At 38.7% G+C, this 60,948-nt stretch overlaps 1 protein-coding gene and 1 long non-coding RNA gene across 2 annotated transcripts; one reads left to right on the top strand and one right to left on the bottom strand.

Annotated features, from left to right (window-relative positions):
- Nucleotides 1-9,032: 9,032 nt before the first annotated feature.
- LOC144455908 (uncharacterized) lies at nucleotides 9,033-28,649 on the top strand. The gene is made up of 2 exons (XR_013484756.1): nucleotides 9,033-9,295; nucleotides 26,212-28,649. It is a non-coding gene; the product is annotated as an uncharacterized LOC144455908 (long non-coding RNA).
- On the bottom strand, nucleotides 17,338-34,748 carry DNAJA2 (DnaJ heat shock protein family (Hsp40) member A2). The gene is made up of 9 exons (XM_020985099.2): nucleotides 34,542-34,748; nucleotides 32,616-32,675; nucleotides 31,332-31,555; nucleotides 28,530-28,610; nucleotides 28,267-28,400; nucleotides 26,893-27,089; nucleotides 19,841-19,985; nucleotides 19,534-19,661; nucleotides 17,338-19,195 (listed from the first exon to the last, which is right to left on the bottom strand). Exons 1-9 carry the CDS (start codon nucleotides 34,617-34,619, stop codon nucleotides 19,007-19,009), a joined length of 1,236 nt encoding a protein of 411 aa, XP_020840758.1. The 5' UTR covers nucleotides 34,620-34,748; the 3' UTR covers nucleotides 17,338-19,006.
- Nucleotides 34,749-60,948: the final 26,200 nt, after the last annotated feature.

Below are 60,948 nucleotides of genomic sequence, written 5' to 3'. Positions count from 1 at the left end.
TGGGAGCTGATGAGATCACCAAGTGAAAGAGTGTAGAGAGAGAACAGAAGAGGGCCCAGAACAGAACCTGAGGGACACCCAAGGGTAGAGGACATAATCTAGAAGAGGATTCAACAAAGGAGACGGAGACAGAGAATGAGCAACCAGAGGTAAAAAGAGGACCAGCAGACAGTAGTATCCTGAAAACCTAGAGAAGAAAGCATCAATGAGGATAGAGAAACCGTCATTGGATTTGGCAACTGAGAGATCATTAGTTGCGTTGGAGAGTAGTTTCAGTGGAATGATAAGGTTGCAAGGTGGGTAGTAAGGGGTTAAGGAGAAAGGTAGAGTAGAGAAAGTGGAAGCACCTATTGTAGAGGACCTTTTCAAGGAGTAAAGCCACAAAACTGCAGAAGAGAAAGGACAAAAGTTAGCAGAGATCAAGTGAGGGATTTTTCAAGATAGAGGAGACATGGGCTTGTTTTTAGGCAGTAGGAAATGAGCTTGTAGAAAAGGAGAGATTGAAAATAAGTAAAAGAGTGGGGATGAAAGGGGACAATCTGTTGGAGGAGATGGTATGAAATGGGATGGCTTCAACAAAGTGGGGTTAGCCTTGGTAAGAAATAAAGCCACTTCACCATGAGAGGCAGGAATGAAGGGGGAGAAAGTGGCAGAAGACACCCAAGTGATAGGAAATGAGGACCTCAATTTTTCCTGTAAAATATGAGGCACGGTTCTCAGCTAAGAGAGTTGGGAGCCATGGGAAGTTTGAGGAGAGAAGGTTTAGAAGAGCTACTATGTAGAGTGGGAGTTGATAAGGGAGGCATAGAATGATTGCCTAGCAGTAGTAAGGGCCTAGCTGAAGTTGTATAGCATGAATTTGTAGTAGGACCAGTCAGAACGGGTTGCATTATTTTTCCCACCTTTCTTCAGCAGCACGTGTGTAGCAAAAGCAGGAGTGGTGGGAGTGATCTAAGGTTGAGGCTTGGCTGGATTTAATAGATAATAGGATGAGGATGCTAGGGATTCAAGAGAAGAGGCCAGTATAGAAATGAATTGGTTCACCAAGGTCACTATGGGGAGAAGAGGAGAGAGTGGCAGAACAGATGGCATGGAAGAGCACTGAAGGGATTGAAGGATGTGGACAGAGTAGGATTTTGTAAGAGAAGGCTGAGGGAGAGGTGAAAAGTCAATAGATTAAGGTCAGTTAAGGGGATTTCAGAATTCTTGAATATAGGGTTTGGTACATTTGTGAGTGATGGCAGGATCATGATTTTGATTGGGTGATAGATATGAGTAGCATGAACTTCATGGAAAGAGAGGTTACTGAATGAAGGAAGTAGGGGGTGAAACTGGAAGGGGGCAATGGGGAACAAGGAGTATTCCAATTCCCTTTCTCAACTAGTGAGCCAAAGAGAAAGAGTGAAGATGCAGTCAATCCTGGTAATGGTGGCCAGGGAGGCTATGTCATCAGGGGGAAGCCATGTTTCAGTAAAAGCTAATAGATGGTAGGATCGGGAAAGGAAAAGATTTTTTTTTCCAGTGCATTCTCAGCCCATGCTACTTTATTGCTAAAAACCAAAAACAAACTCCAAAAGTTTTATCCATAGTTGCAGAGTTTCCAACTTAGGTTTTTAAAAACACTTCCTCTTTACACCATCAAAGGAATGAAATTTCTCCTTCAAACCCCCAAAGATGCATAGATATAACAGCGAGCTGCCTTTTCCAAAATTTCAGGTATGAAATTGTAACAATATTACCTTGTAAAATAGAATAAGTGCAATGGAGTGGAGAGATTACAGTGGAAAGGAGAAGATTAAGACGAAGGAAAGTTTGTTGCCTATGGAACAGGAATTCCAGAGGGCACAGTGGAGGTGCGGAATGGGGTTTGGATGATAACCTACAAGAGTTCAGAGTCACTGGGATGTGAAGGGTATGTCACATAGCTATTAAGTGTCTGAGGTGAGGTTCAAAACCAGGTCTCCTGATTCCAAATCCAATACTATGTCGCTTAAATGAGGAAACCTCTCTAAAGCTGGATAACACCACTGTCTACGCCGTAATGTGCCTGATTTGCAATGAATGCAGCAGCCTGCTTCTCTTCTGTTGTTCAGTTGTTTTTTCTGACTCTTTGTGACCCCATTGGGGGTTTTCTTGGCAAAGATACTGCAGTGGTTTGCCATTTTCTTCTCCAGCTCATTTAAAGATGAGGCAACTGGGACAAAGAGGGTTAAGTGACATCATACAACCAAGATGGTCTTAGCATCTCAGATTTAGAGCTTGTGGCCCCCCCAAAATCACCATTAGCCACAGTGAGGGCCTATTATGCAAAACACTGTACATATTTGTTTTAGGAACTACACTACAAGTTGGGAAAACCAATCATCTATTTGAAACTCTTGAGACTGCTAATGATTGATTAATATCAGTGCTTTATACTTGCATGGCAATTATGCCTTTCAGAAATAATGTAATCAACAAGCATTTATTAAATGCCCCATTATGTGCTATTCACTGAGTCAAGCCACAGAGACAAAAATTAAACAATCTCTGCCCTTGAAAAATTCAGTTGGGAGAGAAACAACACGTATGCAAGTGAATAGGGCATATCTACAAAGCAAATGCAAAGTAATTGGTGGGGGTGGGCAGAACAGGAAAGGTATCCTATTGAGGTAGAGTTTGAGCTGAGCTTGCTGAACACTAGAAACTCTAAGAGATGGAGGAGAAGTGCAATTCATTTTTGATTCTCCCTACAACATGGTGAGGCGATAAATTGGGGCCGCTCGATTCAGCATTTAGAAGAAGGTCTCTCTGAGTTCCAGGTGGCTTGATTAGTTTCTCCTACCCATTTCAATTCACTTGGTGACAAATACCTCTCCCAATAAGTGGCTGGGTGGTAACTCAAGCATCCTCACGCAGAAGGGGCAAACAAGGCTCATGTGACCAAAAGAGATTTACTGAAGGATGTCCTAAACAGCTGCCTGGAGACAAGAATGTGATGCTTTGGGCCTCCAAATCTACTCCCAGATTGAGTGATGTGGCAACTCCCCAGATGGCTTCCCACCTTTCCTTTCGTGTGTGTTGGAAATGTCCCATCTGACATGTTAGAGATTCTCCCTCCTCTTGGGGGATTCCAGAATGGTGACTGGTGGAGAGCAAGATGTTATCTGATAGCTATACTTGGGGTCTTTGAGGGCCTTGTTGAGGATGAGAGAGAACATGGGCCTTGAAGGCAGCCCAGACTGCTCCCTCACCCATAACCTTTTCTTTTCTTTCCTTTTTTTTTTTTTAGGCAATTGAGGTTAAGTGACTTGCCCAGGGTCACACAGCTAGTAAGTGTCAAGTGTTTGGTCTGAGGCCAGAATTGAACTCAGGTCCTCCTGACTTTAGGGCCGGTACTCTATCCACTGCACCACCTAGCTGCCCTACCCCATAACCTTTTCCAGAGGTCAAGGACTATTAACATGGACTTAACATGCATTAAACTGTACTGCCATATTTATTAGGTTCCTATTTCTTTTTAAAAATTTGTCACTGATGAAGTTTTTTAGTGTTGTGCCCTGAACCCCATTTCCCCCATAAGCCCTGGGGTTTTTATTGAACAGTTTTGTACAGCTTGGTGAGTTTTAAAAATGAATGTCTCTTTATAGCACAACTGACTGTATTTCAAGCATTTGAAGGGTTGTTATGTAGAGAGGAGAATGAACTTTTCCAGCTTGGCCTTAGAAGATAAAAGTGGGAGCAGCCAGAAGTTTCAGAGGGGCATATTCAGGTTCCTAACAGAGCTATTCCAGAGTTGCCTTAGGATGGAATGGGTTGCCTTTGGAAGCAGTGAGTTGCCCATCACTCTGGAGGTCTTCAAGCTGAGGCTAGATGACCACATAGGAAAATCGAGATAAAGATTTTTGTCCACAGTGACATATTTTCTAAGTACATACAGGACCTGAACTCAGATCTTCCTGACTTCAAGCCCAGCACTTTTATCAACTATTCCTGTAGCCTCCAGGCTGCAGTGAGTGTTAGAGCTGTCTCCACAGGCTGCATGGTAGTGTTTGCAGGGGCAGCATGGAAAGCTGACCCTCTTTAAAATGGATCCATCTCTGAAAGAGGAAGCTTATTGTAGTGGTGAGAGCTTGGAATCACTCCATGGCCTCAGAAGGTCACTCTAACCTTGTGGTTTGGGGACTTCACAGAAAACCCTGGGCAACAGATGGGCATCTCTTTAGTTTCATCACAGAATTCTTTGTTTTCCCCGGGATTTTGAAGGGTATGCCTGCTTGGTACTTTATCTCCATTTAAGAACTGAGATATTTTGGAGTCACCAAATTACATGTTCTTTTGACCTCCTTTTTGGAGGATTCTGGAGGCCCTGCATCTTTTTTTTTTTAACCTGGGGCTTTAGAGTCACAAAAATACATAAAATCTATTTTATGCTACTCTAGCCTCATCTTTGTGAGTTCAGATCTTGCCTCAGATACTTACTAGCTGTGTGACCCTGGACAAGTCATTTCACCCTGTTTGTTTCAGTTTCCCCATCTGTAAAATGAGCTGGAGAAGGAAATGGCAAACCACTCCAGTATCTTTGCCAAGGAAACTCCAAATGAGGTCATGAAGAGTCAAACATGACTGAAAAAGTGACTGAACAACAAAAGCCTTACCCTGTACTACTCCTTTTTTCACACATTATGTTCCTGCAAAACTGGAGTATTCTGATGTCCTATACTCTCCAAACCCTGTGGATTTATTCACAGTGTCTCCCATGCTTCATTCTACCTGTAGGAATCCTTATGGAATTGTAGTATTTAAAATTCAAAAGTATCTTAGAGATCACATGCTACTCCCCCCTTCCAGCCCCCATTTTACAGAAAAGGAAACTCAAGCTCAAATAGAGGAAAGGACTTATCCAAGGTCAAACTCAGCTGGCAGAATCTGAATTGTCCCCATTCCCAGCCCTGTGAATTGCCTGAGGCTGACCAGACATAATCCCTACCAGCCTCTAATTCCTTAAAGGTCTCAAACTCTCCCCTCCAGAGATTTCTAAGCTTTCTCTAAGAACTTTCTCTTGTTATGTAAAACAATTTACTAGGGTGAAACTGTAAGATGCCCCTAATTCCTCCCACCTTCAGCGTGGCCATTCCTCCTGCCTTAGTACCCTATGTAAACTCTGTTCCCACCCCCCCCTCAGGGTACTCCGGCACTAGCTGTGTGGTACCTCCTGCTGCAATTCACTTGCCCTGATTAAAGACCTCAATTTTGCTATATTGGCTGTTTTCTCTTGAATTCAGCTTGACAATAGTCAAGCAGTAAAACTGGTATTTGAACCCAGGCCTCCAGACTTGTGAAGTCTGGAAGTGCTTCTTCCACTATACAAACCTTTCCCTTCCTTTAATGTCCAGCTCAGGTATCAATTCCATGAAATCTTCACTGATTCTCTCCCTTCTAACCCCCCAGCTAGAGGTGATTTCCTCCTATTCATGTTACTCTGATTCTTCTCATGTGCTTAATTATAAAAATCTAGAGGAAGAACAAGACATACATAAACAACTGTAATCCAAATTAGAACATGATTAAGTGTGTGGATTATTTGGATATACTTTGTGCCCCACTCCCATACCCCCCCCCCCGAATTGTAAGCACATTGAGTGCAGGAACTGACTGCTTTTTTTCCTGGCACAATACCTAGCAATATATAGTAGGCACTTATTAGTTTACTAATTTGAGATAAAATGCTAGACTAATTTGAGTTAGTTTATAATCCAGATCAAATGAGAATCAGTTGAAAGAACTGGGGATGTTCAATACAGAGAAAACACCAAGAACCTAATGTCTTTAAGCATTTGAAGGAGTGTCACCTGGAAGAAGGATAGACTTGTTCTGCTTGGCCTCAGAGGACAGAATAAGGAGCAGTGAGTGGAGTCACAAAGGGGCAAATTCAGGCCCATGTCAAAAAAGCTTTGAATAATTGTGGTCAGGAGCAGCTAGGTGGTGCAGTGGACAAAACACTGGCCCATAAGTCAGGAGGACTTGAGTTCAAATGTGACCTCAGACACATAATACTTCCTAGCTGTGTGACTCTGGGCAAGTCACTTAACCCCAATTGCCTCACTAAAAAACAAAAAACCAAAAAACCAAAAAAAAATAATTGTGGTCTAATTGTTTCAATTGTGTCTAACTTTGTGACCCATTTGGGGTTTTCTTAGCAAGGATACTAGAGTGGTTTATCATTTCCTTCTCTGGCTCATTTTACAGATGAGGAAACTGAGGCAAGCAGGGTTAAGTGACTTGTCCAGAGTCACAAAGCTAGTAAGAGTCTGAGGACAGATTTCAAATCAGGAAGATGAGTCCTCCTGACTCCAGGTCTGGTAGTCTATCCACTTTGTCACTAGAACTGCACTGAATGGGTGTTGCCTCAGAAAACCTGAGACCTGGGAAAACAGCTTAAAAAAGGCCAAGGTGTCCCACTGCATCCAGGCCATCACCAGTTGTCCTGACCTATATCTTGCCACCGGACCCAGATGGCTCTGGGGGAGAGAGTGAGGCTGGTGTCTTTGCACAGCCCTGCCTCACTTGCTGGGCTTGCACTTGCCAATTCACTTGCAAGTCAAGACATTCCCCTCCTGATGTTACTGGTCCTCTTCTAGAATGAAGGGCAAACAACAAGAGAGCTGTGCAAAAGCAAAATAAGCTGCTTCAGTAGGTTGTGAGTTCCCCTTCTTGGAGATCTTCAAGGAGAAGCTGTGAGTACTTGTCAGGTATGTTAGAGCTAGGATTCCTCTTAGGGTACAAGCTGCACTAGTTTCCATGTAAGACTTGGTTGGCTGCTGACATCCCTTCCACCTCTGGAGTCCGGTGATTTTGCCAAGTGTGGAAATGGATGGGGGAGGTTTTATCAGTTAGAGAATCCTAGGTGATAATATCTTTTTTTTTTTTGGTGAGGCAATCGGGGCTAAGTGACTTACCCAGGGTCACACAGCTAGTGAGTATCATGTGTCTGAGGCCAAATTTGAACTTAGGTCCTCCTAACTCCAGGGTCATTTCTCTATCCACTGCACCATCTATCTGCCCTGATAGTATCTAATTAGTCTTGTTTCTCCCACAGTCTCACAGTGACAGGAAATATTTCTGGTTAAATTTCCTGAGTTGGAGGAACTTAGAGGAGCGGGAGAAGGGAGGATCCTTTTCAATTTAAATCTGAGCTGAGTCTGTCCTCTCCCCACCTCATCCCATTGTAATAAATCCTAGACATTCCACAGCTCAGGAATCCCAGACTTAGATTGTTGGAGCTCGGAGGGACCATAAAGATCACCTAGTCCCCTGCCTCATGTAAGGAAGGCGAAAAAGCTGGCCCAGGACATAGAACTATTGTGGTTAGTGGCCAAGCTAGGACTAGAAATCAGATCCCAGATTTAGAACTGGATGGGACCTCAAAAGTAATCCAGACCACACCACACCCCTTACTGATGGGGAAATTGAGACCTAGCAGCCGGGAGATCTGGAATTTGAACCCAGGTCCTCCAACTCCAATTCTTTTCACCGCACCATGCTACTGCTTTCCTGATTTGGCATTCAGAGTTGTAAAAGCAAATAAAGAATGGCTGAATCTAAATTCTTTGTGGGCAGCTATCTCAGCTTGTGTATAGAAGAATGTAAGCTTTTTGAGAGCAGGGGCTGGTTTTTTTTTAAATTCCCAGAACTTAGTACAGAGCCTAGCCCACTGTAAGCACTTAATAAATGCTTGTTGATTGAGTGATTGTTTGGGAAATGTCAGAGGAACACAAACATTTTTTGTGCCCAGAGCTTGGTGAGAGTAGAGTATCCTGTGAATTTCTAATGTCCTATTTGCAATCTCATTTTTAGCATCCTTAAGGGAAAGAATATTAGACTAGATATTAGGAGACCAAGGTCCCAGCTAACTCACCATGTGATTTTGGCTAAGTCACTTCACCTTTCTTGGCCTCAGTTTCCTCCTCTTCCAAAGTGGGGATGGGAACAGATTGGGCTAAATTATTCCAGAACTCGGTACCTGAGGAACTAGTGAAGCAAGTGTTTTGGGGATCCCTTCCTTCCAATTTTCCTGCCAAAGCCTTTTTACTTTTCTTTCCCTGAACTAGATGCTCACCCCCTACCTCCATTTTCACCTACGTGGGAAAGGAGTCCCCATTTCACTCCAACCTCCACCCTTAGCCCACTGTCCCCTTCCCTGCTGAGGATCAGACCAAGCCATTCATAGCACCTGGGTGAACAGGGAATCGCCAACTACAATCCTTTCAGCAAGATGGAGGATCACCCAGCCTTGCAGTGATCTGACCTGCTGATGGTTTGACCTGCTGATACACCCTAAGGATCTCTGGGCCTTGGCTTCCTTTGTGTGTTGTTGTCTCCACCACATTAGAATAGGAACCCCTTGGAAGCCCTATGCAAGTGGCTTCTCAGAGATGGAACAGTTTGAAGAGAGCCAGCTCCCCTAAAAACTCTTAACAGGTGGCAATGACTGACTAATTCTGACGAAATCCACATAAAGAAAAGAATGTCAGATTGGAGAGGATAAGAAATGAGGAATGCTGCCAGCCCTGTCCTGTGGCTCATTCTGGAAGCACTCAGCTCCTGGAATGGCAGTAGGTCAGTGGTGTAGATGACAGATTAAGGAAGACCTGAGTTTAAATCCTACTTCAGATATCTGCTAGCTGTGGGACCCTGAGCCAATGACAACCCTTCAGCCTCTATTTCCCCGCATGTAAAATGACGATAATAATAGCACCTACCTCTCAGAGTTCTTGTGATGATATAACAACATATTTGTACAGTGCTTTGCAAACCGCTATGTAAATGCTAACGTTGATTATTCTTGCTCTGTTCTTCTGGGACGTACCTGCGTTTCCCCAACTCCTTCATGACTCCTGCCTAGGGACTGCTCTCCTCCGTCTGGGCCCAGGCCTCCGCCTCGGTTTTGGGGTTTGAGGTGGGAGGGGTTTGGGGGAGGGGGCAGAGAGGCCTCTGCTCCAATTCCGAGGCAGGAGGCGGGGCCTCGGAGTTCTAGAACCCAGCCCCTGGCAGTAAGCCGATGTGCTGGCCCTGGAACACCTCCCAAGAGGGCGCCCCCAGAAATCCTGAGCGCAGAGGATTGCATTGTTAAGCGAAGCGGGGGAACTCGGGTAGAATTGGAATGGACCTCCCGCTCCCGGGGGCACAGCCATGGCCACAGCCCAGCTAGAACTGGGGTCGGGGCAACAACAGCAGCAGCAGCAGCACCACCACCACCACCTGTGGGGCTGGTGACGCAACACCGAACTTTTCCTGGAAGAGTTTGATTGTTAAGGTGAGGTTCGCGGGACCAACAGACCCGGAGCGTCCCTGCACACGCCTCCCGCGGTGGTGGTGTTGGTGGGTGGGGTTTGGGGAGACCCAGGTCTAGCAGTTAGGAGCCGGAAAGTAGTGGGGAGGCCGCCCTGAGAGGCCTGGGAGATTTGAGGCTCCAAGGTGTGTTCCGAGGAGGGGGATTGATCTGAATGAATTAGGGAGTGAGGGATTGTAAAGCGTGACTGGGTATTATATCAGATACAGTGAATTCAGCTGGAGCCTGAGTGAGCACTTCCCTTCTCTATGTCTTCTAGTTTCTCTCGCTCTCAATTTTTTCCCTTGCTCCTTCCCTCGTTCCTCAGTCTGTCCCTTTTCTCACAACTCCTGTCTTCTTCCTCTACATCTTTCTCATTTTCTTTCCCTTATCCACTCCCATTCCTTTTGAGGTGGGGAAGAAAGGAAGGAAACAGGCATTTATTAAGTGCTTTCTATGTGTCAGGCACTGTTAAGCGTTTTAAAAATATCAATCAATAAACATTTATTAAGTAGCTCCTGTGTCCAGCACTGTGCTATTTGCTGGGGGGGGAAGGGCGGGGTTACAAAAAAGAGGCAATATGTCTTATTTAATTCTCACAACAAATCTGGGAAGTGCTGTTATTATCATCCCTGTTTTACAGTTGAGGAAACTGAGGCAGATAACCATTAAGTGCTTTTGCCCAGTGTCTCACAGTAAGTATCTGAGGTAGTATTTGAACTCAGGTCTTCCTGACTCCAGGCTCACCATTCTATCTGCTGTGGCCAACCAGCTGCTTTGATGAGACAGATGAGAAGGAACAGTGATTAAATAGATACCTTAGGCCTGAGAACTGGCTTTTTTTTTCTTTCCTCCCCTTCTTCTCCTTCCCTTAGAATCACAGCTTCCAGCCCTTTAATAACTCTCTTGGTTTTCATAGAAGGGTCATTCTTTTGATTCAGCATGTTTCCTTTGACTTGGTTGATTAGGGAAGGGGAGAAGAGGAAGATGGTTAGGTTGGTCAGAAGCTCAGCAACCTCTGACTAAAGATTTCTCTATCGGTCAGTCATTCTATAAATAAATTTAAGAGTCCTTTTTGTACCAGGCACTGGCACAAAATCACTGGGGATGCAATGAAAGGCAAAAGAGTCCCTGCCCTCAAGAAGTCCACAGTCTAATGAAGGAGCAATAAAGCCTCAGTGCTCTCTGTGAAATACACAGACACAGACACACACAGACATACAGACTCTCTCTCTCTCTCTCTCTCTCTCTCTCTCTCTCTCTCTCTCTCTCTCTCTCTCTCTCTCTCTCTCTCCCTCCTCATTTGGTCAAAATTAGCAGGAATGTGAGGAACCGTGTGATAGGATACTTTAAGCCCTAGCAGCTAACAGCCTGGCCCAGATACTTGATTCATTTCTATGAATGGAGGGAGGTGGGATGGTATATATGATAAAAAAAACTATTTTGATCTGAAAGTCAGGAGACCTGACTTACAGTTCCAGTTTTGCCACTGACTCTGTGTGTAACTTTGGGCAAGTAACTTCCCCCTTTTTTTTTTGTGCCTCAGTTTCTCATTCTGTGAAATGAAGGGGTTAGATTAGATTGCCTCATCCCTTCTGGAACTTGTGTTCTATAAGTCTGATTCTATGGAATTTTGTGACAAGCCTAGGAATTAGATTCATAGCATTTGTTACCATCTGTTGGCATGACCCCATGGTCTTGTGGGGAGAAGCCTCGAGCAGGAAGAGGGGGTAATTTGATACCGATACAGCTGTCCCATTTACCTGGTACTGTCTGTGAAGTACATGAAGGAGAGCATATGATAAGAGAGGCCAAGTCTCTACTATGCCGATTAAGAAGTTAGGACCCCTTAATACTAACAATTCATTGTGTTAGCATAATGTTTTGAAAAGGTGAAATGTTTTCAGGAGAGGCAGTATTATGTAGTGGATAAAGGACTGGATTCAGAGTCAGCAAGACTTGCTTTCCAGTACCGTCTCTGACATACACTGGCTCTGTGACCCTGGACAAATCTCTAAACCTCTCAGAGCCTCAGACAGCTCTATTTAGGTTGTAGAGCCATTGCTGATGTGCACTGGCTGAGGGAGTTTCCTCCTATGTCAGTGAAGTTACAGATCCAATCCAAAACAAAACAAAATTTCCCCTCATAGTCACTTCCTCATTTGATCTTCAGGATGGGAAGGAAGAAGTATTATCTCCATGATAGGGATGAAGAAATCCAGGTGCAGAGAAGTAATCAGACCTGGCCAGTCATTCAGCCAGTGGCAGGGCAGGGACATGCATGCAGATCTGTTGCTGCTAGCCCACAGTTCTTTCCGTTAGACTGTGTAGCTTCCCTTTGATGGCATTGACATCTCTTAGGCAGGGCAAGTGGGAAGCTTCTTGGCTATGACAGTACTGAGAGCTGAACTAGACCTCAGAGATCATTCAGTCATTTGATTGACAGGGAAGGTGGGGCCAGGTAGATGAAGTGACTTGGTTGTGGTCACCCAGCTGACACTAAGTAGCTCTTGTGTCAGTCCTGACCTTTAACTCGAAGGTAGATCCTGATACTTCACTATCGGGAGCTAGAATGAAAGCTCAGTTCTCTTAGGTTGCATGTTTACCTTTCCGTGGAGGATTAGATATCTAGCCGTGGATACTCCAGCCCTGAAGAGAAAAGCCTGATTGAGAAAGGCAGTGGACTCAATGAGGAGGAGAGAAACCCAAACTAGGGTGGTGAATGTTAATATAAATTCAAGAACACCTGGGGCATATTCTTGGAAATTGCGTTAATGCCAGGAATAGCTGTTGGTGGCTGTGGATAGGTGCCTGGTTAGATGAATCTGACCTCAGACACTGACTAGCTGTGTAACCCTGGGCAAGTCACTTAACCCTGTTTCCCTCAGTTTCCTCATCTGTAAAATGAGCTAGAGAAGGAAGTGGCAAACTATTCCAGTAACTTTGCCAAGAAAACCCCAAATGGGGTCACGAAGACGTGAATGTGACTGAAACGACTGAACAACAACAAAATCTTGGTGTGTTGGTGTGTATTCCCTTACCTGTTGTAATCTCATGCAAGCCAAAACTCTGGAGGTTCTTCCCAGCTGGGGCTTGCCAGCTGTGGTGGATGGACTCTGACAGTGAGTTGAAGGAAGTGAAAGAAGAGACAGCAAAGAATGTGCTAGGACAGGATGAGAGAGAAACTGGAAGACCAGGACTTGACTGGCAGTAAAAACTTTTAATCACTTTCAGTTTTGGTGGTTGGCCCTGGAAAGGTCTGATGAGTCACTGGCTGCAAATATGGGCATCTTTGGAAGAATATTTCTTGTTCTCTCTTTCTTGCTTGCTGCCATAGGGAAGTTTGCAAATGAAGTTGAATGTATAAGTAATCCCAATCCCAAGTACTACAGCTAAGACTGTCTCTTTGAAGGTGAGTATATAGAACAGAGTAACTTATCAGGATTCACCAAAACAGGATTGGTCTCTTAGGGTAAAGTGTCCCTGGAAGTCATGTTCCTATCCATAAGTAAGGATCCTTTTTAAAGTTTATACCCTGCTGGGTTTTGATCAAATCACCCCTTGTGGCATGGTTTCTTAAATTTTCTTTGCAGTGGTCAAACTACAGTTCTGATTAAGAGTTTAGCAGGTGCTAAGACAGTTTGGGATAAGTTTCTATTTAGATTGAAAGTTTCTTGAGGACAGGGTCTGTTAAGCAGTTCAGGGTCATGACATGTTTAATCCATGAGTGTGTTCCATGGACATAAACTATACTCTTAAATTAAGACAGTAAGGTTATAGAATAGGAGGGTCAGAGAGAGAGGGAGAGAGAGAATGCACACTATGATTTTAGGAAAGAAGAAAGAATGGGTACACATTTCTTTTGATGTGAAACTGAATTCAGTAAAAAAAAATAAACATTTTTGAAATTGTTATTTTTGAAATTTTACTTATTTTTAGTTTTCAACATTCACTTTTATAAGATTTTGAGTTCTAAATTCCCTCCTTTCCCTTCCCCCTCCCCAAGACGGCATGCAATCTGATATAGGCTATACATGTACAATCATATTAAACATTTTGAAATTATTCTAAAAAAACCCCTCCCTATGTTACAAGTCACATGAAATCTTCATTATTCCTTCCCCTCTCATCTTATGAGCATCAAAAAGTAATCCTGACCTTGAGGAAGAGCTCATTTAGTCACATCTCCAGAATATCTTCTCTAAGAAACTGAAGCTAGATACATATCCTCAGACCCCAGCCTGGATTGTATTACTCTTGCAAGTTTGAGATTTTTTTTTTCTCAGCCGGATCTCCACTTTCCCATTGCTTTTTGAAAAGAAGCGGAGATGAAGTCATTTGTATTATCTTCCAAAGAAGTCCAGAAGAATAGTTCTTTGCCTAGGTAAGAGGGAAGACATTTGCATGGGCTTAAGGTTGGGATGAAAAACAGGTTTGGAACGCTTGCTGTTACAGGACCTGGTTCTATTTGGCTGTAGGAATTGGAGAATGAAACTATATTGGCAACTTCTCCAAATGCTATTTCATTTTTTGTTGCTAATTCAAACTCAGAGCTTTGTTAAGAGTATGAGGGGTCAAAGTAACCTTGTAGTTGGGAGTATTGACAACTTACCAGTCCATTTCTTTGTATTCATTTGCTTCTTATCCTCTCCCCTAGTCAGAGGCAGAATATCTAGAGCCAAGTAATAATAGTAATAAGTGTTTATATAGTGCTTTAAGGTTTGTTAAAAGCAATACATGTTTTAAACAAAATTAGTAGTTTATTGGTTTTTTTTAAATTCCTAATTTGGGGCTTGCAAGGTTAAGCTAGCAGTTCTCTTCAGAGCTGCAAGGTGACCCTGTCTACATTCAGTGTACCAGCCCCAGTGTTATAACCAGCAGTATAGGAGAATATTATTTAACACCAATAATTTAGTGACCGGAATACCATCCTGCTTTATGGGCTTTCTGTGTCATAGTGAAGGATATGTACTGTGTACTCAGAGGCTGTGGCTGCAGAGGAGATGCATGGGTCAGGTTGGTTGAGGACTAGCTAATCTGTAAGACCCTCTTTGCCTCTTAAGGTTTATGATTCTATAAAATATCACACAGCAACCCTAGCTGACAAAGCTAGGATTATAATAACCTGCTTCCCTTGACTTTAGGTCTCTCTTCCTTGCTCTATTCCCTTCCCTATTTCCAAGGGACTACGAGATGGCATTTGGGTGCCAGTGTTTGATTTTTTTTTTTTAAACTATACATAGTTCCCAGATGGCTGACTTAAGGAATGACAATTAGAGCTTCCCCACTTGAGTTGTACATTTTGGATACTTACATCCCCTCCAAACTGAAGTGAAATAGAGAAGACTGAGTAATCCCTGAACCATCTGACCCAGGAGATGACCTGCCAGGTGACGCTTTGCTTCCAGGTCTGCCTTTGCCATGCCACTGTCCAGCTGGGTCAGGGTCAGGTACCTCCAAGATGACACCCCAGCTTCTTATAACATAATCTTCCTCTGAATGATGTTCTCTTTTTCTCTTGACCCTCTTTTTTTTTTTCTTCAGTTCTTTCCTTTGGGTTTGGCTGTGATTTTTTTCATTTCTAAATGTGCTTTGCTTCAATTAGCTTGCTAGTTTGCTGTAGATGACTGACTTACAGAGAACTGAGTTTTCAGTTCTATTCTCAACTGCCCAACTGAATGAATGCATTTCCTTCACTTTAATTCCTGATGTTAGTTTCCTGTAGGCTTCCTGGTATGGACTCTGTAGGCTTGGTCATTGTAGCACTGTGCCCGACACATAGGAGGTACTTAGTAAATGTCTTTTTAAAAAATACTATTTTATTGTTTTCCCCAATTACACGTAAAAACAATTTTTAACATTTTTTAAAATTTTGAGTTCCAAATTCTCTACTTCCTTCCTTTTCTCCTTCCTCCCTAAGATGGCAATCTGATATAGGTTATACACATGCAATCATGTAAACATACTTCTATTATTAGTCATTTTGTGGAAGAAAACTGGACCCCCACCCCCCAAAAAAAGAGAGAGAAAAAATGAAAAATAATATACTTCAGTCTGTATTCAGACTCCATTAGTTCTTTCTCTGGAGGCAGATAGTATTTTTCATCATGAATCCTTTGAGATTGCCTTGGATCATTGTAATGAAGAGAAAAGGCCCTTACAACATCACTAATGTGAAAATATGTTTAATAGGAATGTGTATGTACAGCCTATATCAGTTTGTGCTGTTTCTTGGAAAGGGAGGCAGGGAGGGGGAGAAAAATTTAAAACTCAAAAGCTTATGGAAGTGATTGTTGATATATCAAAATAAATTAATAAAAAAAATGTAAAAAAAAAAAGCCAAGTCATTCATAAGTGTTCATAGTACAATATTGCTGTTATCATGTACAGTGTTCTCCTGGTTCTGCTTACTTCACTCTGTATCAGTTCACGTAAGTCTTTCCAGGTATTTCTGAAATGCGCCTGCTCATCATTTGTTATAGCACAATAGTATTCCATTACAATCATGTACCACAACTTGTTTAGCCATTCTTCAATTGATAGGCATCCCTTCAGTTTCTAATTCTTCTCCAAACTTACTTACTTGAATAGAGACAACTATTCACGTAAGTTTAGAGAAGAACTTTTGGATGATAAAGACAAACAGAAATAGACATTGTACTCTCTGGAAGCCTGTCTCACATTACCCTAGGCTTCAGAATTCCACCCAATTTATTCCTAAAGTCTTTCTCACTTGAAATGATCACTGTCCTGCTCTTGTCCTCAGCTTCTTGCAAACAATGTTCATGGTCCCTACTACTAAATATTAAGTACATTTTATATTCATATAAGCTAAGAAGTAAAGCAAGGGTAGCTAAGTTGTGCAGTGGATACTGTTGCACCTGAAGTCAGGAAGACGTCTTTTTGAGTTCAAATCTGGTCTCAGACGCTTACTAGCTGTATGACCCTAGGCAAGTCATTAACTGTACCTCAGTTCCACATCTGTAAAATGAGTTGGAAAAGGAAATGGTAAACCACTCTAGTTTCTTTGCCAAGAGAACCCCAAATGGGGACACAAACAGTCTAACCACTAAGAGTCTTAACCTGACACCTTATCATGGTAGGAACATCATACTGCATTCTGTAATGTTAAAGGTTATGCTAGCAAAGTATAAACTCTGACAAGATTTTAATTCAGGAAAAAGATTAGTGTCCATTATGGACAAAGCATTGTGAATCAAAGATGGAAACAATCTAGGAACATAGAGGTACCTTACCCTTACTTCTGGTCCAAATCCCTCATAGAAAGTAAGAGACCAAGAAAGGTTAACTGATGTGCCCAAGGTCCGATAGGGATTAAATAGCGGTTAGGATTTGAACTCAGCTGCTCTAATTCCAAATCTTGTACTCTTTCTTGTTATAATACACAAAGTAGGATAGGATCTGAACAAAGCACTCTAAGGAAGGTTTGAAGGGGAGATGTAAACTACTAATTTAAGTAGAACGTAAACTCTTGGAAGGTAGGGATTTTTTCATCTTTATATCCCTGGCTTATAGGAGTTTGTTAAATAATGCTTCCTGAATTGAATTTCGAGATCACTTTTAGTAGGGTCTGGATGAACAAAGGCTTACATGAAGAAGGCAGTACCTGATCTGGGTCTTGAAGGAAAATAGTGATGTCCCTAGGTGGAGACGAGTAAGCTGTAACTCCGAGGTAGATGGCCAACAGGAATGCATTTATGTAGGAGACGGCAAGGCAAGACTTGGGGAAAACTAGAAGTTTAGTTTAGCTGGGATATATAATACATTTGAGGGAATAATAGGAAGTTATTCTCAGAAGACTGACCAAAGCAATTCATGGAAACCATCTGAGAAGGCAGGCTGCTGTCTGTATAATTCATTCATGTCCTGATGAAATTTAGAATATCTTCTAAATAAACCCATATGCTTAAAGTATACTAATACCTCGAATTCTGAAGAGGTTCTTTGTCTTTCATGCTACTTATCTTTACCTAAGTAGGAGGGTGAAAGAAAGATTACACTGAAAACACTGTTTTATAAACCTTTATTGGAAAGGCCACAAACTTTAATATTAAGTCACTGTATTTCTTTTGTTCAGTGCTTGTGGGGAAGTAACCTTGGATACAAAAATTACTTTGATTTCTAGCCAAGGCTGGTTTTATTTTTTGGTACAGTGGAGGTTGTTGGGTAATAACTTAAGTCTCACAGGCCCTGATTATTGTCAGGAATATTTCCCTGAAATTTTCACTCCTTCAGATTTTGCTAGACTTTGGAATTAATGAATCCAAAGTCTTGGTTAGCCAGGCTAATGGATGGCATAACACATAATTCAATAGTTTGGCTTTATTTCACCTCCTTTCCTATGTGTCCCATTTACAGAAGCTATTAAAGATGTAATAGATAATTTGACTTCTACCTTTCCCCCCTCAAATCAGTGTGTTCAATGAACATCTACTCGGGAGTAAAGGGAAGATCAAAGGGTAGAAAGAACAGAAACATAATAACTTCAAAACATTTTTTACACCTTCATGTTATATAGTTTTACCCAATTTCTCTTATAGCAGTTTAACCTTCTTACTTTTCTAAAATACTAGTAACAATCATTGCTCCCCCAGTTTCAAATACTCAACTGAAAGTGGAAGACAGATCATTATTAACTTACTTAACACTTATGAATACAGCACTGTAATAGGTTCTATATAGACATGGTTCTACTACTGATTTGCTGTAACCTTAACCTTAGTTGAGCCCTATAAAAAGGGAGTATAGAAAGGCATTAGCCTGGCCAGCATTGCTGGGAGGATCAAGACTTAGTGGTTATATAACTTAGATATCCTTGGCTGACACACACTACAAAGTCTCATTTTTATATCAATAAAGCCTGTTTCTACCAAAATCTGACTTTTGTCATTTATAACTACAAAATGGGCAGGTGCTTAGAGCACAACTTTACACCAATGGGTTTTTTTAAAGGGCTGTTTAAGAAGCAGAACAAAATATTTTTTTCCCTCTCAATGTGTGTGCATCCCTCTAAAAATGTGACACATGGGAATAATTTCCACCAACTATTTTTATTACTCAGTTCAGAAACTTTCACAAGATGGTAAAAAAAAACCCAACTAAAACCAAAACAAAATGAAAACCTCCCAAAACTTTACAACCATTTCCAATGTAGTTTTTCCATTGTTCCCACACAGCTCCAAACCCATTGTGTGCAAAGCCCATTGACCATGCATCTAAATGATAGATACAGGCTATGAAATTCTTTATTCTTATTCTATTTGTAGCAGCTTATGCAAGTGCAGCCAAATACAAAGCCTCAGGACAAATTGTACACAAACTTTACAATGTTGGAGTTGAATTTAAAATAGGAAACAAAATCTACACAACTGTAAAAATCAAGCACGGATACCAGTACTGAAACTTAGAACCCATGTGAAAGGGAATCTTTTCCTTTCAAGTGCCTTATTCTGCTACAGAACAGTCAAAATGATGATGTAAAGCTTTGTGGTTAGTTTAAATTATACACTCTCTGTAGATACTATAACCAATTTAAAAGTTACACATACAGCAATAGATGTCCATCAGTTCATCTGGATTGCTTAGACAATCCAGCTAGATCGCTGAAAACAAATCAGGCAAAACTGGAAAGTATTTCCTCTTGTGCAACTTTTCTTTTCTTTTTTAAAGCAATGTTTACTGGTGGGCACACTGTACTCCAGGTCCATGATGGCTACTTTCCTCATCGGAGCTGTCATTATAAGCCTCCCTCCTCTGACCACCTGCAGAGCCTCGAGTGCTATCAAACTCCTGAAGATCTACCTCTTCTGTATCACCAATCACACTAGGAACTTCAGGTCTAGCTGGAAGAAGGTCCTCAAGTTCCTTAACAAAAAACAAAAAAACTGTTAGGTTCTTCAAGGTGACAGCTTCAATCTTCCTGTGGACATAATCTAGATGGAAAGGCCTTATTAATGTGCTAAATGGGAAGGGATTGACTACTGATCATGAATACAGCCATTCCCAGTATAAAACCTGAGCAAGCCATGCAAACACCCAAATACAGATATTTTATAAGCAAATCATGTCAAGATATCCAGAGGTTTTCAAAATCTTGGCATTATTATAAATTCAGCAACTAAGACTACTAAATAAAAATAGCCCTGTATCATTAATTATATAAATACCAAATCATTACTTAAATTAGTTGGTAAAACACTTACAGAAAGTTTCTCTGGGCTAATCCAGTTGTTTTCAGGAAATTGTACATCAAACTTTATGTAAAGATCACCTTTTTCAAAGGGATTACGATACTGTGGCATTCCTTCTCCTCGAACTACACGGACACAGCCTTTATATTTGGGAACCCCAAAAGAAAACTATAATCAGTATGTTACTCAGAAAAAGAATTAGCTTAACATGCTCCAGACATATTTGCCGCCCAGTTTTTAAAATGGTGAAACTACACATTGTTGTTAACACATCAAAACCAGGATTATATTTAATTATTAGGTTTTTAAAACAAAATACCTGGCTCAATTACTTTGCCAGGTGGATATTTCACCACAATTTGACGGGCATCTAGGTGCTTAAATGTGAACTGAAATCCACATAGCGCTTCAACAAGTCCTATCTTGTGTGTCATATGTAAATCGTTTCCATCTCTCTGGAACACCTGTGGATTGAAAAACAGAGGGAGAACAACTTGACTATTAATTGTAGAATCATGGGCTAGCATGTATACTGAAATATACAAAGGTAGGGACTACCAGGAAAAAAATGCTCTGAAAACTTTCATTAATGTTTGGGGGGGGGAGGGTAGCTAGGTGGCACCGTGGATAGAAAACTGGCCCTGGAGTCAGGAGAACCTGAGTTCAAATCCAGTCCCAGACATTTGACTCTAGTTGTGTGACCGTAGGCAAGTCACTTAACCCCAACTGTCTCACCAAAATGCAAAAACAACAAAAAACCCCCCACAAAACAAACATAAAAATCCAACAACTTCTATTAATGTTTGGTTAACATGGAGTTAGTTCAGTGTATCAAAAACCCCGTGCCTCTTTGCCTGTTGTCCTCAGAGACAGAAGAAAGCTCGACTTGAAGCAGGTACCTTTATTAGTTAAGCATATGAGGATCCAGATTGAGCTCATCACTGCTCAATTCATCCTAATGAAGCTCTAACAAGTGGTTCATTCATGTCTTGAAGTTATAGAAGTTACAGTTCTGAAGCAAGGTAGTGAAGGACTGTATTTGTTATTATTTACTTTTTTTTATATCAGGACAGCTATGCCAGTTTTTCTCAGGTTCTCTGACCTGGGTCCTTGTATAATAACTAATTGTTCGACACCCACGTGTCCAGCTTTATGTTCAAGCCACTGTGGGGATTAGTAAGGACAGGGTGTGACACATTGCCCTGCCTTGAAGGAATTCACACTCCTGTGTGAGAGTTGGTTAATAAGAATTGCACCTGAAACAAACAGAGAATGAGCATATGACTATATAATAGCTAAAGTGTGTGGTATAGATTCCAGGTAATGAAAGAAGTGAAGAAGGGAATCAGCAAAGGCTAGAATACAGGGGAAAAGTGTCTCTTAAAAGAAGGGACAGGGATTGGGACTGGAAGAGGACATCTTAGATAATGTGAGGAAAAGCCAATGCAAGACAGCAATTAAGATGTCTGGAGACATTTATTAAGAATATATTGCATGTGTTACTGAAGAGAGAGTTGGAAGGAGGAGAAATAATGTAGAGAAGGTGTGATTTATGAAGAGCCTTGAAAATCTCATACAAGAGTTTAGTCCTGAAGTGGTGAGAAATAGGGAGTCAAAGGTTTCTGAGCAGAAGTGACAGGATAAATTCGTGTATCAGAAGATTCATCTGGTGGCATGATGCAAGACAGACTGAAGGGAGAAAAAAGCAGAAAGGGCAACAAGGAGGACATTGCAATAATATAAAAGTGGAGTATTAGGGGTCCAGTCTATTGTCAAAGGAATGCAGGAGTTTCATTTTATCCAAACCACCAATATATCATCATGCTGACCGAAAATTTCAAGGTATACAAGCCGCTGGGGGCACAGTGCATTGAACACGTAACTTTTTTTGGGGGGGAGGGCGCCAAGGTAATTGGGGTTAAGTGATTTGCCCAAGGTCACACAGCTGGTGAATATCATGCGTCTGAGGCCACATTTGAACTCAGATCCTCCTGACTTCAGGGCCAGTGCTCTATTCACTGTGCCACCTAGCTGTCCCTAAACTACTCTATTTCTTTCTTTTTCTTTTTTTTTGGTGAGGAAATTGGGATTAAATGACTTGCCCAGGGTCACACAGCTAGTAAATGTCAAGTGTCCAAGGTCGAATTTGAACTCAGGTCCTCTTGACTCCAAGGCTGGAGCTCTATCAGAACATGTAACTTTAAATCAAGAAAACCTCAGCTCAAATTCTGCCTCAGACACTTACTAGCTGTGTGACCCTGGGCAAGTCATTTAAACTCTTTCAGTCTGTTTTTCTCACCTGTAAAATGAGACTAATAGCACTTACCTCAAAAAAGAGTTGTAAGGATCAAATGATATATCGTGTAAAGCACTCTGCAAACCTTAAAATGCTATATATGTTAGCCATTATTTTTATACAATATATAATTTGAAAGTTAACACCTGCCTTGTCCCAAATCCTTGTACAAATTTGATTTTACTTTTGTGAATAATGAACAAGAGTCCCTGAACTTTAAACTATAGTTAGCCCTATAATTAACTATAGTTAAGTGCATAGGTTCATATTAATCAACAACATAGGGCAATTCAAGAAACTCTGAAATAATAAATAGCAATAGCTAACATTTCCTTTGTAATTTAATGTTCACAAAGCACTTTATATACATTTTTATTTAGTCCCCTCATGACCTTATGAAGTACTATAGATATTATGCCCATTTTACAGAAGAGGAAACAGATTCAGAAAGGCCAAAATGACTTGTTCATAGTTACAGAGCTAGTTAAATGTCAGAGATGAGACTCAAATCCAAATTTTTCCTTATTCCAAGTTCGGTACTTATATCACCAAATGATGCTGTCTCTCAAACATACCAATATCATCTTTGTTATTAACTATTGTCTGAATCTTTACCATCAGCCCTTTGGGCTAGGAGACTGATTAGAGAGGCCCTCATTTTAAACAGAAATATAGGTAGATCCCAATTTACAAGCAGGCTACCAAAACCCAATTCATAAGACTGTTTGTAATGCTGAACTCATTTTTAAAAAAATGACAAAGTTATAAACGGCCTAGTTAACCTATAATACTAATGATAGGGGACTGGACCTAATGATATTGGTATAGGGAACTATATACAACAAACACCAATGTTGGTCAGCTTCTCCTCTTCAAGTCTTAGTCTGAAGAGTTATAAGGGGTACTAGAGTTAAATAACTTGATCAGGAACATAAAGACAGTATTGTCATCTTGAACTTGGTGGAACTTGAATTCAGGTCCTCCTGCCAGCTCTTTATGCACTATTTTATACTGCCTCTCATGCCCCAGGTAAAATGTGAAGAACATTAGAAAACAACATTGCTGTATTTTTAGCTTTTAAGCACAGAATAAAATAAACTGGCTAGGAAAAAAATTTATCTTGAATACTAATGCTTTGGGGAAAAGATTTAAATTAGAAAAGAATAAGGTAGCAAATGGACAGTGATAAAGGAGTCACAGATTCTAGAGATCTGGTTTTGCTACTGCCTGTATAACGTATAACCTTGGGCAATTGGGCAATCCTCTTTCCCATGACGGGCCTCTGATTTCTTCTTTATAAAATAAAGGAGCTGGACTCAATTCCAAAATAGAGTACATTGCCCTGCCCTTCCAATATCAAATGGGAGGCTTTTATGTATGAGTGATACAAGTGCAAGGAAGGAGATATAAGGAGCAAGTAAATGCTAATCCAGTGAATGTGCATCTACCTTACTTCATATATCCCTTTACCTCCCTCACCCTAGAGAAGCTGTTGGTTTGAAGCAGAAAATTTAGATATTTTAGTATAGTTTGGGTTGATCAATGCTAATGTACAAACCACTTTGAGCTTCTGGTGTTTGTAGGAGGAATAATGTTTGGCACTACAAAAAGTATCAACAAATTTCATATCTGTACAATACACAAATGGGAGTTCTGATGTGAGAAACTTTATTTTTGCCTTGCTTAAGTTTTAGCTTTTGAAACTTTATGTGAAAGCATATAAAATGTGGAAAGTACCTTAAACCTGGATTTTATTAGTATATGTCTTCTGAAAAAGGTTGTTTATTTCATTTTAGCCTGTTAACAGGATAAACTGGAGAAGCAAGCATATGGCATTTCTGAAAAACTTCAAGAAGAAAGAAAGGAATATATCTTGGTCAAAGCATGGCCTACTACATGAACCCAGGGCAAAGCTAAAAACCTAATATAGGCAGCTCTTGACTATTTATATTTTAACAGATGCAACAAAACAGATTTTGAAAAAAAACATTTTAAATCTTATAGAATGCATTATCTAATGTTTTGACAGCAGACTTCGCAGGGTATCGTGGTGGTGCTATAAAAGAGTGCTAAGAGATGTTGGTTCATAAGTGATAGTACATCCATTAAATTTGCTTTTCCATGGCTAAAGACATTCTGTCTTCTAAGCCAAAAGACTAAACAGCTTGTGGTCACATTTTCCTCTCAACAGAAACTATCTGAAAATGATAGAGAAGCCATGCTTCTTATGTGCATGGAAAACAAATCCTATCAAAAACTACATTCTTTTTTTTAAAGGCAATTGGGGTTAAGTGACTTGCCCAGGGTAACATAGCTAGTTAAGTGTCAAGTTTGGTCTGAGGCTGGATTTGAACTCAGGTCCTCCTGACTTCAGGGCCGGTGCTCTATCCACTGCACCACCCAGCTGCCCCCAATTTTTTTTTTAAAGTAAATAATCACTAAGAGATAGTGAAGTTTGTTTTTGCTACAACACAGCATTCCAGTCCTGGAGGTAGGTCCTCACTACTTCTGGCCTCACAACATAACGTAAGCTCTGTCCTAGGTATACAGGCCCTCTTTTCTTTTTTCTTTATAATACTATTTCAGTTGGTTATCTTATCAGTTCCCCTGGGCTCAGTTATTACCTCTATGCAGATGATTCTCAGATCTACCTATTTAGCCCTGGCTCTTTGAGGTACAGTCTACCATCACTGCTTTTTGGACATTTCAAATTCAAATGTCCCAAACAGAACTCATTATCTTTCTACCCAAATCCTCCCCTTTTCTGAACTTCCCTATTCGTTAAGGGCACTACCATTCTCCCTATACCCAGGACTGAAAGCTTGGTGTCACCCTTAACTCCACATTCTCACACATCCCACACATCTAATCCATTGCCAGATATTATTCTTTCTACCTTCACAATGTTTCTTGTATGTTCCCCTCTGGCCCACTTACACAACGATCACTCTAGATGAGGTCCTTATCACTTCTCATCTGTATTATTGCAACAGCCTTTCAACAGGTCTTCCTGCCTTAAGTCTGGTACCACCCCAATCCATTGTCCAGTCAGCTGCCAAATGGTTTTCTTAAAGCATAGGTAGGTCTCATCATGCCACTCCCCTATACTCAAAGTCAGTCCAGTGGCTCCTTATTACTTCTAAGATCAAATATAAAGGTCTATGTTTGCCATTTAAAGCTTTTTATAACTGGATCCCTTCTGACCAGCTTACCTTCCCATTTTTCTTACACTTTAATTCTCTCCATGCATTTACAATGGCCTACTTGCTGTGCTCTCATATCTTCCACCTCTATGCCACTGCCTGTCTATCCCATGTCCACGATACCTCTTTACCTCTGCCTCAATTTTCCTGTCCTCCTTCAAGACTCAGCTCAAATCTCACTTTCTTCAGGAGGCCTTTCTCCATCCCCCACAAACTGATACTGCCTATCCCTCTGAGATTAACTTATATTTAGTCTGTATAGATTATGTATGTAAGTAATTATCTACATGTTGTCTTGTCTCCCCCCTCTTTGGAATGGATGGTTCTTGAAAACAGGGATAAATATTTTTGCCTTTCTTTGTATTCTTAGCATTTCCTGGCACATAATAAATGCATGCTGACTGTTATGAGCCAGACATGAAAAAACTGCATCAACATCAGATACATTTACAAGACTTAAGATAAAATTCCCAATGTAGCAGTGGTTAGAGAACATAAAAGAAAATTTACAAAGGAGACACTATAAACTTAATCACATGAAAAGATGCTCCAATTGCCTAATAATCTGAGAAATGCAAATTAAGACTTTAAGATATATTTACTAGAATGGCAAAACCAGAGAAAAAAAGGGTAAGATCTTAGTGGGATGATGGGAAAAAGGCATGTTAATTTGTTGGTGAGACTGATGTAAAAACTCTGAACAGAAATATGAAATAATTTCAAAATTGTACATACTTTCAATCCAGTGATTCAACTGTTAAGACTATCTCTAAAGAATCATGAAAAGGCCCTACCCGTACAAAAATATTTGTATTTTTTTCTGAGATTAGATCAACCCATAGGTTCAACCATTAGAGAATAACTAAATTATCCTGGAATTATTACATGCTATGAATAACAATAACTATAAAGTACACAAGGAATTACATGAAGTGATATATAATAAATGAAATAAAAACCAGGGTCAAAGGTAGTAAAACTTGTAAGGCCCAAAGTGGCTAAAGAACAGAAGTATTTTCTTTGCTTGCTCATTAACTCACATTTGCCTTGTTAAAGGATAAGGGTTTAGGGTAAGATGTCACCTCTTGATTTGTCTGATTTTTTTTTTAATTGTTGTTGTTGCTAGTTAAGTTTATGATAAAAAAAATGCTACTGTATGTTCTAATTCAGAGTATTCTGGTTTCCTCACAGGGTGAAGATGAAATAAACACTACAATTTAGATGAACTGCTCAATTTCCTTTTACTGGTTTTGAATAGAAGGTAACAAGGAAAATAAAGAAAACAGGTATGTTTTAACAGTGCAATTTACTTTATCATTCTCTTAAGTCAAAATTCAGGATAATCTTTATCATAACCTTCTCTTTTGTTTTCTACTTTAGAGATTTGGTTAATCTTCTCAACAAGCAAAAATCTGCCATTATGAACTTTAAAAGGCAACTTTCTTCCTACTTACCTTTATGTTTGTCTCAGTCTAACAAAGCAAATAAGACTCAAACTAGATATGGATGTAAGATGTGACATCAGGGTTTCATTTTTGAATGACTAACTTAATTTTTAAAAATAACTGCTAAATGAACATAAAATACACTTAATTTGTACTGCACTTACAATTCAATATAAATTTATTAAACACCTACTTATTTAGCACTAATGGCAGACATTAACGATGACAGCTAAACTGAGGCGCTGAGAATACCCTATCACCTCAAGCTGAAACCATCCTCCACATTTTCCCCAAGAGGAACCATTTGTCAATTTCCCCTTAGGCGCTCAACCAAAGTAATCTGACTGCCACAGCCACCACAATTTGTTAGAGAGAAAACTAAAGTGCCCAATGTCACAAATCTAGTTATGCCAATTAAAGCAATTACCTCATGCTCCTTCTCTTGTAGCAAAAGAACAATGTCTCCTGGTTCCACTCCTGGGGCCTGGTCTGCTTCTCCAGTAAAGGTAATTCTCTGTCCATGTTTCATGCCTTTATCTACATGGACTTCAAGAATCTTCACTTCTTTTATCACCTTCTTTCCTTCACATTTTTTACAACGATCTTTCTCATTAATTACTTCTCCTAGAAAGATTGAGAGGGGAAAATTGCTGAGCTTATGAAGGAGAAATATTATATTATTTTTAAAGCAAGTATATATAAATAAGTTATTCATATCTGTGTTAGTTTAAAAAACCACAAACCTTTGTTTGAAGTTTCATTTTAACACATATGTTCTGTGTTAAAAGGGTGCCATTATAGCTATCAAAGAAAAAAGACACACTCTACTGCCTTTCACTGAGGACTGAGTTAATTCACTCTAATGTTTTTCTTTTTTTTTAGGCAATTGGGGTTAAGTGACTTGCCCAGGGTCACACAGCTAGTAAGTGTCAAGTGTTTGGTCTCAGACCAAATTTGAACTCAGGTCCTCCTGACTTCAGGGCCAGTGATCTACCCTCTGGGCAACCTAGCTGCCCCTAAATAACATGATATATGTGAAATAGAAAATCTTCCTCTGGCTTAAGGACCCCTACCCCACCATATAAAAAATAGACAATCAGTAACCCTAAGCATTTTTAAACAAATTTTTTTCAATGAAGGAAAATCCATTTTATCTCCCTTATCCTTATCCCTTATCCCCTCAATCCTGGAAAAAGGAAAAAAAGCAACCCTTGTTACAAATGCAAATAGGCAAACAAAACAAATTCTACCTGGTCAAGTCCATAAAATTAATGTCTTAATCAAGACTGAGTCTATCACCTCTCTTCCTTCAGGGTATGCATATTTCATCTTGTAACCCTAAGTATTTTAACCATAGGTAAAAAATATAATTTTGTCTCCACCACTAATATCCTTCCTGGAAGTAAAAACTAATTTTAAATCCTCCACTTATCTAAATGTTAACTGAATCAATTTGCTGTCACCCACTCCATTCAAATAACCTTTAAAATGAAATGGAAGAGTGAAATTATTCTAGGATTTGCACTTCAAGAAGGAAGTAGAACTGTTTATCATCCATCTTATTGGAGATGAAACACCTCAAACCAGTTTAGAACACATGGTAATACAGTCACTTATTTTGCTGAATGGATTATAATACTATCTATTCTTCTGATTAGTACTAAAGCTGCTTATTACTTCTGTTTATGGGCAAATAGGTGAATAAAAACACTGAAAAAGAAAACAAAATGAGAGGAACTCATTGCACTTGCTGTTTCCAACCCTTTTCAACAAAAGCAAAGGAAAAGAAGTATTGGCATACCTTCTCCATTACAATCGGAGCACACTGACTGCATCTGCTGTACCATCCCAGGAGCCAGCTGTCTTATCATTATTCGTACACCTCGACCCCGACACGCACTACACTTCTGAACAGCTCCTGTCTTGCCACCTTGGCTAAAGATAAAGCAAATTTTTTAATGAGACTTAAAAAAACAAAAACACCCATGGCATAGGATTTTGATGTGTTATTAAAAGAAGTGAAGGAAATCTTCCTAATAAGACAAAAGAAAAATATACACTTACCCACTGCATGCACTACAAAGAACATTTTTGCTAAGTTGCAGTTTGGTGGTCTTGCCATTATAAAGATCTTCTAAAGACACCCTGAAAAAGTAAAAATAAAATTAAGTTCAACTTCCAGTATCGCTGAATCAACATAAAGCACTAAAACGTCTTTTCATATCTAATTCCAAAAACTTTTTACAATAGAGAATTACTAAGTAATCCTTTTAAAATTAATTCAACTGATGTTTTATTTTTGTGGCTAGAATATGAAGCTGATTTTTTTTAATTACCAGTCAAATATGGTAAATAGGACTTCCCATATATCAGAGTATAAAGCCAAGCTCTCTGGTTTCTGTTCCTTTAAATGTACTGATAAGACTGTTGTTGACAGGAACAAAATTCCACTAAGGCTTGGGGAAGAGGTGGAAAGGGTGGGGGCCCTAGAAAGACAGATATGGGAGGCTTAGTGGCCCTTATTCTGTAGTATAGAAGATACACAGTCAACTTCTAGATTAAGTAAAGCAAAAAGATGGCAATTTATTCTATCTCCTGTTGTCTAACCCTTTTCAGCAAAAGCACAGTAGAGGAAGAAGGCATACCTTCTCAAATTGCAAGCAGAGCACAATGCAAATGCTGTACTCTCACTAGAACCAAACCCATTCTGTGTTTTCGCTATTCTGATTGGTGAGTCAATGAGGGCAAACTCAAGTAGTTCTCTGTAATCTACATGGTTCCAGACTACATTTCTAGCCTTCCACCTTCACCGTCTTTCTTCCCATACGAATTTACAGTCACTGTTCTCTCCTTGGTCTGGGAATGGTAATCAATACTTTTGTTGCTTCTGGAAAGAGCAATGGAATCAATCGAATCCTCTGACATCCGTATGGCTTTCAAACCAAAATACCATTCCTTGGCTAGCCCTTCTCATTAGACTGTAAATTCCTTAAGGGAAGCGACAGTCTTCAACTTTATTTTTATTCTCAGCAATTAGCACAGTACTTGGCATAAAGTAAAGACTTAATAAATGTTTTTCACTCAAATAATGGAAGAAGCCTTTGAAGACTATAGTAGATATAGTCTTCAACAAAAGAAACGCTAAAGTTCCACACTCTAGCCAATTTCAAGCTAGTCTTTATAAACCTGTATACAATGAAATATTTATAAATGGACAAGCCTTTAGTAAAAGTAAACTGATAATACATGAGATGCATTTTTTACCAACTATGTCCTGTCAGTTTTTAAGGCTGAAAAATTAATCACTCTGCAGTCAATTTAGTGATTGGATAGGCTGGTTCTCACAATGGAGGATCCGTCTGAAGCCATACTAGAAAACTTTCTAGCTTGACAGAACCTGCTAGAGTTGTATTCTATTTGGAGAAGTCAGGATGGATCATGACCACAAACCCCACAGAAAAAAGTAGGACTTTAGTGGAGGAATTAAATTGGCCCTAAATGATTTACTCAGTTTAGTTAAAAATTATCAATACATTCTAGGCATCCCTGGATAAAACAATGAGTAACAACATTTCCAGTTAATGACATCTCTACAGCTTAGACAATATTTTGTATTTGAAAACAGCTAATGGTTTAAAGGTAAATTTACAACATTATAAAGAAATGTATTGTATCCATGTTCTTCTGTCTCCAAATGACCATAACATTACAACTAATAGAGGAAACTAAACATCTAAGAGGGTACTAAGAAATTCTAGTCACAAACTTGGAACCATATACACGGTTTATTCTAAGAAAATATAAAAGGTACAGTATATTCAGTCATTTAGAAAAAAACAAAACCCAAAACCCAAACCCCACAATACTCCAAATTACCATAATATCATAACTGAAACAATATCCAAGACAGTACAAAGAAATCCTAATTTCACACTTGGAAGCTGCATAGATACAAAAGTTTGATCTAAGAAAATGTAAGAGAAGTTTAAAACCAAGAGATATGATATTTTCAACCGTTTGGAGGAAAAAAAGCATCCTGACTGAGATAAAAATGAAGTTCAAACAAAAACATAATGGACTAAATTCAAACCTCACTGGAATAGAACATAACATTTCCATATGGTTTCCCCAAAAGATTAAAAAAAGGAAAAATACGTCCTTTAAAGTATTTTTTGAAGATAAAGGACAAAAAGTTCATACAAGATTCCATTTTTTCTTCAAATGTAAAAGCTAAGTACTAGAAACAGATAGAGTACCTAATTTTGTGAAACTCAGTATTTCTCCGAAGTTACTATTAGTCTATATAACATTTAACAGGTAATAAAACCTTCTATGTTACATAATGTGAAACAGCCATTTTCAAATCTTAGAGGACTTCTAGGTTCCAAGTATAAGATCAAGGTCAGAAACTGATCATATGCTGGCAGGTTAGTGTAGGCTAAAAGCCAACATACTCCACCAGAAACCAATTTAGGGGCTTATGCTAAGGATCAAATAATCTGTGATTTTACTCGTAAACAAAAACCAACCCTCATATGAAAGTCACTCAACTTGATGGTTTCTAACCAGAGTGAAAACAAACATTTAATTACTTCAGAACAAAACAGCCTTGAAGATTTAGGTCACATAACAAGTAGCCTCAGAAGCACTCCAGAAAAGCACCTTCCAACAAAGTAAAAGAGACTAAACACAGATCAAAATCTGAACTAAAGTACAGCCAGGTACCTTGTATAATAAAATCAGTTTCATGGAGGGGCTCACATACAAAAAATGCTTCTTCTGATACACACTAAAACGTCTATAGAAATAATTTTAGTTCAATGAGTATATTAGTTATAATAATTGGGTTACAAAAAAAATACTCACTTGAGTGGATGCATCATGTCCTCACCTCTTCTTCTACCATTTCGACTTCTATTTTGATTACCCATAAAACTGAACAATCCTCCACCAAAAATGTGAGAAAAAATATCATCCATGCCACTGCCTCCACCACTACCTTCTCGAAGGCCTTGTTCTCCATATCGATCATATAACTCCCGTTTCTCAAGGTCTGATAAAACTTCATATGCAAAACTTATTTCTTTGAACTACAAAAGAAAATAAAAACAAAATGAATTTTAGTGCTGGACTAGAAAGGTAGATCCTCCAACTTTTTTCAGGGCTCTCTATATTTTATCTGTTTTCTCAGTCTTCTAGAAGAAAAAAAACCCCAACACAACCAACTCTCCATTATTCATGGTAATAAGGATTAAATGCTAAAAATATTTTCATTTTGCTTTATATTTTCCCATTGCAGCAAAATGACCCTCTCAATTATATTTTGCTTTGGCTAACATTAAAATCTGTTTATATTACTGTCTAACCCACACACTGACAGAAGTGGTATAGCAATCAACCTCTAATTAAAAACCTGCTGCAGTGTATCCAAATATTGTTAATCAAAATTTATAGCATGCAGAACTGGAAATAATCTTATAGCATGCAGAACGGAAATAATCTAAGTCATCTAACCCAAGCCTGTTATTTTACATGAGGAAACTAAGCCCCAGAAAACTTAAGTGACTCACTCAAGGTCACACATCTAAGTCTTTCCATTATACTATAATGTGTCTTTCTGTATTTTTGCTTGTGCTGTTTCTCATTTTAGGAACTGTCTTTCCCCACCCACCAAATTACTGACCAACCATTTAATGTCCAAAGCAAATATCAACCCCTTATGGAAAATTTCCATAATTCCTTCCCTTCAGTAATTACCTTCACCCCAACTCAGACCTAATATGACTCTTTGCTTGAAATTCTCATGTACTTATCATTATTTTATTTTAGGTATTTTTTGTGTGCTGCCCCATAGACTGTAAATGTCCTAAGGACAGGGACATTTACCTTATGAAGATAACTTGGGGGGGAAAGCAAGAGTCATTAATGTATACAATACCTCCAAAACAGTCTTAAAGTCTCAAGTAACAGAAGCTACAATTTTTTAGACTAATTATTACTAGTCTTAAACCTCCTTCAACCCTTAATGGGACCTAGTTTTGTTAGCATAAATAAGAAAAGATTTCTTTTCAAAAGGAGCACAACCAATCTAAGTTTAAAAGCTAAACACCTTGGAAGATAAAGACAAAATCCCAAATATCTAAAACTTACTTTGTCCCCTGCGTTTGGATTCTTATCAGGGTGGTATTCCTTGGCCAACTTTCTATAAGCCTTGGAGAAAGGACAACACAAAGTTATTGGAATGAATAGTTAAGATTATTTTAACTTGCACTTTTTTTGAGGAAGAATTTTAAGTAAAAAAAATCCACTAAGCTTATATTCTAAAGATATACCTCTTTTCCACTAGGATACTTATTTAATTTAATAATTTCAGTTTCAATATAATTTGCTTATGTAACCAAAATACCCCACAGTTACAATTACTGTTGGAGTGAAGAGTTAAAAAATGAGATACAAATAATACATCGAGAAGAAAATATAATGGAACATTGTTTCAGTCTCTCAATTATTCCTAAGCGCTTCATTGAAAAGGATCACAAAAAAAAGTTTCCAATCATTTACATAAGTGCTAGTAGTTAATGAATATTCAGAACGGATTGTAAATAGGCTCAAGCAGATGTCCAAAGCGCTGCCTCGAGCGCCGCCCCCCCCCCCATACCAGGAACAGGGCAAAACGAAAGTACTAAACAGGTTTACAACTCGTTTTCATACAGGAATGCTCAGGGTAATTAAATGATATTGTGATCTTCGGCTTGGTAGAATTCGAAATACATACTAAACTATATGGTTAAACATTTTACTAAAGCTTTCACGCAGAGAAATGAATTATATAATAGTAAATCACTTCCGGTAAGGTGACAGGAAGCCCATTTTCACAGATTTCACTCCCAGCAGTCCTCAGCCTCACTGCCTAGGGCAATTCCATTTCAGCCAGCTCACAAATTTTGATTCTACGTCCAGAAGATGCTGTGAGGACTAATTAAATATCTTAAGTGCTCTGAAATTCTCAGATGAAAGACTGCAGCACTACAAGGAAGTAATGAGGTTTTCCATTTCTTTTTTTAGTGAGGGCTTCAAGTGTTTACTTCAGAACAAGTGCTAATTTCATACCAGTAGAACCAACAATTTGAATGACCAGGCTTCACAACAATGCACCCCAACGTGCCCATGTGCTACGCCCCGGTTTAGTCACCCATGCCGATGAGGCACTGCATGTTACGAAGCAGCAACATCATCCATGAAAACAGTTCTCACATCATTCACAGCTGCTCCAATGTCAGGAGGAGCTTGGGGCCAGCTGCTGCCAGGAGCCTTTTCCTAGCACCAGACCTGAAGTCCTCAGCCCTCAGAACTGGGAGAGGGGAAAAGGCCACTGATGACACGGTGGAAAGATCCTTTCCCACCTAGCTTTCTCCTTCGTCCCAATGCACACACCCCTTTTATCTGTGGCTGCTTTAGTAAGGAGCAGTTAAAGACCCGGCCGAGGATGCACCCCTGTGCGTTGGTTCAACCTGTTTTTCCAGGGGTGGTGACCTCGGCACCGGGATGCGAGGGAGGTGGGGCGGCTCTTGGGGCCGGCCACAGGGCGGCGGTTTCAGTGCCTGCGCCTCGGGGGTGTTCCATGTTTAGGGGAAGGTAAAGTCTGAAAAAGCGAGTGGGAGGCCCCAGGACGGCTCCCCGGGGAGCCCCGGCCTGCATTTCCGCCCGGCATCGCTGCTCCCAAGGTCAGCGGGATGAGCTGGATCTGGGGGGGTGGGGGGGGGTGGGAGGGGAGAGAGGCACCGGTTCGGCGGCGGCAGGAAGCCGGAGGAGGAAGGGAGCCGCCTGGAGGCCGAGGCCCGGGCGCCGCATGTGGGCCCCTGCCAGGCCTGCTCCGCTTCCCCCGGCAGGCCCCAGCGCGGCCTCAAGGCCCGGACGCTGTAGAAGTCCTCGCGCCGCCGAGCCGCTCTCCTAGCCTGGGCTGCCCAGCCCTGAGCCTGCCCCGCGCCTGGGCTCGAGCCCGGGTCCCGGCCCCGCGCCGCCCGCCCGCCCGCCCGCCGGCCGGCCCCGCGCCGCACCGCTCGCGCATGCAGCTACCTTCTTCAGCTCGTTCTCGCTGGCGCCTGGAGGGACCCCGAGGATGTCGTAGAGCTTCGTATCGGCCACGTTCGCCATCGCGGGGCAGAGGGCGGGAGACGGCAGAAAGCGGCGGTGAACCCGGGCCCTCGAGAGGCGGCAGCCGCGGCGGCTGAGAAGAAGGAGAAACGAGAGGAGGAGGAGGGAAGAAGAGGGGCTGAACCCTGACCCCACGTACAACGTCGGAAGCCAGCTCCGCCCCCTCGGTCCGGGACACAGAGGCGCAGCCGAGCCCCTCCCATAGCGGAGACGGTTGGGCCCGGCAGTTGGAGGGCTAGCTCCTGGGGCGGGGAGGGAGAGCCGGCATGTGTGGGGCACTGGGGCCTCTGGGCTAGAAGCCGAAAATGTCACCGAGGATTCTGGTTGTTTGTTTGTTTGCTTTTGGGGCCTGCAAAGAAAAAACTGGGAAAAACTTGACAGTGTCTTTAGAGCTCCCCTCACACTTGGAAATCCTTTCAGTCACGCTTCAAGAGAGCTGCGGGGGACTTTGGAAACCGTCTAGACCTGATCTCTCGATTTACAGATAGGGAAACTGAGGCTTGGAGGAGGGCAGTGTTTGACCCTTCCTGGAATCCTCCAGGTTGTGGTTTATTGCGGTTGGAAGGTATCTTAGGGATGCCCCTCATTTTTACTGTCTTCCAGACCTGTGACTTTATCCATGTGGGGACATCACTGATTAGCAATGGCAACTCTCCTCTAGCTTGTAGTCGAGGATTAGTTGCCATGGCCCCAGTTTGTGTGAAAGGCAGCACTTGAACCTTGGTCTTCCTGATTCCAGAGGCAGCCCTTTACTCACTAGTCCACGCCCTCTCTTTTACTGTCGTACCTCCTTGCGGTCTCAAGTTGTAAATCACTTCTTGTTCATTTTAATTTTTTAATGGACTGCTTTTGTTTATTTGCTGCCCTTTCCCCACCCCTGATGAGGCTGTTTTGTTCATCTCTTGCCTTATGGGACGCCCCTGTTTCATTATCTAGTTGGGGGTTTCCTCAATCCTTTCTCACACTGGGCACCTCCTTTCCCTCCTCCCACACTTAAGCCTCACCGTTTTGTAGTCTTCTTTTTCTCATCTCCACCCTCCCCCCCCAAAAATCTTTTTGTGTCTTAATGTCTTGTTCTCAGAACCTCCTGGCTAAGTTAGTTTCTATGTCTTTCTCACTACCTTTCAGATTGAATAGAGATGGATGTTGTTTTCTATTGGACTTAGTTTTGCTCAGTTTTTGAAAGGTGCCCCCCCCAGCTGTATATTGACTCAGTTTTACCTGCGTTCAGAAAGTATGAGGAAGTTACTTTCTCAATTCTAAAATTATTGGTTTCCTAACTCTAAAACATGTCCATAACTTCAGGGTGTTACAGGTAATATAGTTTTCTCCTTTGTGTCATTGTAGCCTGCTTGGTTATCTGTGAATAATATGCCAGCAATCTTTGTCTTAGAATATTGAGGCCCAGTTTGTCTCCTTTTGAATTATAGACACTGTAATTCCACTTCAGTTAAACCCATGTTGCCTGTTGATTACCCTGTACCAAGTCAAAGCCATTTATGCACTAACCACTAAACTTTTTCAACTATTTACTTTTTGTCTTGAGGTACCTCATCCTTTTTAGCTCCAAATTTAGCCTGTGCAATTAAAAAGAAAGGCCTTTATCTCACTTGGTTTCTTGCATTGTAAAATGCTGAGTCACAGTGCAGCTGAAGGCTGGATAGTTCAGCAAGTGATTTAAAGTTCAAGTTTAGAGTCATTTCCAATTTCTACCAGGTTTATTTTGTTGCTTCATTTCTTTATGTATTTATTTAGGGGATGGGAAAGGAAAAAGAAGGACATTGCCACATTTGCAAAATGTTTACTTATAGGTTTAGTCCTGAAGCAGTTAGTGCTGAAACATTTAGTTACTTAAAGGAATTTTATATACCTACACCCAATTAGTCCTAGACTGGAAATATTGCCTTTTGTATTTCAGCAACAATTCAGAGATAAGGACAAGGAAACTGAGGCACTTATCTAGTATCACACAGCTAATAAATCTTTGGAGCTAGATTTGAACTCAGGTCCTCCTGATTCTATGCCAATTTCAATGCCTAGCTGTGTGTGCTCTGTCTCTTCTCTTTCTTTCCCTCTCTACCTACCTCCTTGTCTAATCCTGTGATAAAACCACCTATTTACTTAACAGCTAGGCAATTAGCTAGTATTTTTAAAATACTATGCTGGTATCTAGCTATATATTTATTTTTATCAAATGAGAAAATTTATGTATAAAGCTTTGCAAATCTTAAAGCAACAAATAAATTAAGTTTTCATACCAAATTATTATGATAACTTTTTAAAAAAATGCAGTATGGAAGGGGGTTTTTGTCCTGAGTGTGGCAAGACTGTTGATCCAAGGCTGTGTATTCTACCCTGAATGGGAAAGACAGAACAATATACTTCTTTTCTCTCTTGGCCACACTAAACTAGCATTGAGGCAGAAGTTACTTTGGCAATGCCAACTCAGAAAAAGAATGTGAAAATAATAGGCAATGACAATGATTGAGCTTATGTTTCAATAGCTAAATTTGAACGAAGATTAAACTGAAGCTAACTTCTTATAGGCATTAGGTTCTAAAAAGCTCTTTTATTTCTAATATGATACCAGATCTGTTTGCCTGAAGGCCAATTAATCGTATATGCTTCAGTTTACTCTTATTAAAGTACTAGATTTATGATCCTAACCAATTTTCTAAATAGAAATGAAGAAACTTTTTGGTTGTATCAATACTTAACTTGAAGAGTATGTTAGGTAGCTGTTTGAGAACAAAATTTTTGGAAGCAGCTAGGTGGCACAGTGGATAAAGCACTGGCCCTGAAGTCAGGATGAACCTGACTTAAAAGTGCCTTAAAAAAGAGAAAGAATGAAATTTTTTCCTATATAATAATATTAATCTTAATAAAACCAAGCCGAAATTGCTGGCCACAGAATCTCAGACTATCTACTAAAGAATAAAAGGTTGTGGTGTGGTGGTTGTGATTTGATGATTGAAGGAATTACCCATACTTAAAATCATGGATCCTTGGAGTCTTGAATTAAGAAGGAAAACATCAGTCTATAAATTTAAGACTATGTTTATGAAAAGTATGTCAAACTTCTTGTTTGCAAAGGCAAAGTTGACAAAGTTGAAAATGCCTTAAGAAGAGTTACTGACTTTTCAACTTTTAAGAGATCATATTCTTTCCCCTTATATAATTTTCCAAGTCTGAATGTTATTTGTCTTTAACAGTTTGATTTTAAAATAACTTGATTCATTCTAAAGAAAATTTCAAATTTCCTTTCAGTCAATCAATGAGCATTTGTTAAGCATCTGCTATGTGCCAGTAGGGCAGCCAGGTGGCACAGTGGATAGAGCACTGGGCTTGGAATCAGGAAGACTCATCTTTCTGAGTTCAAATGTGGCCTCAGACACCTGCTAGCTGTTTGACTCTGGGCAAGTCACTTCACCCTGTTTGCTTCAGTTACTTATCTGTAAAATAAGCAGGAGAAAGAAATGGCAAATCCTTCCAGTATTTTTGCCAAGAAAACCACAAATGTGGTTAACAACTGAAAATGACTGAACAACAACATGTGCCCAGCATTGTGCTGGACTGAGGCTATAAAAACAGTCCAAAGAGATTCCCTGCACTTAAGAAGCTTACAATTTAATAAAGGAACCAACATGCAAACAAATATAAAGCAAGCTATGTAGAAGTTTAATAGGAAATAATTAAGAGAGGGAAGGCACCAGAATTAAGAGGGGTTGGGAAAGGCTTCTCATAGGAAGATAGGGAAGTTAGTAGTCAGAGTGGAGGAGGGAGAGCATTCCAGGCATGGGGCACAGCCAGAGAAAATGCCTGGTGCTGAGATATGGAGTGTCTTGTTAGTGGAACAGCCAGGAGGCCAAAGAATACCTGGGATGGGGAGTAGGGAGCAGGGAGTAAGTTGTAAGAAGACAGAAAAGATAGTAGAGGCCAAAGTTATGAAGATCTTTGAATGCCAAACCGCATTTCCAACTAGAAGGAATTAACTTTTAAGACTCGTTCTGGAACCATATTAGATCCTGATGGTAGAATAATTTATAATCAACAGTCATTTATTGAACACCTACTATGTACCAGGCAGTGTGCTAGGCTCTGAGGATCTGTTCAGTCGTTTCAGTCACAGCCCACTTTGCATAACCCTGTTGGGGGGTTTTCTCTGCAAAAGATACTAGAGTGGCTTACCATTTCCTTCTCCACTTCATTTTACAAATGAGGAAATGGAGGCAAACAGGGTTAAGTGTCTTGCCCAGGGTCGCACAGCTACTAAGTGTCTGAGGCCAGATTTGAACTCATGTCTTCCTGACTGTAGGCAGATCACTTTAGCTACTCTTCCAACTAGCTGCCCTCACGCTCTGAGGATACAAAGACTAAAATGGAGACAACATACATACAATGTAGTATATACAAAATAAATATAAAACAAGTTTTTTAGGAGAAGGCACTTGGAACAAGGGGGATCAAAAAAGGTTTCATGTAGTATAAGTATACTACATTGAGTATATCGAATCATTGAGTATAAGGAAGTAAGGGATTCTAAGAGGCAGAGATAAGGAAGGGAAGCATTCTGGTATGGGGGCTATGCAGCACAAAGACAGAGACTGGAAATAGAATATGATGTGAGGAACATTAAGAAGGCCAGTTTGCCTTGACTGAAGAGTGGGACGGTGAAAGTCATAGAGCCAGAAACATATATTGGGGCCAGGTTGTAAATTGCTTTAAAAGCTATCTGGAGGAGACTATTTGATCCTAAAGGAATAGGGAGCCATTGGAGTTTATTTACTAGGCTCACAGGAAACAATTATCTAGAGTTAATATTCATCAGTGTAAGTTTTTGCTATCTGAGATTTAGGTTATTATTGGCCTTCACTTATGATTTAGAGAAAGATACCTTGAAAATGTAAGAATAGCAGCTTTGAATTACAGTTTCTAGGTTATAGTAATGAAGACATTACTTCAGTTATGACTTCAGCTGGCAAATTTCCTCTACTAAAGAAACATGATTCTCAGGTCCTACTGAAAAGAAAATAGGAAAGGAATCCAGAAATTTCTTCCCTAAGTAGTCATTGGAGATTTCAGTCTTTTCTTCATTAAGAAAGAAAAGTATATTGTCCTGTAATACGTAGTAAAGTCACTCTGTTCTGTGTGTGAGACATTGAAATTATTGTAGCAGTAAGCTTGTGTCTCTTTTGGAAAGAACATTGCACTCTGAGATGTTCTGTTACCAAACTAAAGTGCTCTTTGTGCTTTTTTCAAGTGTTAGCACTTGCTGGATAGCATAATAGGAGGTACTTAACAACTACTTATTGAAACTGAAATGATTTAGATTTAATTGAGCTACTAATTTTTTTTTCCTGACAGATAAACTGGGAGGCCAAGACTGGACTCAGATCATCTTCTTGAACAGCTAGAGAATTGTATCTTTAATTCTGGCTATATATGCCTTGGAATACCCTGATTATTTACTTGAACAACCAGAAAAATTATACATTTGTTTTTGGCCATATGTGTTTAGGGGCATATATTTATAGATGGACATCATCTAGTCCCAAACCCACTCATTTTACAGGTGAGGAATCCAGATCCATTTGTCACAGAAGTGCTAAGTAATGGTGTCAGGATTAGAACCCATGTCCCATGACTCCAAATCAAGTGATCTGTTCTTTTATGCTTCATTTCCCACAAAATAGTAAGAGTAGCCTTACCATATCTCTAATGGGGTTAATGAAGTGTTCTTATGTACTCATAGTCTGTCTTTCTCCATACCACTTAGAGTTAGCGTAAATTAACTAGCCCTTAGCAAAACTGTGAAATATGCAGTTTGTCTTTTATCACCCTTTCCCACTAGTGTGCAGTATACCCATTCTATGTTCTGGCACTTGAGGGCTCCTTTAGTGTGGTTCCTTGCCAAAAGCTTCCTACCTTTTCAGACTCTATAATGCCACTATCAAAGTTATTCTTACTTTCCTCTTCTACAAAATGAGGGATGTAGATTAAATTATCCCTCTTTACCTTTCTAGCTCTCAATACTTTGATTCTCTCCCTACTCCATTATGTCAAGACTTTGCTTTCTAAGGTACTTCTTTGAAAGACCCATGCTTAAATGTGGATACTACCTTCAACAATGCAGATTGCAAGATATGCCTTTTCATCTTTTCATCTGTGTCTTCCCATGAATCATCAAGAGGGAACCTACCCAACATACTTTACTCTCCTAACTTTGCTAACCGTATTTTAGCTGCCTTCCCTTACTGTTCCTACAACCACCTTCTCCCATTGGTAAGTTCTTCTTGGAACCTTCACTTTGAAGAAGGGCCTAGACTGGCAATGCTTCACTATATAGACATTTGCAAACATGGAGCACTACTTCACCCTCTTTTCAGTTCCCTTTTATACTTTGTCTTCCCCCATTAGAATGTAGTAAGCTCCTTGAGGGTAGAGGCTGTTCTTCTTTTTGCTTATATTTACGCACATTGCACAGTGCCTGGAACATAGTTAATGCTTAATAAATGCTTCTTGCATTCACTAGGGGCCATTCTCTAGAACTCTCTTATCTTCAAGGTCAATTAGTTTGGCTCGAATAGAATTAACCTATTCCCCCCCCCCCCCGTATTTGTGTCTTTTGCTTATCTTCTGCCAATGTTCTTAAATTTCTTTTTTTTAAAAAATATTTTATTTTCTTAAAATGAAGATCCACCTTATATCCCTTCTATCCCTTCCTATGCCCAATTGAGAAAATAAGAAACCAAAACGACTGTGACAAAATCTACAGTCAAACAAAACAAATCCCTGTATTGACTATGTCCAAAAATACTTATGTCTCAGTCTGTGCTCTGAGTCCATCACCTCTCTGTCAGGAGGCAGGGATATCCTGTTAAATCATGAATCCTCTAGAATTAGAATTAGTCTTGATGATCAGAGTTCCTAAGTCTTCTGAAGTTGATTGCCTTTAGAATATTGTTATAATATAAATTGTTCTTCTCTGTGTCAATTCTTTCAAGTCTTCCTAGTTTCTCAAACCATCACCTTCATCATTTGTTACAGCATAATAGTATTCCATCACATTCAAATACTATGCTTGTTCAACCATTCCACATTTGATGGACATTCCCTCAGTTCCTAATTTTTTTTGCCATCTCAAATAGAACTACTATAAATATTTTTGTACATGTAAATCCTTTTCCTCTTTCTTTGATCTCTTTGAAGTACAGACCTAGTAGTGATATTGTTGCATCAAAGAATATGCACAGTTTAATAATTTTTTGGGCATAGTTCCAAATCATTTTCCAGAATGACCTGACCCATTGACCAGTGGTGCATTGATATCCCTGTTTTTCCATATTTGCTTCAGCATTTGAAATTTTTTTTGGTCAGCTTTAATCTTCTGGTTGTAAAGTGAAACCTTAGAATTACTTTAATTTGATTTTCCCTAATAGTTACTAATTTAAAGCTTTTAAAAACATACCTATTGGTAGTTTTGATTTCTTTTTCTGAAACTGCCTGTTTATATTCTTTTATCATTTTATTAATTGGAGAATGGCTCTTATAAAAATTTGAATCAGTCCTCTAAATATTTTAGAATATCTTAGAGATGTTTCTTTAAGACACCTGTTTCTCTAAGATAAAGGGACCTTTATCTTTATCACAGAAACTTGTTACAAAGATTTCTTCTCATTTACCTGCTTTTCTGATTTTAGCTGTATTGGTTTTGTTTGTGAAAAAAGAAACTTTGAAATTTTGTGCAATCAAAAGTGTTTATTTTACCTTTTGTCAGTCTTGTTTGTTTGGTAATGAACTCTTCCCCTATCTGTAGATCTAACATAATTTTTTCCATGTTCCTCCAATTTCTTTATAGTCTTACTTTCTATGTCTAAGTCCCATATTCATTTGGAGTTTATCTTAATAAACAGTGTGAGATGTCCTAACAGTTAAAAAAAACAACAACACCACATCCAAATACTGGGCCATTATCCAAGTAGCTGAGATTTTTGTTTTATTAAACACAAGACTATTGTGTTTGTTTGCTTGCATAGATTTTCTATTTAATCTATTCCACTGATCAATCTCTTGATTCCTCTGTTTCTTAGCCAGTTCCAAATTATTTCAATTATTACTGCTACGTAGTGCAGTTCTAAATCTGAGACTAAGCTTCTTTCCCACTTTTTAAAAAAATTAATTTCTTTGATTCTCTTGACTTTTTGTTCCACCAAATAAATTTTGTTGTTTTTTCTAGTTTTATCAAGTGATCTTTTGGTAGTTTCATTGGTATGGCACTGAATAAGTAAATTCATAGTTTATGAATAAATAAAAATACTTTAAGTAGTTTTTATTTTCATTTTTATTATATTAAATATATAATATATTTTCATTTTTATTATATTAACTCAACCTACCCATGAGCCTTGTTTTTTTTTTTTTCTGTAGGTGATCTATTAATTCTTTCAAATATAATTTCATTCTGTGTGTTTAGAAGTTCTGGGCAGTTGTTTTCTAGAAATGCGTGGTCTATTAAATGTCAATGTTTACTGAGACACTTGACACTTACTAGCTATGTGACCCTGGGCAAGTCACTTAACCCCATTGTCTAGCAAAAACAAAAAACAAAAAATTAAACAAAAGTCAGTGTTTATTGAGAGGGTGCATCAATGAAGTTTTATTGTGTTTAGGTAAATGGAAGACAGAGTTGGTGATGAGGTCATGAGACACACAAATCTATAGTAGTGAGTGACTTGCTTTTTATGACTCCATTCCTTCCAAGGACTTCCTGCTATGTCTAATAGTCTGTGCCTACTCTGGCTTTAAAGTCACCCAGAATTATAAGCTTGTCCTCTTTTGGCGCCTTGATGATGTGGGTCTTGAGGCGTTCATAAAATTTTTCTTTGACCTCATTAAGATTTGTCATAGTGGGAGCATATGCACTGATGATGGTGGCATGGTGCTTTCCTCCAAGTGCAATTGCAGTGTCATGAGCCTGTCATTCACTCCTTTGGGGAAACAAACAAGCTTGTTGACTAGATTAGTTTTGATTGCAAAACCAACACTTGCAACAAGAGTTATTTGTCTTTCAGGTGTACTGGATTTCATGTTGTCCATAAGCATGTGCACGTTCCGTGTACTGATGATGAGTGGAATCATCTTTGCAAAATCTTTGTATGTTTTTTTGTTTCGACTCCAAAGTAGAATACCTGCCTGCTGTGGTAAGCAGGCCTGGGTTAGATTAGGTGAAGCAGACAATTTTTAGACCACCTTTTCTAGCCCCTTCTTCATGACTGGAGGTGAGCCATGTGGTTCGTAAAAAAGGCTGCTCAGACACCTGGGGACTGCCTAATCCCATTGTTGCTTCAGTCCAGTGAGAAGATGACCCTATCTCTTGGGTTGCCTATGTGCAGGGTTGTGACTACAGCTCCCAATGTATCTACACCTTCTGCTTTGTCACTTGGTCTATAACCACAGGAGTTCAAGGTAGATAAAAATGGTAAAATGGTATGGGTGATGTCTTTTGACTTGCTCATAAATTGGATTTGTGAGGCAGAATTGCACAAAGTCATTGGCCTCATTCTCTCTTCCAGAGTCATTAGAGTCAAGTGGCAAGCAAAATTCAAGACAACTGGCAGTGGCTTGGCATGCAGTGGATGACCTTGGCATTTTTGAGATCTAACCATGCTCACAATGCCTGATTCTGCCAGCTTTATGGACCATTGGACCAAACTGTTCACATCTGCCTATTCTGCTGGGAAAATCTTTACATACTTGGGGTAGACACCCCCCTAACTCATTGATGGATTTGAGGCTAGTTGGTTACCCTCAACCTGCTTTAGTCCATCTGCTGAAATGGTTTTAACAGCTGCAATGCTGCAGCGTTTTGGAGCCACAGGTGAGAGTTGAGTGGCAAGTGGACACCAAAGGTGGAAAGCAACCCTAACACCAGAGGTACTAGTCTTGCCTTAATATCCCATAGACTCCAAGCATTTCTAGCACTATATTGAATAGTAATGGTGATAATGGACATCCTTGCTTTACCCACTGAATTAAAAGGTATGTGGTAAGGAGTGAAGTATAAGAAGACTGGAAAGGTAAGAAGGGGCTAAGGTTATGAAGGGCTTTGAAAGCCAAATGGGTGATTTTGTATTTGATACTGGAGGCAATAGGGAGCCACTGGAGTTTAGCACTAGTACTCTAGGTTTGATGTAATTTACTTCTGTTCCCTTGCCCCTCTTCTCTTTCATTCACTCATAGCCCGATAATAGGTTCATAGATCCTCTTCAAAAGCTACAGTCCCTAGACTCTCCCTAGACCCTGTTGGTCTAGTGGTTAAGATTTGGCACTTTCGCTGCTGAGGACTAGGTTCAATATCCAGTTAGGGAAGCTGTTTGTCTTCATACATTTTGCGCGACTTCACATGTATGACTTGACTTCTCAATTATTTGGGGAGGGGCTGGAGGAAGAAAAGGATTTGGAACTCAAAATTTACAAAAGTGAATATTAAAAATAAATAAATAAATAAATAAAGCTGCTCTCCTTAAAGTTAGTCTTGCTTCTGATTAATCCCTTAATCTACCTTGCCACTTATTCCCCTTTCCCTTCTCCTCTATTCCTTGTTGAACCCAACCCTGTGTCTCTATTATTCCTTCCCTTGACCAGTTCAGATAAGAGTGAGGTTCAGGTGTCACCTATTCCCCACTTCTTCCTTATTTCTAGAGATTTCTATTTGCACATCCCAATTATGTGAGAGAATTTGTCCTATCCTCTTCCTTTTCCCCTCCCCCAGTGTATTACTTTTCTTCTCACTCTTCATTCTTTTTTTAAATGGTCAAAACATAACAGAACCACTCCCAGGGTCTCTCTCTAATCATATTTCCTCTATGACCTCTAATGATTATGTAATTCTGAGGGATACATTGATTGTCATCTTCCTATATTGGAATGTAAACAGTTTATTCTTACTTAGTCTCTTATAATTGTTTGATTGTGTGTACTATTTTTGTTTCTCTTGACTCCAGTGTTGGTATTTCAAAGTTTCTACATAGCTCTGTTCATCAGGAATGCTTAGAATTTTCCTTTTTCCTTAAAAGTCTATTCTTCCTGACTCCCATCCCCACCTCCAACCTCCTAGGATTATAAATAGTTTTGATGGGTGAGTTGTTGTTGGTTGTAAGCCTATATCTTTTCCTACTTTTGTCTTCTGAAATATCGTATTATAAGTTCTCTGCTTCTTTTTAGTGGTGGCCATTAAATCCTGTATGATCCTGACTGGCCCTTCAGTACTTTCATTTTTCTTTTTTTGTATTACAATATTTTTTTCTTGGACCCAGAAACTCTGACTTTGGTTTATGACTGGGAATTCCTGGAAGTTTTCTTTATTTTTTCTTTTAGTAGGCAACTGGTTGAATCTTTCTATTTCCACTTTGCCTTTCAGTTCTAAGAGATCTGGACAGTTTTCTTTTATCATTTAAAAAAATTACATTAGGTGTTTTTGGGTGGCAGGGTGTCATGGCATTTAGTTTGTATATTCTTAAATTTTCTGTCCTAAATCATTTTTCTAGGTCAGTTTTTGCTATAAGATACTTTACATTTTCTTCTATTTTTCAGTCTTTTGAATTTGCTTTAATATTTCTTGTTATCTTGTAGAGTCATTAACTCCTATTCGATTAATTCTAATTTTCATGGAGTTTTTTTCTGGGATCATGTTTTGTACTTCTTGTTCCAAAGCTGTTAATTCTCTTTCCAAATATTTCTTCCATAGCTACAATTTCTTCAAAATCATTTTTAGCTCTTTAAAAACTTTCTGGCTTCATCTATTCCAGGAATTCTACTTGAAATTGTACCCAAGCTGCGTTTTTCTTTGAGGCTTTGCTTATAGATGTTTTGGAGAGATTATCTTTTTCTAGGTTTGTGTCTTGAGCATTACTGTCATCATGATAACTTTATGGTGAGATTATTATTATTTTTTTCTCTTGCTCATTCTTCCAGCTTGCTTCCTTGCTTCATATTTTATGTTAGAAAACATTTCTGGGGGGAATATCTGAGCTGAGGTTTTATTCTCTTATGTTTTTCTGTTGCTTTCTTGGGCTATTGAGTGTTGTGTTATTTTAGTCTTTCAGAGATAGCTCAGGCTGGGAACCCATAAACTTTCAGTGATCCCAAAGTGATTTTAGGGCAAAATCTGATTACTGCCCGCCTTATCTGAACTCTTCAAGTTCCTGACCTGGGTTTGAGTCTGCATAACAATCCTATTGCCTTGTTCCTGGTTGGAAGTTCCAGGCTAGTTGGTTACCCTCAACCTGCTTTAGTCCATCTGCTGAAATGGTTTTAACAGCTGCAATGCTGCAGCGTTTTGGAGCCACAGGTGAGAGCTGAGTGGCAAGTGGACCCCAAAGGTGGAAAGCAACCCTAACACCAGAGGTACTAGTCTTGCCTTAATATCCCATAGACTCCAAGCATTTCTAGCACTATATTGAATAGTAATGATGATAATGGACATCCTTGCTTTACCCACTGAATTAAAGGGTATGTGGTAAGGAGTGAAGTATAAGAAGACTGGACTCATCTACCATCCAAGATACCCATAAATTATATAAATACAACTACAAAAAATTCCATAAAATTCTTTATGGAGCTATCTAAATAATTGGAGTAATAGTCATTGCTCATGGGTAGACCAAGCCAATATAATAACTACTATCCAAAGTTATTTGCTTGTTCAGTGCCATACCAATCAAAATACCAAAGGATTAACTTTGTAGAGCTAGAAAATAAAATAATGAAATTCATCTGAAGGAATAAAAAGCCGAGAACCTCAAGGGAAATCATGAAAAGTGGAAAGGGAGCCTAGCGATACCAAATCTCAAACTATACTACAAAGCATTAAAATAATTTGGATTAAAAAATTGGTTGAAGAGTGGAACAGTTTAGATATGTAACACATAGAAGCTAACAAACCTAGTAGACTCATGTTTGAGAAATGCAATGGACCCCAGATCTGTAAGGAATCAACATTCGACCAAAACTGCTGGGAAAACTGGAAAGCAGTTTGGCATATATTAGGTTTAGAGCAGTAACTCATACCATGTATCAAGATAAGCTCCAAATGGACACATGACTTAGATATAAAGGTCACATAAATTAGATCAAGGAAGAAATCTTTCAGATCTATGAGTTAGGGAAGAGTTTATAACCAAAAAAGTGATGCAGGATTACAGAACATAAAATTAAGAGTTTTTGCATAAACAACACCAATGCAGCTAAGATAAGAAGGGAAACATTTAACTGATTAAAAAAAAATTGTAGCAAATTTCTCTGATAAAGTTTTCATATCCAAGATATATAAGGAAGACATTCAAATTTATGAGAATAAGAGCTATTTCCCAAATGAAAAATGGCTAAATGATATGAACAATTTTTAAAAGAAAAATCCAAATTATCAAGGCATAGGAAATCCCTGCCCCCAATCACAGAGAAATGCAGATTAAAATAGCTGAGCTTCTACCTCACACCTCTCTCCTGACTTCCACTCTCACTTCGCCAACTACCTTATTGAACAGTTCAAGTTTGATATTTAGTAGATACCACAAACTTAACATGTTCTAAACTGACCTTAACATATTTTCCCCCAAACCCCTCCTCTTTATAACTTTCCTATTACTCTTAAAGACATTTTAAGTTTTTCAGTTGTGTATGACTCTTCATGACCCCATATGGGGTTTTCTTGGCAAAGACATTAGAATGGTTTACTGTTTCCATCTCCAGCTCAATTTACAGATGAGGAACTTAGGCAAATAGGGTTAAGTGATTTATCCAGTGTCACACAGTAAGTATCTGGGGCCAGATTTGAACTTGGGAAGATGAGTTGTCCTGATTAGCACTTTATCCACTGTACTACCTAGCTGGAAATTATCATCTTCCCAATCACCAAGGCTTGACTCCTGACTCTCACTGCCCACATCCAATCAATTGCCAAATCCTATCATTTCTACCATGGTAGCATCTCTTAGATTTATCCACTTCTCTGATACTGCTACCACTCTACTATAAGACCTTATCACTTCATGCCTGGACCGTTGCAATAACCTTTTGGTTGGTCTCCCTACCTCATCTCTCCCCACACCATCCACACCATCCTCCATTCCCCTGTCAAACTGATCTTTCCAAAGCACAAATCTGATGATGTCATACTCCTCTATTCAATAAACACTAGTGTCTCTCTAGGATCTAATAGAAAATCTTCTGTCTTTTAAAGACCTTCATAATCTGTCCCCTTTAATACCTTTCCAATCTTTTTACACTTTACCCTTTATCAAATACTCTGTTATTCAATGGCTTTCTTGCTGTTTCATATACAAGACCCTCCGTTTCCTCACTCCTTGAACTTTCACTAGCTGTTCTCCATGCCTGGCCTGTGGCCTCAGGTATTAGCTAAAATCCTACCTTCTATAAGAAGCCTCTCCCAATCTCCCTAAATCCTAGTGCCTTCCCCTTGAAATTAACTCCAATTCTGTATGCATTTTGTTTGTATATAGTTGTTTGTTATTTATCTCGTTGGACTGTGAGCTTTTTGGAGAGGTGGGACTGTATTTTTTTTCCCCCCGCACACCTCTCCCCCATACCTCCCCCTTTTTTCTTCTAGTGCTTCAAACAATGCCTGGCACATAGTAGATGCTTAATAAATGCTTATTGGCTTGTTGGCTTGGTTTGGTACCCATCAGATTGCTAAAGTTGTAGAAAAAAAAAGGAATGATTAAAACATGGATCATATTATTTCTCAGACTTATGGTGGGCAAACAGTTTTTGAATAAATGAGATAGAGAGCAGAGTTAGGTATAAAATGGATAATTTCAATTACATTAAAAAGGTTTTGTACAAATAAAACAAATGTAGCCAAGATCAGAAGGAAAGGAGAAAATTGGGGAAAATTTTTATCGACAGTTTATTGGATAAAGGTCTCATATCTAAAATATATAAAGAACTTTGTTAAATCTATAAGAATATCAGTCATTTCCCAATTGATAAATGGTCAAAGGATATGAATAGGAAGTTTTTCCAATGAAGAAATCAAAACAATTTATAGTCATATGAAAAAAATGCTCTAAATCATTATTGATTAGAGAAATGCAAATTAAAACACCCTTGAGATACCATTTTACACGTACAAGATTGGCCAAAATGATTGAAGGGGAAAGTGACGAATGTTGGCGGGGATGTGGAAAAATTGGGATACTTGTTGGTAGCGTTGTAAACTGATCCAACCATTTTGGAGAGCAAAATGGAATTATGTCCAAAGTGTTATTGAACTACCTATACCCTTTGACCCAGCAATACCACTACTAGGTCTGTTTCCAAAGATGATTAGGAAAAAGGAAAAGAACTATATGTTCTAAGGTGTTTATAGCAACTCTCTTTGTGGCTACAAAGAATGGAAATTGCAGAGGTACCCATCAATTGGGTAATGTCTGAACAAGTTGTGGTGTGTGACTGTGGTGAAATACTGTGGGGCTATAAGAAATATGAGCTCATTGATCTTAGAAAACCATGGAAAGACTTGCATGAAATAATGAAAAACAAAATGAGTAGAACCAACAGAACATTGTATACAATAACAGCAATATTAAGAATGTTTTTGAGCAAATAAATTATTTTGACTTATAAGTAACCAAATTAACTATAAAGGACATATAAAGAAAGGTGCTATCTACATACAGAGAAAGAACTGATAATAGAAGTATCTATAGAATACTTTTACTTTTATATATGCCTATTGGTGTCTAGTGGTTGCCATCTCTAGGGTGGGGGGGAAGGAAAAAAATTTACATGATGACTTTATTATATACTTAAAAGGAATAGCAAGTTGTACATAATTGATTTGCAATTTCATGTGTAATCATCTTTTTATTATATATGTTATGGAAATGTTTGTCTTATTCAATAAATTTTAAAAAAATAGAAAACAAAGGGAAATGATAAATCTTGGAGTGCCTGGGGGAAAATGGGCACATAAATTCACTGTTGGTGGAGCTGTGAGTTAATTGGTCTAGCCATTCTGGAAAGCAATTTAGGACTGTGCCCCAAAGTCACTACACTATGCATACTCTTTGATTTAGCAATACCTCTTCTAGGCATGTATCTCAGAGATCAAAGAGGAAAAGGACCCATACATACATAAATATTTATAGCAGCTCTTTTTGTAAAGGCAAAGAACTGAAAGCTAAGTGGGTGAGCATCAGTTGGGGATGGCTTAGAGTAACATCATTTATGGTAATATGAATATAATATAATATTATTGCCCTGTTAAAATAATAAGATTTAGAGACATCTGGGAATACGTGTTTGAACTGATACAGAGTGAAGTGAGCAGAACAAAGAACATTTTGTACAATAACATTGTAAAGACAACTTTAAAAGATGGGTGAATTCTGATCAATGCAGTGATCAACCACAATTCCAGTAGACCAATGATGAAGCTGTCTAAAAGTGGAATGGGATGCCTTGAAAGATAGTGAGTTTCTCCTCATTGGAAGTCTTTAAGCAAAGGCTGGACCACCACTTGTTGGGTTTATTATAATGGGATTTCCTACATGTATAGGCAGGACTAGCTAGCCTCTCAGGTCCCTATCAAATATCAAATTCTACGTTTCTAACACAATGCAATACTTTTAAAATTCTAGAAAAAAAGACGAGTATTATATATTTATAAATCTCTATAACCAATTTGGATATATACCAGAGGTATAAGAATGGTTCAAGATTAGGAAAGGTCATATTAAAAGCAAAGATAGCCTATAACATGATTATATTACTAAATTCATAAAATCTTTTTTTTTTACAAAATAAAATATTCATATATTGAAAGCCTTAGAAAACATAAGCACAGAAGTACCATTTTTAATGTGATGAAATATGTTAAAATTGGCATTATTTTTAATAGATAAGCAGTAAGAACTTTTCTCATATAGGAGAAATGCAAAGATGTGTAATCTCTCTATGGTTTTGCAGTTTTAGAAATGGTAGCCATAAGGCAAGAAATAAGCATAAACGTGAGCAGAGATGACATGGTTTCTACTTGCAGAAGACAGGCTGATTTACATAGAAAACTCTGAAGAATCAGAAAAACTAATTCAGACTGTTAAGTTTCAGTAAAGTAGCAAGGTACAGAACAAAGCCACAAAGTCATTGGTAGTTCTATGTACTAACAAAAACCAGACGGAAAGATATAGATAACTTAAGACATAATAAATGATAATACCTCTTATATAAATAATGTATAATACTTACTATATATGGTTACAAAACACTGTTTACAGAAATAAAAGAAGACAACTAGAGGGCTGTTCATTGTTCATGGTTGGACCATGCAAATATGTTTTAAAATGTTAATGCTACCTAAATGAATTTATAGATTTGATACTATTACAATCAAAATGCCTAAGGGTCACATTTTAAAGTTAGCTGAAATGATTCTTTTTGAGGAATGGAAGATTTAGAAACTCAAGGGAATTAAAGATAAAAGGCCATTCCCCAATAAAGAATTGGTTGGTGGTAAAAGAATATGAACAGTTGTCAAAAGAATGGCAAACTTATCAACAATCATGTAAAAGATTTCTCTGAATCACTAAAAAATAAGAGACATGTGGATCAAAACATTTCTGAGAATTCATCTTACATTCAGCAAATGGGCAAAAGATTATAAAAGATGGAAATGTCAATGTTGGAGGGGCTGTGGGAAAACAGGTATACGGATAGTGAATGTTAACATCTCATATCCATATTCTCAATCCTCTCCCACAAAAGGAGAGAGGTGTATTTCCTTGTCCCTTTTCTATGGTGGACATTGGTTATTGTAATTACTATGTTACTGTATATGTGAATTGATCTAACTACTCTGGAAAACAATTTGGAATTATGCAAAAAAAAAATAGCCAAAATATTTATACTCTTTGGCCCAGAGATCCCACTAGTAGGCACAAAACATGGAAGTCAATGATTACAAGAAAGGTTCCATAATACATCAAAATTTTATTAGCAACATTCTTTGTGGTTGCGAAATGAGAGTGACCATTGGTGAATACTAAGCAAATTGTGACACATAAATATAGTAGAATATTATTGTGCCCTAAGAAACAGTGAATATGGAGAATTCAGAGAAACCTGGGAAGATATGTAAAGTGATACTGAGTGAAGTAAGTAAGAACATGGAAAAAATATAAAAAATGACTACAAAATGAAAATGAACAGAAACAGAACATTGTACAATTATAATGACTAATATTAGCTTTGGAAAAGAAAAAGGGAATGCATTTCTTTCCTTTTAAAAAACAAACAAGTGTTTATTAAGTTCTTACTATGCTAAGTGCTAGGAATATGAAGACAAAAACCACTCCTACATTCAAGGAGCTCACATTTCTCCTTTCTGAGGGAGGACTGGAAATATGGTTATGGAATGTTGTATTTGCTGTGTGGTTTAGTTTTACAGTTTTCCCCCTTTGTTATAAGGGACCCAATCACTGAGGTCAATTAACAAGCATTTACTTCATTCATTCATCTATCTATCTATCTATCTATCTATCTATCTATCTATCTATCTATCTATCTATAACAACTGTGTACATTTAAAAAACATAGAGAGTAGATGGAGATTAATCTCAGGGAAGGAGCTAGCAGTTGATGGTGGTGGGGAGCACTAGGAAAGTCCTCCTGAAGAAAGTAGGATTTGAGCTGAATCTTCTAGGCCTGTTATTTCAAGATGTGCGCTTTTACCATCTGTAGGGGAAATACTTTTCTGGAGACATTTTCTTTTTTTTTTTTTTTGCAGAGCATGTACTTAAAAATTTTTTTTTATTAATTTAATTTATCAACAATCACTTCCATATGCTTTAAAATAAAAAAAAAGTTTAAAATTTTTCTCTCCCTCCCTCCCCACCACCCTCCCCAAGACGGTACACAATCTCATATAGGCTATACATTTACATTCTTATTAAACATATTTTCACATTAGTGAAGTTGTAAATAAAAATTAAAACCAAAAGGAGGAACCATCAGAAAGAGGAAACAAAACTCAACAGAGGAGAAAAAAAATGGTAGCGATTCAACTTCCATAGTTCTTTCTTTGGATGTGAATAGCATTTTCCCTCACGAGGCCTCTGGAGATGTCTTCGATCCTTGTATTGCTGAGAAGGGTAAAGTTTATCAATATTAGTCATTGCACAGCATGGCTGTTATTGTGTACAATGTTCTCTTGGTTCTGCTCACTTCACTCAGCATCAGACCATACAAGTCTTTCCAGGATTTTCTGAAGTCAGTCTGTTCATCATTTCTTATAGCACAATAGTATTCCATTACATTCATATACCACGACTTGCTTGGCCATTTCCCAGTTGATGGGCATCCTCTCAATTTCCAATTCTTTGCCATCACAAAAAGAGCTGCTATGAATATTTTTGTACATGTGGATCCTTCTCCCATTTGTGTGATATCTTTGGGATATAGCCCTAGAAGTGCTATTGCTGGGTCAAAGGGTATGCACATTTTTGTAGCCCTTTGGGCATAGTTTGGAGGCATTTTCTTCTACATAATCAAATGCTTTTTCATAGTCAGCAAACAAATCCTTGAGGATCTTGTATTCTTTTCACCTTTCAGTCAATTTTGTGTTTGTAAAGATATTCTTCTATAGAATATGATTTGTGAAAGCATATTCCTTTCTCATAGCTTCATCCAAGATGCCTTTGATGCATTATGCAGATTATTTTCATGAATATTTTCTAAGGTAATACCAGCAAACTAAGATGGTAACCAATCCACTAGAATCTGTTGATAGATAAAAATGAGTGCCTATATTATGATAATACATTATTATTATTCCCAAATAAATTATTGCATTTTAAGTGTTCTGGAGACAAGGAGTTAACTCAAGATCCAAAGGTGTTAATCAAATGGTAGAAATTTTAGACAGCATGAAAGTCCAGATGACAAAATTTTTAGAACAGGAGATAATTTTCAGGGCCTCTAAGATCTATTTATTGAGTATGTTGCACTGTGTGCAAGGCAGTGTGTTGGGCAAATTAGAGATACAGTGAAAGACAAGACAGTCCCTGCACTTAGCTTACAATGATGCTTGTATAGTTTTAAAAATTGTTATATATATATATATATTCTTATTAATTCTCTCTTATTAATGTCAATGAGATTTCTGAAATAGACCATAAAAATGCAATGTGTGATAGTAATTTGTTCTGTCTTTAATAAGGAGAAACCGACTGCTATTTTGGGGTACAGGAAATGCGGGGGGAGCATGAGTCCCACATAACTCTAGAACATCTCATTATCCCGGGTTCACTGTGGGGTTTTGGAGGAAGGTAATAATAGCTGTGTAAATATAACTTAAACACCCTTCCAATTCGTTCTCTACCAACAGATCAGGAACCACAAATTCTAAAAGCAAATCTTTTAATTAGGTCAGAGTAGCTGAGTAAACATGGGAAAGTCTTTTTCATACACAAAAGGGTGAAATCTCTCATGGATTCCCATGCTCTTAGTTAGAGAAGGAACAATTCTGAGACAACTCTTGTTCCTAGGGTTCATTCCCAGTTTGAATACTTCTCATGGCTCCGTAGCAATTGGCTATATCTCCTTGCTCTTCATTCTGCCTTCACAAATGCCCTACATCTCTGCCTCCAAAGCTGCCGTTTGATGGGTATCTGCAGTTGCTTCTGTCATCTTTTGCTGAGATTCTTCTCCCCTTAGCTGCTAATATCTGACTGGCTCTTGCTCAAAGGGAGTCTTTTGTGAGACTGCCCAGCTGACATGGGTGGGATTAATCAACACATTTGCAGGCCCATAGTCACATGTCAGAGTCCCTCAAATCAAAATATTTTTTTTTCAGCCTCATTCTCTCACCCCAGTGGGAAGTCCTCCAGTTTCTAGTTAGTGCCAGGTAGTTAGTGCCAGGACTCTGAAAACATCTTGAATCTTTGATCAGCTTCAAGGAAGGCTTTTGCAATACTAGAGGGTATGAGATGGAGCTTTGACCTTTGCTTTACATTTCTGCCACTATGCCCAGGTGTTCCCTGCCTTGCACAAGCTGCTCAACTGTTAGGTTTTTTTTTTGGGGGTGAGACAATTGGGGTTAAGTGACTTGCCCAGAGTCACACAGCGAGTGAGTGTTGGGTGTCTGAGGCTGGATTTGAACTCAGGTACTACTGACTCCAGGGCCGGTGCTTTCTCCACTGTGCCACCTAGCTGCTCCCCAACGGTTAGGTTTAGGAACACTTAGAAAGGAGGAGAACTCTGCTTCTTGATAGCACAGAAAATGTGAATCATGATTATTAGGCTAGTGTTTAATCTGAGCATGCAACTAGTGTAATACTTTCTTTATTCCAAATAACATCATTGTGTTATGTTGCTTTAATGTGTACAAGTACACTATAAACATATCTGGGTTATATGGAAATAATGCCCATTGGAGTAAAATCAGAAATGTAAATTTATGCTCTGTAAAATGATATGAAATGCAAAGTAATGAGCATGCCAAGATAAAGCCTCAATCTATTCTTCTGAGTATATTGTATTCTGTATTATTTTTTTATGTTAATTTATATTCTCAAAGCTTGAAGTGTCAGGAGCAACTGAATTGCATCCCTTAGTTAAGAACTGAACATCCCAAGCAATACCAAGCTTATGTCTAGGAACATCTGTCCAGGCATGGGGGACAGTCTATGTAAAGGCATGGAGATGGGAGATGGAGTGTCATGTGTGAGTTACAGCATGGCAGCTAGTTTGACTGAACCAAAGAGGAGTCATGTATAACAAGACTGGAAAGAGAGCCTAGGGCCAGGTTGTGAAGGACTCAAGTGAAAAACGGAGGCTTTTATATTTGATCCTAGAGACCACGGGGAACCACTGGAATTTGTAGAGTAGGGAGGGATGTTTTCATACCTGTCCTTAAAAGAGATCAATTTGGCAACTATCTGGAGAATAGACTAAAGAGACCAATAAGAGGTTGTTAGAATAATCTAGATGAGAGGTGATGAGAGCCTGAGCTAGATTGTGATGGGAATTGACCTATTATTAATAAGGTGGAATCATGCTATTTATGTGAATAGGGAGAAGGGGTTGGATAAAAGAGATTACGTTGCTAGAAATGACAAGATTTGGCAATAGAATAGAATAGGTGGGGTGAGGGAGGGTGAAGAGTCAAGAAAAATATTGATCGTAAACTTGGGTGACTGGAAGAATGATGATACCTTTAACAGAAACGAATATATTTGGCAGATGGATAAGTGTTGTGAGAAATATAACGAGGTATGTTTTGGACATGTTGAGTTTGAGATCTGAGAGGCAATGTGGCATGAGAGGCCAGAATGACCTGGGTTTGAGTGCTGACTCCAATGCATACTTGCGACATTATAACCCTAGTAGTTCACCTAATCTCTCTGCTCTCTTCTTTATAATTACATTAGCTAAAGATTTATCAAATTTGTTAGCCTTCTCAAAGAATCAACTTTTATTTTTATTGTTTCTATAGTCTTTTTTGTTCCTAATATATATATATCTTCTCTAATTTCCAATATGTCCTCTTTTGTGTTTATTTTGGGCTTATTTGTTGGGATGATTTGTATTGGTAAAAAAGGTTTCCACATTGGGAGTTCCCTATGCCAATGAAATTCTAGTTCCATACCAAAAAAGAAGTATATGTATAACATGGCAAGATTTTAATAGCAGCCAAACTTTATAAGTAGACAGGTAGAAAAGAAATCACAAAGGGACCAAATAAATTTAAGTTATTGTTATTTTACTAAAGTTCATATTTAGTTATTAGGTTTCATCTGAGATTTTTTCATTTTATTTATTTGATTATTTATATTTGTTGAGGTTATTAATTTTATTTTTATGATTATTAAGTAGTTCCATTTCTCCTCAGCTCTGCCTTTTTGAATCTTTAGCTTCTTGCCAGATAGCTAATGTGTCATCTTCCACAAGAAGCCTTTCCTGATTCTCCAAATTATTGATACTTCTTTCCTCAAATTATCACATATATGATATATATGTGCATAGATATCATATGTATAATTGTCTATTTTGTTTACATATTGTATCTCACCTTTCCACCTCTACTTCAGTAGAATATAAGCTACTTGAGGGCAAGTACTGATTTTTTGTTTTGTTATTCTATTTCAAGTGCCTTCCATGTAGTAGGTGTTTAATAATGCTTGTTAAATATATAATACATATATACACACGCATGTGTATATGTACACACACATATATATACACACAAAAATGTGTGTGTATATATATATGTGTGTGTTAAAAATCCCCTTTTCAAAAATCTCACCCTTTGTATTCTGCTTGGAAATAAGCTGCTCTTGAAGGCTTCTACCAAAGAAAAGTTTAAGGTTCAGCAATAGTCCTTTTTCCTTTCAGTTATAATACAGCATATTATAGATTCACTTTCTACAATGAATAAGTTTAAGCTTGAGATTTAAGGCTGAATAAGATTGAGAATAAGGTTTGAGATTTCTTTATTTTTATTTCTACTTCTAAATGGATCATCTGAGTAACAAATTAAACTTTTAATACAAATGCATTTAATTTTAAGCAGTGCTGATGTAAATGGGTCAGAACTCAAAAGCATTATTACTGATTATAAAAATACTGAAATTAAAAAGTGTACTGGGAATATTGCTTATACACAGCTGCTGGCTTTGAAAGATTTCACTTGTGAGCAATTAACATAACTGGATGTGTAATTTAGATAAGTTTGTTAAATATCTCATTTAATTTGTCCTATAAAACTCTTCTTTGGTGAGGCTTACTCTTGTTATATGTTCATTCTGAGAGTTCCCCAACTGTGTTGAAAAATTAAAATGAAAAATGTGGTCTCTTTTCCTGAGTTCATTTTTATTTAATCATAATCATAGTATTTTTTATATTCACTTTGCTTAAAGTATGGCCTTTCATGAAAAGGTCTTTTAACATGAATTGCAAAATATAATATAATATAATAAAGTGAAACAATGTCAAAAGTCTTGGTAATATAGATTTGATTGTATTTTAGGTTAGATGATGCCACAAAACCCTCTTAGTATAAGATGGAAAGCTTGTAATGTGAATGTTTATCTAAGTCCCTTCACATCCACAATATAAATAGATTCCACTGTAACATGATTAAATTTAGCCAGAATTTTAGACTCATCTTCTGAAAACATACAGATAAGTCAAACTCTAGGAAGTTTTCTTAAGAAATCTACTTTTCTTACCTATTGTTGCCTTGCGATTTCTTTCTTTTTCAAAAGGCAACATCTATTTATTTTCATATTTATATTTTCACATTTACCAATACATAATGTCTGTTTGCATAGTTGTTAAAATAATCATAGAAATAAAACTAGGAAATAAAAAAAAACTTGCATTCTTCATGTGAATTTATTTTTGACTACATGAAGGACTAGAAACAACAAGCAGTTTTCAAAAGGAGGAAATTTGGGTAAAGTTTTAGACTGGAAGAGTCGTGAAACAATGAATCGTATAGGAGCCAGTTAGGCTTTTAAGACTATTTCTTTTTAAAAAGATCAACAGCTATCTATCTTTTAGTGATTGTGTAACTCCAATGTCAAAGGTTCCTTCCTGAAATGAAAGTTCTGGGTACACTTTTCACTTCTCTGGCTCATTGTGATTTGTAAACTTCAGTATCTGACAACCCTGTGGGCGTGGTTACCAACTTCCACATAAGCTACACAAACTCATAAAATCCTTTTATTAAGGAGATTTGTTCTGCAAAGTTTGGATTCAGTCAGAGGGCCACACTTGAGGACCTAGAAGGCCGTATGTGGTCTTGAGGCCACAGGTTTCCCACCCCTGGTCTATATAGTCTCAGTTACTTGTAGCACTGCCTCCTTCAGCAGGAGGTCTGAGAAATTGTCTTCCATGTTAAGACTCCCCTCCATGCCTCTAGCATTATTTCTTCTTGCCATCTCAGGAGATAGCTGGTTGCCATGCTTCATTTCAGGCCTCTTTCATGATCTTACATTGTTCTATTTTCAGATCCCAGTAGCTCCCAACACAAGGTTCCAGATGTCACCATTTGTATGGAGTCCCATTCTTCCTATCACTTATCCTATTTTTTTTGCTTCAGCATCTAGAAGATAGCCTTTATTACCTTTCCTAGGACATTAGTTTTCTACAATGGCCCAGAGACGAAGAATACCCTAGAGCAGAAGTTCTTAATGTGGGTCTATGAACTTGTCTTTTAATATTTTGGTAACTATTTCAGCATAATTGAAATACAGTTGTCAAAATAGCTATTTTTAATTGCTAATTGGCAAATGTAATTTGCATCCTTTATAATTCTGTATGTTTTACTTTATGCACTTAAAAACATTATTCTGAGAATTCCATAGGTTTCACCACATTGTCAAGGGAGACCATGACATCAAAAAAGGTAACCCATGGCCCTAGAGTGTCTGTCTTAGCAAAAGTGTGGGACCACATTCTCTTGTGAGCAAGAGCTAGAGCTCATGAGCCCTATCTGATGAGCTTCTCTTAATAGTCATCCAGTAGACAAAATTAATTCATTTTTTTTAAGGCAATTGGGGTTAAGTAACTTGCCCAGGGTCACACAGCTAGTAAGTGTCAAGTGTTTGGTCTGAGGCCAGATTTGAACTCAGGTACTCCTGACTTCATGGCCGGTGCTCTATCCACTGTGCCACCTACCTGCCCCTAGACAAAATTAATTCAAAGAAAAAAAGGCATTTACTAAAATGGCCTAGTAAAAATTGTGCTATGAAACATCTCCTAATAAACCTGGGTGGGGGGCAGTACTGTTCTACAAATACCCTCGGCACTTATGAGAATATTGTGCACATACTTGGAGTGCATTTGTGATGAGGCATACACTTAGGGGACATGTGACCATAGCAACTCATGCTCTTCCTTTTCTTGTTGTGCCACACATTGCTTCTTCTGGTTACTTTGTTGGGTCACTCTGTTGGGCTCCTTGGATACTCCTCTTTGCAGCTCGGCTTTCTATTGCCAGGGCTACTTCTTTCCTGAGTCCATAGTTAACTCTATTTGCTGCCAGAGGTAATGCTTCTTGAAGTTGCTTCTTGTGCACAGTGTGTGTGTGTGTGTGTGTGTGTGTGTGTGTGTGTGTGTTCTCCTTCTAATCGGCAAGTAATTCCACCACAACACTTCATAACCTATGGTAGGAAGTAGAGGAAATTTCCTTTCCCTTTGATAGAGGTACAGGAATCATACTCTGTGAAGCTGCTTTCTGCTTCAAACCTCCCAGGACTGGCAAACTTAACTTTTTGTAAAGATCATCAGAGGTGTGACTAATCTT

Source organism: Phascolarctos cinereus, unplaced genomic scaffold (assembly GCF_003287225.1).
Source record: "Phascolarctos cinereus isolate Bilbo 61053 unplaced genomic scaffold, phaCin_HiC Scaffold_2;HRSCAF=192, whole genome shotgun sequence".
NCBI lineage: Eukaryota > Metazoa > Chordata > Mammalia > Diprotodontia > Phascolarctidae > Phascolarctos > Phascolarctos cinereus.
This window is presented reverse-complemented; position numbering and strand designations above follow the sequence as displayed.

What these genes read in the sequence shown, in the direction of transcription:
- DNAJA2 (XM_020985099.2), bottom strand. Translation starts at nt 34,619, where the DNA reads ATGGCGAACGTGGCCGATACGAAGCTCTACGACATCCTCGGGGTCCCT. An exon ending in GCGAGAACGAGCTGAAGAAG is followed by an intron (nt 32,676 to 34,541) that starts GTAGCTGCATGC and finishes CCTTTCTCCAAG; the next exon opens with GCTTATAGAAAGTTGGCCAA. An exon ending in GACATGATGCATCCACTCAA is followed by an intron (nt 28,611 to 31,331) that starts GTGAGTATTTTT and finishes TTACTTTTTCAG; the next exon opens with GGTGTCTTTAGAAGATCTTT.